The sequence below is a fragment of the Erithacus rubecula genome (genome assembly GCF_903797595.1).
Source record: "Erithacus rubecula genome assembly, chromosome: 1".
Taxonomy (NCBI): domain Eukaryota; kingdom Metazoa; phylum Chordata; class Aves; order Passeriformes; family Muscicapidae; genus Erithacus; species Erithacus rubecula.
In genome coordinates this window covers 30,239,156-30,311,244 of record NC_136658.1, presented here as the reverse complement: position 1 = coordinate 30,311,244, position 72,089 = coordinate 30,239,156, and positions in this window count along the sequence as shown.

Sequence of the window (72,089 nt, the reverse complement as noted above, 5' to 3'; positions counted from 1 at the left end):
AGAGAGAACTCTGTCCAGTCTCCCTAGCAGAGGGCCATAAAACACCACAGGGGAATAGGAGTGAAAAAGGGAAAACGTCATTTTGCAGTGTGGATAAAAGTACAGCCTGCAAAATGCAAACTAAACCACCTGCTATGCTCTGTTTGGTATTGGTACAACCTCAGGAATATCTATGATGGGACACTTAAAAAGCTATGGACCAGCTGGACATAGACCTCAGGAGATGTTGAACAGCAGACCAAGGAGAAACAAGGATGGGTAAAAAAGGTTCATGAGTAAGAATGAAAAGAAAGGTGGACTGGCTTGAGCTGATATACAGTGATGAGCTCAAAATAAATCATAGACTTTTCAAAAAAGAAATAAATGCTTTGTTGTCTCCATTAAATTCATACTGGAGAGAGAAAAATATTGGGAAATTAAACTGAAGTCAACTCAGGGCAGGTAGCAGCAGAGAGCTGACAGATTGGGGAAATACAGTGCTGGAATAACTGCTTGGATATATTGTGGAGGGCCTTCAGAATAGACTGAAGAATCTTCAGTCAGATATAACTGATCCTCATTGGGGTATAGGATTAAGTCCATCTCCACAGTCTTTGCCAGCCCTGCTTGTCTCTAGTGCACTTCCCCTAAATCCAGAGCAAAAATGACCAGATGTTCTTACTCAAGGAAACATTTGGAGGGGTGAAGAGAGGCTGTGGATAAGTTCACCTCCCTCCTGTACATTATAGTGGCCAAAAAATGCAATCTTCACCTGGTGAAATCTGTATTGTCTATCTCAGGAGTAAACAGCATCAGCTTGGTTTTGGTGGAAGCTGAATCACTGACAGGAGACTCTCATTTACAATCATCTCAAACTGCAATCTCAATGTGTTGAAAAGCATAAAGACAATATCTGTTTGCCCTGTTTGCTTTAAAAGGGTGGGGCTTAGATACACTATCTGCAACCAACAGCCCTTATATTCCGTACATGATCACATCACATTGACATATCTACTGATTAAAGTCACAGATCGATGCTTTTAGCAGCAACCAATGTCATATTGGGAATCTGAAAGCTTCTAAACACACCACAAAATAGCTGTGATGGACATACACAGCAACTGTACCACATGCATGGGCAGAATATTGTTTGGGAAACACAAGAAATTAGTACTGTGTCTAATGAAATTATGATGAACTCAATAGATAATTACAAGAAGTAACAGCTCTGTTTCCAAACACTAGGAATCATAATCCTTTTAGCAAATAATCATGCTGTTTATATGCCTTACAATTAGGTGCATGAATTGGCAGATGAGGCACACTTCTGTATATCTCAACTGTGTACAAATATAAGTATTTGTAACACTTCTTTTCTGTGTGACTAGTGGAATCTGAACTCTTTTGAAAAGGGCTCTTTAGAACTGAGCTTCAGCTTTTCATATTTTCTGCTCTTTATCTGCATTTCACCAGCTTGAATATTATCAATTAAAGCTGCTGCTATACAGTCACCTTTTAATTTTCTGCTTCTAATGCCTTAACATACTCATAAATTTGGATGTTGACTGTTCTGCTGGATTGTTTGAATTAAAAAAAAATCAATTTGAGATAGAAATAAGTGTTCTTATTGCCTGCAAAAAATTCTGGCCTTAATACCCTCAATACTCATCCAGAACAGGTGCTCTACTACGTAATTATTGGAATCAGCTTGAAATAAAACACAGAAATAGGACTGGCAACCTCAAAAATATTGTCATTGCATTAGGTAAAGGCAGTTGTAAGACTGCACATGTATCATCTTCTACTCTTTCACCCTCTGATGACCAAAACTGTAACAGTAGTACAGCAAAAGACAATAAAATTGCTAACCTCCATTCAAAAACCTTTTCTTGAGATGCAAATTATTGTAGAATCAAGTTAGAAGTGAGATTCACTCTGCAGAAATCATAGGCAGCCACACCCAAAAAAATTCCAGGACTGAATCCATTGATCAAAAATGCTTTCATCATTTCCATTTCCTTATGAGTTAAATAACAATAAATATTGAAGAGAGAGACTACAGCTGCAGCAGGAGAATTTACAGTAAATAGTTAAAAACAACCCACAGCATAGAGCTCTCTGAGAGCTCTCTCCAATACTTGAATACTGCAAGCTGGTTCCTATTTTATAGGAGACTCCAGGTCAAGGAGAAGTAATTAATCCTGCTTTTGATGGAGAAAAACTTGTCATTTATCCCTGGAAATGTTTAAAAATGCAGTTTTACTTTAGAAAAGTTACATTCATCATCATTGCTAGTTTTCTGACACATATGAACATTTTCTGTCTGGTAATGAACAGTCTCTTTCTTCAGACCCAAATCACCTATAGAAGTCAATTTTTAAGTGAAAATTTATTTGGAATTTGACTCTTCACAGCTCTCTCAGCATCACTGCATTTGTTTAGGTCTTGTGAAGCCCCATCACAAATACTGCATCCAGTTCTGGGGTTCCCAGCAGAGGAAAGATGTTGACCTGTTGGAGTGAGTCCAGAGCCAGGATGATTAAAAGAAAGGCTAAGACAATTGGTATTGCTCAGCCTGGAAAAGAAAAGGCACAGGGGTGACCTGATTCTGGCCTTTTGGTACCCAAAGGGAGCCTATGAGAAAGATGGAGAGGGACTTTTTGCAAGAGCTTGTAGGGAGAGGACAAGGGAGAATGGATTCAAAATGAAAGAAGGCAAGTTTAGATTACATATTGGGAAGAAATTCTGTCCTGTGAGGGTGATGAGGCACTGGCACAGGTTGCTCAGAGAAGTTGTGGGTGCCCCATTCCTGAAGTGTTCAAGGCCAGGCTTGATGGGGCTTTGAGCAACTTGGTCCAGTATAAGGTGCCCCTTCCCATGGCAGGGGGCTGGAAGGAGATAATCTTTAAAAGTTCCTTCCACCACAAGCCATTTAATGGTTCTATGATTCTAAGTTCTGTTCAGGTAGATAAAGTGTGCTGGCAGTATCAATGCTGGGGTACGAAACTGAGCAGTAAGATGGTACAGTAATAGTTTCAACTTTTTTTATAAGAAATCTTTCTTGTACCTTCTGCCTTTTACCAGCTTCATAATTCAGGTTAATTTCAAACATCAAGATCATGAAAGTGTTTTCATTCAATTTGGAGGAAATTTGGCTTTTGCACATTTTGGTGGAATCTAAGAGCTCTTGGATGTGTGTTATTTATTAAAAAGTCTGAACTTTTGTTGGTCTTGTTAGTCATGTTAGACTCGTTAGTGTAAGATGATAGGTGTATAGTACAATTACTGAATGCCTGCTTTTTAAAATGTGTGCTTTAATTTGTGTTTGTGTCTTCTTTAAAAGAAGTATTTCATTCTGCTGAAAGCAATACAGTCATTAACCAAATACCTTCCAGAAAAGTCTGAGAACTTATATGTAAGGTGAGAGTCTGTAAATTTCTTGGCTGTCTTGAAAAAAATGGTCAGTTCTTGCCAGATTTGCAAGAAATTGGAGCATTCCTTAAAGGAGAATGAAATAACAGAGGTTTGGGGTGTTTGCTAGGTGTTTTGCCTATTTCAACGCTGTAGGAAGAAAAGGTAACCAAAGGAAAATTGATTATATTACATAGTGGTTCACATCCGTGCAAATGTTCAGAAGGAACTCTGATTCCTCAGCATTCTTGCAGGATCATGTTGGTTTAAATACCACCATTTTGCTGAGCATAGTCTGCAGTTTGGTAATCTGAGAAGCAGAAGATTTCAGTCAATGCACATGCCCTCTCCATCTCCTCCTGGAGCTTTATCCAGAATGAGGGCAAGGAAACAAAACATAACAGAAACCTACTCTGGATTTGATTCTTCTGGGAAAAGACATATATTCTAAAGTGGTGGACTTAATACAGAAAGTCAGAGGAATGTGCAGAAACTTACAAAAGAGAATAAAGTGGGTTAGTGGTATGTTGTTTTCGTGTGTGTCTCCAGAAGTCTGTAGGTATTAGCAAAGACTTTAGGTTAGTTCATAAGTAAGGATGGCACAATAACACAAGACATCTGTTTCTGAAATTAAAAAGCCAACAACTGCATGATTGTACAGATAGCAATCTTCATTTAATAGAGATCCATTATTCAAAAATGTGTGTGACTTAAAATCTTCTAGGGAGCACGAAGCAATTAATAGTTGGAACTTTTTATAGCATCTTTTATCCAAGGATCTCAAAACATTTTACTAGCTTTAATTAGGCCTCACACTATGCTGTATCTGCCTGGAATAGAGAAATGTTATTTTTTAATTCTGCATACAGAGGAACATGCAACACAGAGGTTAAATGACTTGACAGTGATCATGTAGGAGCAAATAATAATGGTAGGAATAAATCCCAAGCCTCCTACATTTGAATCCCATGTTCTGTCCATTCACTAAGTTTCTTTCCTCTACATTAAACTCAAGACATTTTTCCTTATCTGTTCTGTAACATGTGTGATTTTGACTACAGGATCAAAGCACAGGCAATTAGAAAAACTTTCACCCTTTCCAAAAAAAAAAAAAAAAAAGAAAAAAGAAAAGAAAATCAGTATAAGACCACTTTCTACTCTCAGGTAGAGGAGAAATATTTACTATTTACTGCATTGAGAGTTGTGGAAGATATGGAAGGGCAGACTCTAGAGGTAAACACATTGTCTTTGGAGATAATGAATAAGGGTTTGTGTTTCTGCCTAAGAGAAAGAATAGGTTGGGCTGGGCTTTTTTAGCAGATAATATAAAATGTGAAGAATGCTGCCTACAGTATGCTCAGGAATTCAGTGTCAGGGAAAAAAAAAATGTCTTAAGGCTGTGAAGGAGATAATCTTCTGGGGAAAGATAATAAGGAATCATCTCACCCAGGTATAGCCCCTGTAGCTGGGAAGTGTTTCATAAGAGACACAGGCATCTATACTCATGCAAACTCTTAAATGCTAGTCCTTGGCAGGAACCAGGGGGAAAGAAGGTCAATATGCTTAAATTAGCAGATAATAGAGATAATTCTGTAGTTGTGTTTCTAATAGCAACTTGAATGAGGATATTGGATAGATAATATGATTTGTTTCTTGTAGTTTAAGGTTCATCTTGAAAATTATAGGAAAAAGGAAATAAGCAAAATAACTGGGCTAACACTAGGAGCCTGAATAAAATCTGCATTGCTTTCACAGCAACTTAATTTAAAGAGCCTGAATTTTTTACTTGTAGAATTGGTTACTTGCCAGATGCCAGTAATGATTACTGGTAAGAGAGAAAGAACTCAGTTCAGCCCTTAAATAGGGAAAATCAGGTGGTTCATGAAAACCTGATTGATTTGCCTTACTAGAAACATCTCTGGACTTATCTTTGGATAAAAGCTTGGAAGCATGAATCCACTGTTTGTTTTTTTTTTCCCTGTAACTGACTCTCCCTGATTTCAACATCATAAGCCACATTAAAACTAGGGCTGTCAAACAGGTGCAAATATTTTTTACCATTTTTCAGCACCAAGAGATTGTAAGAAGTTGATGTATCATGGGAAGAAATGTTCAATTAAGTAATGAATTTAGAATAAATAATGAAACTCTTCCACTGATTGAAGTGTCCACTATCCAAGTGATCCCAAGAACAACTATACAGTCAGGTTATAACAATGTTTCCCAGGAAAAACAAACCAAAACATCCTCATTTTAGAGGTGATGCTGTGGATTAATTCAAAAGGGTTTGTTTCCACAGGTTATTTGCCAAATGTTCCTTGGTAATAAGCTGAAATACCAAAGGTACGGGTTAGGAAATTAGAAACTGCTTGCATTGCACTTAGACACAGGAAAAGATGGCACTGAAGTGCTTTCAGTGTTCACACTTCACAAAATCTGCCACACATAGTCTTGACTTTTAAATAAATAACCAGTCTTTGCAGTTCTCATCACAGATTCTAAAGAGGCAGATGCAGCCATTGCAAATGATTTTGCTCTGTGTTACATTTGTCAAAAGCTGTCAGAACGTAGTAAAAAGGTGTTTGTACAGAGTAATATGCTGCTTGAACTCCTGTATGTCTCCTAGACTGGAGATTTTAGATTGCTGATTTGTAAGAAAGAAGAAGTTTCAAATGAGACTGTTATTTTCTGGCTTTGATAATTTATATATGGTTCACTTCTACATATTTACATGTCTGCAAATTACAGTCAACACTCAAGCCTGAGAGAGGAACTGAATCAGATAGGAAAAGACCAATCTGCTTCACATTGAGCTACAGTTGTGTAAGTAGATAGTAGGAATTGTGTACAAAATAATCATTATTCTGCCCATAATTTTGCATGCCTTTATTCATGTCTAAAATAGCTTTGTTTAAAACTGAAGTTTATGTCAAGGTTGGAGAGAAACGGGAGGATTTGGGCATATGCTAAACCAACAAAGTTTACAAAACATTTTCATACACACATACAAAGGTTTACATTGCCTTTCTGTTCCATTATGGTCCGTTCCAACCATAAGAAAAAGAAACCAGAACAAAATCAAGGTAGCTGTGCTCTATATAGTGCACCAATTTAAGGTGAACATTCAAAAAACAGTATATTAGAGTATTTTTATGCATATCAGGAAATACTATATTTATCTGGAGAACAGACAAGAAAATTGCATCCTACTGATGAACAGTAGGTACATGTTGGTCCTGTTGCTGACTAAATGAGTCTTATAGCAAACATAATACTACAATTTTAATTAATTCTAGTTATGTGTGAATATTGTTAGCTGGAAATTATTTCAGAGTACCATGAGGTAGTGGCAGCAAACATGGAAAGAAGAAAGCAATTGTCAGGAAGAGAGAGAGCTCTTACTATTATTTTTGCCAAGCTGGCTTAGTTACATTTGTAAACATAGTAAATAAGGAATGAACTGGTGACAGAAAACGGTATCTTCAAGACCATATATGAACCAGTCCTCATTAGTGTGAAAAGTGTTAAATATTCAGTTTCAATGCCTGAAACCAGTCTTTCTTATGTTTTATGAGGTATAAAAATGAAGAGGACCTGAACCTGCTAATACAAATTTTTCTCTTTCAAAATTTGGAGCACAGGGAGAAAATTGCATTTGCCTTTTGATAACCTCCAAAGACATTACTCAGTTGTCCTATTTTTTCTGGAAAAATATTGACCATGTTGCAGGGGCAGAAAGTCCTCAAGAGAACCTGAACTGAAAATTACAAGAGATTAGTTGTTAACTGGGGGATGAGTTCAAAATATTGGCTGGATCTGCTCTATTTTTATAACTCTGTTCATATGGTATGATGAACACTCATTCTCCACTGGAGAAATTAAGACTGCCTTCCATTTGGAACACTCATCATTCTCCTCATTTCCTTTGCCATTAGAAGAAATTGGCCAAGATCACATTCTCTGAAACTTTCATTTTATAAATAAATTTCAGAGATAATTATTTTATGTCATAAGCATAGGCTAGAATTCTCTAAGTAGATTTGTTATGAATTTTAGGCTTTGAAATGCAAACTGTATGCTAGACATGAAAAATAGGGCCTGTCTTCCCAAAATGACAAAAGGTATTTTATTCTGCTGGTTTTTACTTGAGTAGAGTTAATTTTCTTCAAAGTATCTGGTATGGAGCTAAGTTCTGAACTTGTGCAGGTAACAATTTTGATAATACAAGGGATGGTTTTGCTATTGCTGAGCAGGGCTCACACAGAGCCAAGCCCTTTTCTGCTCCTCACTGATCCCACCAGTGAGGGGCTGGAGGTGCACAAGGAGTTGGGAGGGGACACAGCTGGACAGCTGATCCTGACTGACCTAAGGGATATTCCAGACCATATGCTGTCATGCTCAGCAATAAATGAGGTGGAGACTGGCTGAGGAGCTGTTGCTTGGGGACTACTTGGAAATTGATCAGCTGGTGGCAAGCAATGTGTTTGATTTGCATCACTTGTCTTTCTCTGTTGTCTTCATTTTCATTGGAATAATGGTAGTGGTAGTATCAGTAACAATAATAGAAACAGTACTAGTAGCAGAAGGAGTAGTAGTAATACAAGTAATACTTTATTTAAATTCAGTCATTATCTCTGTTTAATTCTGTTCTTATCTCAATGCGTGAGTTTTCTTGTCTTTACCATTTGAATTCTCTTTCCCCCATTCTTCTGGAGTGAGGAGTGAGTGAGTGGCTGTGTGGTACTTGCTGGCAGTCATTTTTGAAATCCAATGTGAGTCTCAAAGGATTTGATTTAATAACAGATTGTCCACAATGTATTAGAAGGGATTTATACTTGTTAACAATTTTGGGTCATGATATTGATCCTTCTGTTCTTGATATTATTTTATCTGATCTATAACCTGCCCTTTTTCTTGCTGTACATGTTAAAAGTTGGTGCTAGCTTTTGCAGTTGCTGTGCTCTGTAGTGACTAGTGATGTTTTGCTGGGGATATTTGTTATTAAGACACTGACCTTGAGCTTAAACTAATATCTGGGCTCTGTACTATAGGTATCATTTGGGACAATTAACAATTAGGCCTTTTCCTCAGTTGTTTGGTTTGTTGGGTTTTTTAATTTTTTTTTTGGTTGGTTTTTTTGTTTGTTTTTTTTTTGGGGGGGGGAGAGGGGGTTGGGGTTATTGGTGGTTTTTTGTTTTGTTTTGTCTTGTTGTTTTGGTCCTTAAGGTTTTTTTCTGGGGAGGCAAGACAGATTGACACCTTTTATTCTTCTATGAGTGCCACATTAACATCTCAGTATCTTGAATGGCTGAGAATAGTTAGAAAACTTCTTTTGGTATTTCTTAGGAATATTGCTTTGGTTTTGTCTAAAGTTAAGAAGCCATTTAGGAATATCACCCAGTCTTTGTAAGAGTATGGTGATGGGTGGTCCAACGTAGGAGAATATGGGTAGGTGTCTCAAAGGTGACCTCAAACTTCACTGAAACTTCACTCCCAAAAGTTAAAGGATCCAGACAAAGAGCATTAGGAAAAAAAAATTGCTGTGGCTGTTCCAAAGAGGTACAACCCTGCAGGATATGATGCATCACTCTCAGTGACAAAGATAGAAAACAAACCAAAAAAATAGTAGGGCTGATCCTACTTCTATAACTAAAAGGATCAGTCACCTCTATGACTAAAAGGACGAAAAGGAATCACAGAATGCATCAGGTTAGAAAGGACCACAGTGGGATCATTTGGTCCAACCTCCCTGCTCAAGGAAAACCCCTAGAGCACATTACACAATACTGCTTCCAGATGGTTCTGGAAGTCAACTCATTTAGGAAGATATGAAGAAGGGTTTCATGGAGGAAGAAAGAGAAAGAAACAAAAGACACAGCCAGTTCTGGAGAAAAGCAGTCACAAGAACAAGAGGAAAAGACTGAAATCATAAATGTAACAGAAACTTCCTCATGCCTTTCTCTAAGTGAGCCTTGAGATATGTGAAATGTTAGTTACTGATAATGGAACATTGGGGCCACTAAGAGCATAAGTAAATCTGGCAGCTGGGATCACTTGATGAGGAAAAAGCCATTGACAAAGGCAAAATAGCAGCTCTGTCTTGACCAATTAACAGAAGATAAACACAAGATTTCCTCAGTGTTGCGGGCTTTTGTAGAATGCACATTCCAAATTACAGTGTGATCATCTTCTCTACAGAGTGACCAGAAGAAGCATGATGTTCAATGGGCTCCTGAGCAGAAGAAAGCCTTTAAAAATATCAAATGGGAGATAGCTGTGCAATAGTGTTTGGGACAGTCCAGATAAGACAAAGCGTGAAAAATATGCATTGCAGCCAGGGATACCAGACCCACCTGGAGCCTCTGGCAGAAAATGCCTGGAGAGACTGAAAGTCAGCTGATAGGGTTTTGGTCCAGGGGTATAAGGAATCTGAAGGCTTTTATTTTTCTTTTCATCACCATTGTTATTATTGTCGTTAGCATGTATTAGTATTAGTATTAGTATTAGTATTAGTATTAGTATTAGTATTAGTATTAGTATCATATTAAACTGTTCTTATATCACCCATGAGTTTTCTAACTTTGAATCCTCTTCCCCCATCCTGCTGCAGTGAGGAGTGAGCAAACAGGTGTGTGGTACTCAGTGGCAGACCAGAGAGATAACATAAAATTCATGCATGCAATAAACTTCCAGAAAGTCTGCAAATTAATCTTTACAAAACACATCCATGTTTTATATTTTGTCTTCTGTCATTGAAATAGTGTGAGCCTTTCCAATTTCCAATGTAGCTAAAGTACACTACTTTGTGCACTGATTGCATTTGAATAAATTGTTTTAAGGTTGATAGTATTATTCTGCCATTACTCTAGGTCCTCTGACAGAGGATGATGAATAGCATTGTTAAAGAGAATTACATGATGAACAACCTCTTCAGAGTTTCTGTTATTTTTTCTTATCTTTAATGGGTGTGCTGTTGTTCATAATTTAACTCCCTATACGGATGGGACCTGGATAAATAAATTTTGTTCCACATTCCTATGTTCTTTTGAGGAGGAAGCGAGTGTGCATCTAGGGAATTAATTTAAGTGTGATCTGCAGGCTGGAGGGCATAGCACCACGACCAAAAATGATGTTGTAGATGAAGCCAATGTAACTGAGCACAAGAGCCCACCTTCAAGATGGCCACTGCTCACTACTAAAATTATTTTTCTAAAAGTGAGAAACTCAAAAAATTCAATGTAATCTTCCAACTTGGACTGTTCTCATTTCACTGGGATCATCAAAGCAAATTTTGGCAAGTTCTAATCTCTTGCAAACTCTTGCTGAATGTTCAGTTAAATCTGTCACTAGGGAATCATTAACACATAATGATTATTGTATTGTTGTGAAGAGGCATCACTTCTAGTATCAATTTAAATTTTCACACACTCACACTCTAAAGCAAAAAGAAAGTAGTTTATTCAGAGGATTTATATGTACATTTCTATGCTTCAAAAATAATGGGATTTAGTTTTGCTTTACTTTTTGATGCCAAAATCCAGAATTTTATTAAGCCAAATCCTCAAACATAATTAAGCTCCCAGTTCCAACTGAAGGACTTGAAATCTTAGTTCCAGAGAGGGCTCTGTAGTCCCTTCAATGCAAGGAAAAAAAAAAATCTTGGGTAATAGATCATGTACAAGTGACAGAACTGGTGGGCTGAAAGCAATTCCATTGTAGGAAATTAAAGTTAATAAAGCTTAAATCTCCTCTATCCTTTGTAGAAGTTGGACTGGACAGTTAAGAAGCTACTAATGCACATCTGCCTGATGTACCTCTGCCTTATATTTCTGCAATGAATATAAATTAAATAGAAATATGATGAGATGATAATTTCCTAAGGAGTGGAACAGCATGACCCCAAAGCTTGAAGAACTGCAGAGTTTGCTACCAAACCTATAACATCCACATAGAGTAATAGTCTCAGGTTCCCATCAGTCTTAGTCATAATTTCTTCATTTCTTATTTTATTGAACATGATAGAAAGACATCCTGATTTCTGAAACTGCTATTTCCCAAAGAAAACATACCACATCAGTTGAGAAAAGACCAGGAATGGCAGGAATAGCTTGCCACAGCCTAAAAGGGACAGATTAGGAAGGCTGCAGAGGGACTTTTGGCAATGGCAAGCCAGTGATAGGAAAACAGGGAGTGGCTTTAAGGTGAAAGAAAGTATATTTAGATTACATATCAGGAAGAAATTCTTTACTATGTTGGAGCTGAAGCACTGGCACAGGTTTCCCAGAGAAGTTGTGGGTCCCTGGAAATATTCAAGACTGGTCTGGATGGGGCTCTGAGCATTGTGGTCCAGTGGCAGAAATCCTTGCCCACAGCAAGGGGATTAGAACTGATTTGTAAGATCCCTTCCAAGCAAAACCATCCCATGATTCTATAATTCTATTAAAATTGTCAGATACAACTGGGTATATAATTAAAACAGATATTCAATAGACACCCATTAGCAATAAATTCAACCTAAAATGTCACTTATAATGCAGTCTTTTTGTGTGAACACCTTATCCAGAAGGTAAAACAGTTCTTTCTATTGGTGTGACTGTATGGTGCAGCACTGTCCTCTTTGTCAATGCTCACTGAACATATCAGCTCATTTAGCTCATACAAGCTCTCTGTTTATTAATTCCTTTGAAGCTTCAGTAGCACATGCAGCTGTAACATGTGTTTGAAAAGTGATGAAAGTATAAGACGTTCTTGAAAGAAGTAAAAGCATGGTTAAAGAGGTTGTGCAGTAACTGTCTGTCACATTTTGTAGTGATTATCCTGCTGCAGACCTCTGTTTAAGAGGCCTATCTCATTACCAAAATCTACATAGCCATAATTATCTGAGAAAACAAAAAAGGAGTAGTCTTTTGATTCTTATTTGTATGTGTGGGTGTGTGTGTACACACAATTGAACACCTCTTTGACCCCCTGTGTCCACTTTTCTTTCTCAAAATGCCATTGGAAATGCAGGTCTCTAAACAAACCAAACCATTCCCAGACATTAAATTATTTTTACCAAAAACTTGTCCTTAAATCACAGTTATATAACCATTTGTTGTATATTTTGGTTATTCCAGATCATGGACACAATAAGGAGAAAAAATTTAAAATCTCAACAACTGAAGAAAATGTTTCTTATATTCTTGTATAACAATGAAGAAAAAATGTGGAAGGGCTATTCAGTATGGGTATTTTCTTAAGCAGTACCCTTTGATGTGAAGTTACACATCTTTGGATGCTGCCTCAGGAAGAAGTAAGGGTCAAACCTTAGCTAGAGTTTCTGCAAAAGCTGTACACCCAAATCTTATCTACTTAAACAAAGGCTGTTAACAAGAAATCTCTATTTTACTCCTTTTGTTGTTGTTCAAACCGACTTAGATTCTATCAAAAGTAGGGCAGAAAGGCTGCTTTGCTCTTTCTGTAGAAGAAAACATGTCAGGCATACTGAATTTATCTATCTGCATTTCTCTTACAAGGGACAGCAGAGGGAAAAGGACTCATATTTTACATACAAATCTCATACAAATTTCAGACCTCCACAACGAATAGCTCAAAATGACAACACTCTGTAAAACTCTAAGAAATTAGAGCCATTTGCAGGGCAAAAAGAAAGGAAGAAATTCTCAGTTACCCTAGTCAATAACACTTTGACAGGAAACTCCCCTTCTCAACAATTTAAATGTGAATTATTCAAACCACAAAATAATGAATCACAGAAGTGATATTGTTGTTTTGGATGTTAGTGTGAGGAACTTCTGGAGATAGCATAATCCAACCCCTCTTCTTAGAGCAGGTTGTTCAGGGGCTGTCCAGTCCAGGCTGGAATATACCCAAGTTTGGACACCCCACGACTTCTCTATGCAACTTGTGTTCAACCACTGTCACAATAAAAGGAGTAGAACACATCAACCAGTGTTCTCATCCACTGAGCAAATCATCATGTTATGAAAAAATATCGCTCTGGTTAAGTAGGATTGGTGGAGACAACCCAATCCCCCTATCCTCAAAATGGAAGCCAGTCCCCTCAAGTACTCTTCCCTACCAAACTACAGAAATGATCCCCTATGTAATGGCAGTGCCTCAATTCTGGCAGCTAGGAGTATGAATTTTATGACCTAGGATATAAATACGTGATTTGGTGTGGAAAATCCTGAAAGCCACTGCACAAGTTGAAATGTTAGTGTCTTGCTTTGGAGGCAGTGTATTCAATAACCAAGAGAATGCAGGATCTATTAAAAGAATTCAAAAACTGGCAATTACTATGACCAGAGATAAGTGAGATAATGAAACTAATTGTGTTTCAGTTTGGATTTGAGATTACTTTGATTGAGGTACATCATATAAACTGTTTAGAAGGTAAATCAAAAGACTTTTCCTTGTTAAAAATAAATTTTAAATGTACTAATATTTAATCAATTTGGACTGAATTTTAAAGCCTTTGTGATTCATGGGAAAATTTGATTTTTGTGAAAGACTGGATGGAAACCATAACTTAAAGCAATGAAGATGAGTTTAGTGTCAGTACTAAGGTGGGTAAGGAACAGGTAGATGGGAAAGTTAAAAAAGGTGTGTTGGAAAAAGAGATATAACTGAGAAGAAGAAAGATATTCACGGAGGAGGTAGTGTTGTATTTTCCTTTAATGAATAAATTAATTGCAAGATTGGTCAGCAGGCAGAATACTGTACAGGGAAAATGGGATCATTCCAAGGATGGGAGGACATTTGATAGTGAAAATTGAAATTCAGGCCTCTAGGAACTTGGAACATAAAGTCCACTTTAAACTGGATGCTTTTATCTGGAAGTGATAAGGAGACTTCTGTTTCTTCCAGTCAATCACAGGACAGCCTTCAGTACAATGTGTAATATGACCACAAAAAGTACCAAACGTGGTTCTATAGCCACATGAAAATATTGCCAAATTTGCAACAGGTATTCCTCTCTCCTAGAATATTGTGCACATTTCCCAGTTGGGACAATTATTTTTTAGTAATTATCATGCAATTGGAACTGAAGAAGAAATAGCTATGTAAAAAATATATAGATCTGAGACTACATTAGACTCATGGGAACAGATCTTCCTAAAAGTTCTGCTAAGGCATGTGAATAACAGGAAGGTGATTTGAGACAGCCAATGCACCTTCACTAAGTCTAGCCTGACCAGCCTAGTGGCATTCCATGTTGGAGCGACTACATTGGTGGACAAGGGAAGACCTCTGGCTATCATCTACATGGGTTTCTGTAAGACCTTTGACAAGACACAACATCCTTGTGATGAGAGGGATTTGATGGGTGAATGGTTCAGTGGATGATGAATTGGTTGGATGGTCACATCCAGAGGGTTTTGATCAATGGCTCAAGATCTAGATGGAGATTTGTGACAAGTGATGTCCCCTAGGCATCTGTACTGGGCCCAGTAATGTTTAATATCTCCATCAACGGTATAAACAGTGAGATCCAGTGGCATTCTCAGCAATTTTATGAATGTCATACAGCTGAGCTGTGTGGTTGGCACACCTGAAGGGTAGGATGTCATCCACAAGGACAAGATTGAGGATTAACAAAGCCAAGTGCAAGGTTCTGCATCTGGGTCAGTGCAACCCCCAGTATCAACACAGGGTGGGAGATGAAGAGCTGGACATGATCCAACAAAGTGCTCTTACAGCTCAAACAGCCAACTGGAAGCTGGGCTGCATCTAAGGAAGCATGGCCAGGTAAAGGACTCTGCTTTCATGAGGCCCCACCTGGAGTGCTGTGTCCAGCTCTGAGGTCCTCAGCACAGGAAAAACATGGACTTGTTGGAGCAGATCCAGAGGAGAGCCACAACAGTCATGTGAGGACAGGCTGAGAGAGCTGGAGTTGTTCAGCCTGGAGAAAAGACTGTTCTGGCAGGGCATTTCAGTACTTAAGGAGTGTTTATTAAAAAAATGGGGACAGGCTTTTTAACAAAGCTTGGTGTGATAGTACAAGGGGTAAATGTTAAATCACAAAAGAATTGGTTTACCACAAATGCAAGAAAGAAGTTTTTACAATGAAGGCAGTGAGGCACTGGAACAGGTTGCCCAGAGAAGTAGTAGATGCCCCATTCTTGGAAAAATTCCAGGTCAGCATGGACTTGGCTCTGAGTCATCTCAGAACTTGGAAGGTTCCTTATTGAACCTCCACATTATTGCAGGAGGGGTTTGTCTAGATGACCTTATACATCACTTCCAACAATACCATTCTATGATTTTATGATATCATGAACTGTTTTATCTGAGAAGTTTGAGCAAATTACAAAAGAAATTATAGAGCAGTCTGACAGAGCAGAAAAGAAAAATTAGAAAAAAAAATATCACGTCCCATTCCTTATGCTTTTGAGGAGAATTGATCAAATCCTTTACTGAAGATAATGTTACTTTCCCTGAAGGTTACAGTAATGTTACAGTTCCCTGAAGGTTTTGGTATCCTTCTTTGTAAGATGTCCTGTCAGTTGATCTAAGGAATATAGCATGAATGGACCATACACTAAACTCACACAACAACTCTTGTGAGATAAAGATATTAACAAAAAAATTAGCAGTACAGCTACTCATCAGTGTTGCTTTACTGTCTCCACAGTTTTGAGCTATGGCTATGATTTTGGGATCCACCAGAAGGATGGTTGACTCCCTGGGGCTGCAGGCTCCTTTTCCTACCGCTGATACATTGTGATAAGAGCTCATGTCACAGAGATACAGAAAAGAGAGGAGCTGGAGAAAAGAAATGGGGGAGAATGTATTATTTCATTAAAAAGACAGGTCTATACCTCTGATCAAAGTTAAGAAAAGTCCTGCCATGCTTGCAGTGAACAAAATCTTTCCATGGGAGTTTATTAGTTTGTATAAGTGGACAGTCATTGAGGCAGCAAAACTCAGTTAGATCACTCATTAGTCTCTTTGATAATATGGTATTGTTCCCTAATGTACAGTTATTCACCTTTTGTTCAGTCTACTTTTAAATGTCAAGAAATGGGGGTTATGTTATTCCCCTTTGGAGATTACTCTACAGATTAATAGGTCTCAGTCTCTTTCTTTGTCTTCTTTTCCCACTTCTCCTCTCAATAATCAGCCATTATTCTACATTTTTCAGTTTTATCCAATAACTCATAGCTATATGCAGTATTACATTAAATTAATTCTTGCTTTTTTTTTTTTTTTTTTTTTACTAAAACCTTTATAATAGCTTCAGGCAGCTATCATTTTTCTCTCCACATCACTAGGCATGTTGCTATTCTTAAAAACCAGTGAATAGGACACAAATGGAAAAAGATTTAGTGACTATAGATCTCTCATATTGGAATATATTTTTGGGTTACTGTGTGTAAACTAGTGTTGTTAGTAAGATATGGATTATGTAAAAAGTGAGAATAGAGATAATGAATTGCTCACAAAGGTGATTTCCACATTAACAATATGAAAAATTGCATAAAATTTGCACACATCCCATAGAAACCAGTTAAAGCATCTCAGCAATTCTGCCCTGACTTAATCAGCACACACGGCCTCAAATGAAGACTTCCTGAACTTTTACCCCTTCTCTTACTACCTAGTAATTATAAAATTTAAATTACTTTCCTTCAAAATCTACTGTTGTCACAAATTTCTAACTCCCCTGGAAAGAAATTGAAATCATTCAGTCTTAGTACATAAAACTCAAAATTAAGTAAGTAGAAAAAAAAAAGCTGCTCCAATTTTCCCTAAAATGCAAGCAGTTTTTAAACACTCTGCACACATATTGCAATAAATCCTAACCTGCTTTTCTTTCAAATACAGAATGGGATGTATCATGGCAATCAATGTGAGGGCACTCATTTTGCTTGTTTGGTGAGGGTGAATATATAATATCTGATAAGAATACAATACCTGCCACTGTCTTTTGCAACTACCCTCTTCTTTATTTTCTACAGAAATCCCTGCTAATACTCAGGCCCTCAGGTGGTATAAACTTTTAATAGGAATGCCATATTATAGTCTTTTTCAAGGAAGTGTTGGATTCCTTCATTAGTTTTCTTAACAGTTTTTTATGGAAAAATGACCAGAGGTGACAAAAGAGCAAAAACACTGTCTATCTATACACCTGTTTATACAAAAATATAGATGTGTATGTGCTTGTGCATGCATATATATACATATAGATAATGTAATACAGTATGCAATTTTAAAGCCTGATTCTGTTGATTGTATAGGCTAAATCAGCCTCCTCATTAAATCAATTTCAAAGGGAAATGAATATATTTAAAGAGTGAGACATGTCTAGCATTTCTCTTGATGAGCTAAATCCATTTTAAGTATACTAAAGTCATCAGAGTTACTGTGGGGATGCAGTCATCTCAGTGTTTGCATAGGATTATGAATGTACCAGGGCATTTGTTAAGTATTGTTCCAAATAATTACACTCACTACTTTTCACTTGTAAATGCTGGAACACTAAGCTGTGCTGCAGCTCTCAGAGATAATGCTGCCATTAGCTTGGACTCTGTTTCTGTGGATATTCTGTGTTATAAAGTGAAGGATGTGAGCAAAATATATTTTTAAATGCTGAAACAAGCTTTGAGCACTAAGTTTTGAGGAATGCTTGTACTAGGAGCACGATTATCTTATCCCACCAACTTCTTATTCAAGTTCTTAGGGATCCAAGAGTCTTTTGACATCTACATGCCTGCCTTTTCTATTGCTTTACAGAGCCATAAAAGTTTTTGTTCAGGAAGTGACCTTAAAGATCCTCTAGTTCCAATCCTCCCTGCCATGGGCAGGGACACTCTCTAGACCAGATTTATCTGAGCCCCATTCAACCTGGCCTTAAACACTGCCAGGGATGGGGCATCCACAACTTCACTGGGCAGTCTCAGTGTCTCACCACCCTCACAGTGAAGAATTTCTTCCTAATATGCAACCTAAACGTAAACTTTTTTAGTTTTAACTCATTGCCCCTTTTCCTTTCACTATGTTCTACTCAAAAATCCCTCTCTGGCTATCTTCCAGACTCTTTAGGTAGTGGAAGGTCCTATATGATGCTCCTAGAGCCTTCTCTTTTCAGGCTGAGCAGCTCTGACTCAGCCTTTCCTCACAGGAGAGGTGTTTAATCTCTATAATAATCTCCTTACTTCTCCTTAACTTCATATTAGCCTGCTCGTAGTTTGGTGGGGGATGAGTGATGGTCATAGTTAGTCAGCTGTGACATGCTAGGCAGCTTATTAAAGTGGGTGTGAGGTCTACCAACATCAGCACATAGATAAAAGTTCCCAGAAAAATCTAGTTTGGCCTCAGATATTTAGTCTTGACATCTCTTTCTTGTAAAATCACATTTAGCCAGAGAACACTGCACAATACCCTGAACAAGGATAACACAGTGTCCAATAAGTGAGACAGCCTTTGCAGAAATACTAGCACCAGTTAGGAGCAATGTGGCCTAACACTTGAAGGGAGGATTCAGTATTCAGCATAAGTAGTACTTTGTCCACTACTGCAGAAAATCAGAATTGGTGTCCTCCTGCCTCACATATTGAGTTTACAGTTTCAAGGTCAGAGATGTGACCGAGAGAGCAAGCAAAGTATGATGTAAATATTTGTTGTCTAGATTAGTGGATGTGGCTCCTATGTTTGAGTAGAAGTTTAAATGGTTTGCATTAGGAGAAAAAAACCCCGAACAAACAAACCCAATGTAGACACAATTTAGTCAATTGCTGGTTTGGTTTTTATGCTGCTTAAAAGTGTTTTAGTCTGGTTACTTAGAAGAATAAGTTTTATTGTATGCCCATGCTTATAACGCCCACCACCCTCAACCACTCCAGGCTAGTTCCAAACCCAGTGATCAATCTAGACTGGATCTACAGATAGAGAGAGAAAAATGGGAATAGAAAAGAGATTTTAAGAAGGTCCTTACTGAAGAAAAGCTCTGGGATGTCCTCAGTGAATATCTGTTACCGTTTCAATGTGGGCACCCATCTACAAACATCACTTGCTCCATGCCCCAGCAGTGGAAGGGCAGGGGAGTTTTAATCAGGGTGAGAAAATACCAAGGACTCTATGGGGAACTGGAGCTCTATATCCTGCAGTACTTGAGAGTTGCTGGGCAGAGATTCATAGGAATATGTGCTACATTAGTCTTGTTTTTCACTGAGACACTTGCGTAAATCTTCCCACGGGACATACTACGTGAGAAGAGACCAAAATCTGTGGTGGTAGGATCTGATTCCCAAAAGGAAAAAAAAAAAGGAAAAGGAGATTTATCTTGACAATATTCAAGGTACTAAACTGGGGACTGTAGTTAACTGTTTTTTGAGATAGCATAACAAAAAGAAATACAAGCTATTGAGACTTATAGGAAATTATGCAAGGGAACTATCTTGTTCTAATCTCATTTTTATTTCACGCATGCAAATTGAAAGCTTTCTCTGATATAGTTTCCTACTGCATTTCATTTGGAAGCTAAGGAAATATAGATCCATGAATAGACTGAAAGGAAAAATTGACTGGATCACCAGAGTCAAAGAATGGAGATGACTGTGCAGCTGGTTGGCAGCAATGAGCAGAGCATCCCACAGTTCAGCACTATGTCCCATACTGTTCAATACCTTCATCAAAGACCTTGACAACTACCTAGTGTACCTTTAGCATGTTTTCAGGTGACTATAAACTTGGAAAGAGGCTGAAAGCAAACATCAGAGCTTCTTGCCAGAGTGACCTAGACAAACTTTAGGAATAATATAACAAAGACATTACTAGATTCAGCAAGAAAAAGTGGAAAGCTCTATACATATGGCATAGTAACCCTAAGCATCTGATCAGGATGGTAAAAGTCTGATAGGGTAATGGCCCCACTGAAAAGGCTTGGTGAATGGAGTGGTCTCCAAGGTGGAATAGGAGCCACTGAATGTGTTTTCACCAAAAAATGGAAATACTGCACAGTGACAAGTACAGCCACAGATCAAAGTAAATGATCATGCTCTTTCCAACACTGGTGAGGTTTCACCAACTCAAAAAGTAATGTGGAGAGGGGTTGTGAGGTTCAGCAGCAGCCAAGGACTTATTGCTGGTCCACAGGCAACAATACCTGGTCTTGTTTAGTCTAGAAAATAGACTCAAACAGGTGAATCTAACACTGGTCAAGAACTGCATGGAGAGATATTTCAGACAAGATAGAACTCGACTCTTACTGTAAGTGAAAGACGGGAAAATAAAGTATAATGGAATAACAGTCACACACTGTGGCTTAACAGGTTCAGATCAGATATTAGTTTAAAAAAGAAAAGTAGTACAGAATTGGAACAAGTAACCCACAGAGGCTGTGAAATGTCCATCCTTGGAGGACTTTAAGATTACCAGGTAAAATCACAGAGCGCCACTCCTAGTCATAGGGAAACTGTCATTGTCTCAATCAGGAATGTGAGCCCAGAAGTCTCCTCTGGACAACCTTTCTGTGAATCTGTAGGTTTGTGTATCAGAGGTCATGTCTCTCCAGTGAATATAATGATTCTCAGTGGAAAAATTGGTCAAGCCAATAATTCCTGTTAAGATGGAATTTTCCTGCTGTGAAATTGGTTCCTTTACATTTTTAATGCATATAAATTATGTCATGTCTTTGGGTCAGGAAATGAAAGCAAATCACAAAGGTTGGTTTAAATATTTGGAAATCCTACCTGTGAATATATTGGAACATAAACTACCTCAGCTAAGGTGCAAATTGGAAATGAGGAAATGGTAGAGTCTTAATTAAGGAAAGAGTAGAACAGTATTTGGAGAATAGGATCATAAGTTGTTTAAAAAAATAGCACACCTCTGACCTGTTCAGATTCCTTGAAAAAGTTAATGAAACAGTACATAAAGGTGACTCAGTGGACATAACTTACTTTAATACTTTTTCATGAGGAACTCTCAGAGAGAATAAATCTCCACAAGGTAAGGAGCATAGTCCTGAAGTGGATTAGAAATCACTTAGGTGAAATAAAACAAAATGAATGGTTGTGAAGTGAAGGATCCTTCTGTCTCAGTCATGCTGGATCAGTTTCATAGATGCAGGGGATTAAAGGAATGGAGCAAGAATGAGAACAAAGTATTAACATGGGGCACTGGGCTGTCTTGAGATGGCAAGAATTATATAGTACCCTCAAAAATATAAATGCATTAGCATCTATGCTGCAGTAGCTTCTTCTGTTGTTACCTTGCTGAGTTAGCATTTACACAATGAAGCAAACACAATGTTTTCTCCAAGTAATTGTGTCTTACAAAAGAAGTGGCTTCATGGCAGTAGGTGAAATTCAGCACTAGCAAACATGGTCGACATTCATTGAGATGAAAATGAAATACCAAGGCAATTCTAATAAAATTAACTTTGAACTTGTCTTCAGTTCCACATTCTCCTCTGTTTTAATCTTCTCTGTTCTTGTCCCTTCTGCTTTCTTCTTCTTTAGGAGGTCAAATTTCCCCCATTGTTTCTCTCTTCCTTAGCTTAATTTTTCAAGGTGCAGGTAGTTCCATTGACTTCAATATGTTAAGTCCTTCTTTCTGTTTTGTTGTCATTCATCATTCCTGAAGATCAAACACTTCTTTCTTCTGTGAGCTTTTGCTTCTTTAATTCTGTCATCTCATACACAAAGACCTAAGTCACACTCAGCTTTGTTTTGATTTATTATTTTCAGCCTTAAATACAGCTAATAACCTGCCTGGTTCTGCAGCTATTGGCTTCCTGAACAAGTAGAGAAGCCACTTGCTGAGGAATTTTAAAATTTATTTACTTCTCTTTCCTGTTTACCGTAGTTCCAAGACATGCTTTCTACATTTCTGCTTCTTGCATCTACCCTTTCTTCTTTTATGATGTGAAGTTTCAAAGGTTCAGGTGACCTTTAGATAACTCTTAATGCAAATGAAGCAGCAATGCAACCTTTCTGCAGAGGTTAACTACTTCAAGAAGTCAGTGGAAGCTAACACATACCTCTGAAAACTTCCATTTTCACTAGGCACCTTCCTAATTTCATTTTCTGGAGAGTTTTCCATTTGTGTACTGAAGGTACACTGCTGTGAAAATCTTGCTGTAAATTTGTACCTGCACAAGCCCAATAAAGACAGGGGAAGACCTGTGTTTACTTGGGGATTTTGATGTTGCCAGGGATAACACACACAGCTCTTTTTACAGGGAAACAAACTGTCCTTCCAGAAAAACTAAAGGTGTAAACTCCACTCCCAAGACCTCGGTTTGCATCCACAGGGAAAAGCCCATGTTACACTATATTGTGCTTTCCTCAATACCTAATTAACATCCAGAGTTTTAAACATCAGTAAGAAACACAATTTAAATTATAAGGACAGTTTAAACTAAGTGAACCTAGTTGAAACCGGAAAGCAAATTTTACTTCTCACAGTGAGTTTGATTACCCATATAGACGTTTATCCCCTTGTGCTGATAAAAAAATGAATCCCTTTAGCTGACAGATGTTTATAATGTTAGTCAAGATAGGGAAGTCCTATGTAAAACTGTAAATTTGTCATGGAATTTATTTTTTATATAAGCTCCTTTTCTCTTTGTTTTTTCCTCAGAGAATTAAAATACAAAGGAAGCACAGATTACATAGATCTTAGCTGAGGAACATTCAGGTAGAAGGTAGAAAACTTCACTTTGTCACATTAATAATGTTACAAATATTTCATTATTCACTGGCTGAAGAGGAAAATTTTTATTTTACTCAGAGTACTGGTGCAACAAATCAGGAAGTTAAGAAGGTCTTCTATTTGTTCACAATCAAGGAAACTTGTGAAAAAAATGAACAGCTCTTTGTAGCAGGTACTGCTACCTGACACTTCTTTTCAGTGTAGGATGATAGAGCTGTTCCACAAGAGGCTCCCTGACTGACGTTTGAGTGGGTGCAATATAAAAAAAAACCCTTGCTTTTATCTTATGGGTTGTGGTGTTGTGACAGACTTTGGAAGTCTTCACCTCAGAAAGTATCTGAGGAGGGAGGTGGTGTGTTATGCCTCTGGCCTCAAACTCAAGTCAAGATCCAATTCTGCTCTTCAGTACATCATTCCCACCACTTTCAGGTTAGATTTTCCATGGGATTTAGCTGTATAATTTTAATTTGGATTCATAAGTCTCAGTAGAAACAGATTTTTTAATATATTCCTTCTTTTAATACTTACAAACTTGACTACTGCCTCTGGCAAGACACTTTGAAATGCCAATGTGTCATCTGAAGTGAAATTCTGTAATACAATGAAATTTAGGAGCTATCTTGAGTTACTCTGTAAGCAGTTCTTCATTCACCTAGTTGTCTAAATATCTGAAGTTCAAGCAGCACAACAGTGTTCTTCCACCACTGCAAACTGAAAGTACCAAGTTTTCTGGTGATTCAGACATAAAACCAAGAAACTTTTAGTAGTAGCAGTCATTACTGTCACTGTCATTAGTGCCACTGGTAGTAGGGTGAGATCAAGACTAAGTGGTGCTTCTCATGCTTTTCATTATGGCTCAGGTAGTTCCTTTGCAAAATAAATCTCAGGATCTCCCAGTCCAAAAGCAAGCATTAACTTTAGATAGGTTAGAGGAAAAAATGAGTTTAGACTGATGTGAAAAGAGGGACACCTTCTATTATGCTGTTTAATCTGTACCATAGTGGAATCAGGAATTGAATAGGTCAAATAAAAGAAGACAAGATGAAGCACACAGAAATGTCCACCCTGAGGTTCTCTATCTACTATCAGAATAGCTTGTATGTTTTACCTTCAGGAGTTACTGGATGAAATGCAGATTTTGTATATTTAGCATGTTGCTAAAAACGTCCTTACCACAATCCAGAAACTAAAAATGCCCTTGCCTCAAGCTGTATCTCTCTCATATCTGTATGGCTCAAAATCAGCTACAAAATCTTTTTTTAGACATAATGGAATATAGTAACTGGAGCCTGAAATCTCTAAGCCCCTCATCTGCCTGAAGGCCTGAAGTCAACTTTTCAAGATGGAGTGTGACCTTCACTCTCAATAGACCATCTTTACACAGCATCTTTCATAGCAGTGGCAATGGTTCACCCTGGAATTTACTGCAGAGGAAGTACAGAAGAGAATGTACCCCATACACAGAAAAGGGTCTTCACTCACATTGCCATCCTTCCCATTTTATGGAACAGAGCACAGAGTGAACAACAGTGCTCATATCAATAAGGACGTAACACCCACTGTTGTCACAATTCAAACAGCCACAGGACAATCTGTTTTAGATTAGCACTAGACAGATTTATAGTAAATCTAAAATGCAGTGACTGACTTATGGAAACAGGCTCAAGCCAGCTTTAAGACAATCCAGGCTTCAGGGTAACAGTGGCACCATGAAGCCTACTGTGAGTAACCATCAGAGTTATCTTCAGCAGATTTCCCAGTCTATGTTGTCATGGGGCTCCAAATGCTATGTCTGGAAGGTAATTCAGCAAGTTACTTCTAGCCTTTCTCAGCTAGTTAAAACCTAGCCTTTCAGCATGGCACTGCACAGTAAAAAACACATTAAAGGTTTCTCCCAGAAACCTTTAATCAACTCAATCAAGAGAAAAATGCAACTAAGAAATTTTTCCACCAGGTGGCAGGTAGTGTCAGACACTGGGATGATCTCAGCATCAGGCATTGATATTTTTAACACACATTTTCAACTAAAAGAAGATTTTTGTTGTGGTTTTAAACTGTGATATATACATTCAAATTGAAAATGGCTTCTAGAAGGAGGTATTGACCCAAGCTGGTGACTTTGACAACTGATTTGTGGATATGGCAAGAAATTTATAATTATGAAGGCATAAAGTCCACTAATTTAGTATCTGATAAAAATGTTCTTTTCATTACCCCTGTTTAACCATTGTGTCTGCTTCTTGCATTCTAGCCAGCATAGAATCTAGTTATTAAATGACAGCAAGAGGGTGGCTGTAAGATCATGGGGCATCAGTGATGGTGCTTACGGATTGGAAATGGATGGTCTTTGACAGTAGCTTGGCATTACTCTGTAGAATGCACACAGAAGAAATTAGGAGAGATTATAAATGACTGAATTGCAATTGGCATATGAGTAAGGGTTTTGGCAACAGCAGGGGGGTGATGGGATAAAGATAACTTCTGGCAGCACTCCAGAGAAAGCTCTATGCATGGAAACAGGCTGAAAAGCTGTGAGAGGAAAAAAAATAACCTCAGAGTCAAGGGCAAATCTTGGAATTTCCATCCCTGAAAGCAAAGTGAAGAATGACAATCACAGAGCTAAAACACGCGTAAGCAGTAACTCTTATTCCATATTTTGCCTTCTGGCTTTGAAGGATTCAGTAGGAAAGTTATGGTGTAGCCAAGAGATGACAGAGATGAGACAAGCAGATAAATGAGAAATTAAAGGATAAAAAAGTCAAGGAAGACACAGAAAAGGCTGTCATCTAAAAAATGATGGCCTGTATAAGCCAACTGTGGCCAGAAGCCTATAACGTATTTTCATGAAGTTTTCGGGATATATTATCTGGACTCCTTTCAAGAGTTATTTAAATACAAAACTTGCATCATAATAGTTCACATTTTTATGAAGGCTTAATTATGACAAGAATCTCAAAATCATTACATGTAATATTCACCAAAATTCAGTTTGACACTTTTTTTTTTATATTTTACCTAAGTTAGGCAAAAGGTTGACAATGGGCCAAGATATTCCTTGCTCTAAACAGGTCCATTTATATTCAGAGTCATCCTGCTCAAAATAAGAAAGGATAGTTGTACACGACTATTACAAAGGAGTTTTATCTTCGAGAAGCTTTGTTGCAATGATTTAATCTTTACAAACACCCTTGAAGAGAGAAACTGAGTCAGAGACTGCTCAGAGATTAGAAAAGTATTGGTGATGTGCAGAAGACTGAAGTCTGTAATTCAGCTGTTCTCCTCTCAGTTGTGGGCTGTTATGCTCCACTTGGGGTCTGAACCAAGGATCACTCTTGGAGAGACACTGATGACATTTGATGTCCAGCTCTGGCAACATTATGACCATTTAGTAAATACTATAATATAAATTTTATATGTGTATATATATATATATATATATATATATATATATATATATATATAATAACAGAACAGCTTTTTTCTCCTCTTGAAAGTACCTAGTTTCATCAGGAGCTACCATTGTGTATTTATGTACATCTATCCCTTTCCTAAACAAGTCTTGCTGCTTCCCTTAAAGGGAACACCTGAGAACAGCCACCCATTTTTGCCATCTTGTTCTCCAAGGATTCTTCACCTGCATCTATCACTAGAACCACAGTAAGAGCTCCCTGAACACCACCATTCAGTATCCTTTGGCTAAACAAATTGATGAACACATTACTTTCCATTTGTCCAGATGTGGTACACTAATCCTTGTTTTCTTCCCCTGTAATAGGAAACATGTTCACAGTATTAGAGTGTACTCAAAATATATTTCTCTTTTTTTGCTATGAAATGACCCACCTTCCCAACAAACTACAAAGAAAAAAAAAAAAGGAAAAAGAAAAAAGAAAAAAGAAATTGTGGTCTTGACTATTCCTTTAAGATGTGATTAAAAATTCGACCACAACCTGCAAAAAATTCCCCCACCACAAACACCCCCTCCAAATGGAGTTGCCAGAAGCTCCTGCACAGGAGTTCACACTTTTTTTCTGTCTCACACTTCCAGCTCCTCCGTTCCCTGTTTCACCCAGCCCTGTCATCCTTGGTAGACCTGGTTTCTCCTCTGTCACCTGGAGCAACCACCCTGCATTCTGCTGTCTCGTGGATTCAGCAGCAGGCTTCAAATCTCTGTTTATGCCTCAGTTCTCTCTCTCCTGCTTCTCCTTGTTTATTTATGATTGAAGCGTGTGATTGTATTATTTACAGTAAGTCTGTAAAACGCTTGTGGAAACATTTTCCTGGACAGAATATTTGAACTAAATAATTGCACTCTAAGTACATCTCAGATTCCTTGTGGGAGTTGGAAACAAGCATAAATATGCAATTTACCTTATCTTCTTATATCCTTACCTTTGTAATCTTAGACAGGAAAAAAAGAAGCCAAGTGTTATTTGACTGAAAAACCAAAGGTCATACACCTCTGAATATTAAACATGTTTTTGCAAGGAGCATTTCTGCTGTGTTCAACAAGACACTCAAACCCAGTACCCAAAGTTCATCATTAAATGGTACCATGGCGATTTTTTTGCCTCAGAGAACTGAGTCCAAAACAATGAGATGAGCAGCAATATTTCTAAGTTAATCCTTATTGCAGAAATATTGTATTGTGGTTGTCAGTAATAAGACAGGTTTCAAATTGAATCTTGAATATAGCTGCGAACACCTTCATACATTTAATTTTAGAATCATAATATAATGACAGCAGTATTAACAAAAGGTCATTAGCTCCAGAGGAGCTACAGGGAAACAAAATGGAAGGGGAAATGTCAGAAGGAAAATGGCAAGGAAGTGATGAGCATGGGTGAATCAAGTGAGGAGGAAGGACCGAAATGTTACTTCAATGAACAGCACAGGCTATGAAAGTATCTCTATGGCATAAAGATTCCCTGTGAGATGCAGGACAACAGACCATAATACCCTGAATCTTGCTGGCAATACCCACCAGGGAGAGAATCCAGCATAAGTTGTCCATCTAATTTACTGCGAGTGAGATTAAATTCTGTAAGGACATGAGGGGGGATGCTGGGGAGGTGGTTGCAAATGTACCACAGAGCATGTAAAAGGCAGGCTCAGTCTCTGCAAACACTACTTTGTTAATCTGTTAAAGTGACGTTGGCACGTCAGCACGTTAAAGCAGGGGCAAAGAAGCACGGTTTTTATCTTCATCTTTTTAAAAATTCAGTGCTCCTGGCACTGTCATTTCTTCCTGCAAATAAAAGCCCTCCCCAACTAATTTACTCTCCTCGTGTAGCATATGAGGCAGAGGGAGTTGTTGGCCCTTTCAAATGATAAAACCAGCCTTGCCAAAAATCCCTGTTGAGCTGCTGGTCAAAGTCTAATTCTTTTGTTTTCAAAAAAACTGACAAGTGCAGCTGAGCCATTTCCTCTATAAAAATGAGTTATCTTGCAAAATACCTCCCTTTTGTCATTATTCTCATATATAAAGTTAGATTTTTTTTAATAAATGAGTTTGTGTGACGTATATTCTACCACAACTGTCTGTATTATTTCTAGGTGCAGTTATTAATGCAGAGCATAAAAAAAAGCAAGGGTTTATTTTTATATCACAGACAGCTTCTTCAGGAAAAACACATAAACCTATTCTTGCAAATTTAGCCATTTCTTATAAAGAAGCCATATTTCTAATATATCTGTTATCACTACTGAAATAAAAAAGATTTAAGTATTACTTATAATTTCCGGAGGTTGGTTTTACATTGAAAATATGAATATTCAGTGTCATCTACTTGGTTAGTAATAAAAATGGCATAATTACAAATATGCTTTCTATTGTGGCCAGGAAGCACAATAAATAAAAAAATACCTAAACTAATATTCTTTAAAGTGATTGTTGATTTGATCTACTGATTTGAATGTAACTTGGTATTGAAGTTCAAGAAAAATCTTTCAAAATCCTGAATGACCTTTTTTTAATGTAAAAAATAATCAGATAATGCCAGACTTTATAAAGTGTGTGTCCTTACTGTGGTTGCTGAAATGGATTGCTATTAGAAATAAATAAAAAAGGCACATCAGCTTTCCAGCTATATCTCTGTGTGAAACCAGTGTCTTTGCAGCCAGCCATCGTACATAGAAAAATAAATGCAACCCTCTCCCAACCTCAAAAAAAATACTGAAACAGTAAAAAATACAATGGTATCATGTATCATTGGCTACTGAATACAGTAAAAAAAATTAGTCTGTAATTTTTTGCTGTTTGTTCCCCCTATACATTCACACTAGAGTTTGAGATGGCTGAAGGTGACTTTAATTTCATTCTTGTTTGAAGGCACAGCCCTGTTGGTATCCTAAAACCCTTTTGAGACGGAGGAAAACAACAAAATATAGTGCTGAGGGTTGGTAATTCATATTTTGCTCCATGTTATTAGTCAAAGGCTAGAAAAAAAGGGAATTTGAATACTTTCATGATTCCTCCAAACTGAACACTATTCTAGCAACGTTTCTTATTACAATAATATAAGCTGGGCAGTCAAATTTTGGAGCACGCTTTTCTTGATCTTTTTTTCCAGTCAAAGTGAAGAATTTCTTTTACATAGATTCTTTTATATTATATAAATGCCCACTTACCATCACTCTGAACCAAGTTTCCCTGTCCCAAAAAGGGTCATTCTGCAAGAATTTTGTCTAAGTGATTTGCCTATTTATCATTGCAGAATGGAGACCTAAAATAACATACAAAAATAAGCAAATGGAATACAGGCTGAAAGAGACATTAAAAATAGGTTGTGATGCCTGCAGTACTTACAGCTACGTGAAAATAATCTTACACACCTGCTAGTCATTTTCTATAAGTATCATCATGGAAAGATCCTACTTTTCTAAAAACACCTGAATTAATAAAGCTTCATACATCAAATGGTTGGATATTTTGATCTTATCATCAGTGTTGATGAAGAAACACAGGTTCCAGAAGTGAAGGAAGCCAACACATAATGAGTTGGAGTAACAGTCCTAAGTCACCGGCCCAAAATCCTTCTTCAAAGCACAAGATCAAATAACCTAATAGCACATGGTACACTATGATACCTTTCCACAACTGTCAACATGTCCCATTTTTGCAGTCTGGGCTTTTACCTCCAGACACTGTTGAATGCATTTGCCATGAGGGCATCTGTCACTCTGAAGTCCCACTGATGCCTCAGTCATGACAAGATACTAGATTGGTGTTAATAATGAGGCAAAGGCAGCAGCTGAAGGAAGAGGGGAGACCACATCAATCATATGCATAGATAACCTGCTGAATACCAGTGGATGCAGAACCACTCTTAAATTTCCCTCTAAGCACTTACGCAGTACAAAAAAGTTCCCTGCCCCTCTACCTGTAATGATAAGACCAAAACATCTCTCTTCTATGGTGCATTCAATGCCTTCTGTAAGTCTTTCAACACATTTGGATTAGGATGGACTCATGTTATGCTTCAGTGATATATTATTCTACACAAATATTTCGATAAAATAAAAGCTGACACTAATAGAAATTCCGGTAGTCACTGACAAGCACCTGCAACACATCAAAAGGAGATAAAACATGAAATCAGCATGCACCTCAAATGCTTAGGAAGATATGCAAATGTCAGAGAAGCTACAATCAGAGCCATTGCAAAATCACAAGCAGCGGGATGAAAGAACAGGGTTTGTAATCTAGTCATCATGCAATGATTTTCTTCCTGCTGCAAAGCTTGCTAATTACAAATCTATCAATTATGATGCTTGAAAAGCCCTACCTCCTACTCAATGAACATTTTTAGAGGCCAAATGCCACTCTTATCTCCTGGAAGGATAAAGAAAATCTTTGTTGTAGTTTGCAAGTTTAATACCACTCATCTTTTTTTGGTGTCCTGATAGGATAAGGGGAAAATGATGGGACAAAGGGTAATGTCTTCAAACTATGAGAGGGGTCTAACTATGAGAGGTAAGTTTAGATTAGATATAATGAAGAAAATCTTTCCTGTGAGGCTGATGAGGCAGTGGCAGAAGTTGCCCAGAGAAGCTCTGGATGCCCCATCCCTGGAAATGTTCAAGGCCAGGTTGGATGGGGCTCTGAGCAGCCTGGTCTGGTGGAAGGTGACCCTGCCCATGGCAGGGGGTTGTCCAATCTCAAACTGTTCCATGGCTCTCTGACAGGGAAAGGGCGTTCCCTCAACACAGGACTTTGACCTGAGTGTACTCTTTGCACTCCCATAAGCTCTCTATATAGATTTAATCTAGTTTCATAATCTCTCTGGGAGAGCTCCTGAGCCTGGAGAGATTAATGGCAGCCTCACTGCTTTAGTTCCCAGGCTGAGGTATGGAGATGGCACACAAGGGTATTGTAAAATGAAATTCGGGCTACACATGTACCTTAATTAAAAGATGCAGAACTCCACTGCAGAAATTGCTGCATTTAGTCTTAAGTGAAAATGTTCTTGTGTATGTTGCACAGCTCATAAAGTGTTTTGGGGCTTGGGAAGTAAAAGTTTGCATAAATCAATGTATTTTTATTGTGTAAGATACAGCCAAAATTACATACTCGCACTCAAAGTCTGGAAGAAGGGAAATGTTTTGTAGGGTCATTTCTTAATAATTTCATTAAGGCAGTGCTTGCTTGCTTGTAGTATTATATATATGGGATGCTTTGACAAAGCAGATCACTATTTTATTTCCCTTTGTTGAGAACCCCATCATCACTTGATCATCTTTAGATCCAGCAAGCAGATGTGCACTTCCCACAAGCTGAGCATGGAGGTTTGACAGATTTTAGTAAACATCCATTCAGTATGTGCATGGGAACCTTTCTGATAGATGGATGAAGAAAATGGGTAATGCTTATTCAAAAGGGACAAGAAATAGTAATTCTGCAGAGCACTGTTCCAACTCCTGGATTATTCCTGCAGCAAATATGCAGAATGCAGCAGGATTTTACTAATGATTCCCTGTCTAATTATTGTCTGTTGTAAAATAATTTGGTTTATTTGCAACACTGAGGTCAGGAAGGATTCTCTATGTATACAGTCCTTCTGAATGAACTTTGTATTAAAGAGGAAAAGGAAATACTTTAAAATATCTACTTAAGTCACTTATTGTCAGCCACTTAGCATTCAAGTGTTTACTGCCAAACAATTTTTCTCTTGACTTGACTTTACCTATGCTCTAGAATGGACCTAAAAAAGGGCTTATTCAGTATTTAATGGATTTTTTTTTTGTTTGTTTCCTTTTTAAATTACTTCAACTTGGCCAACCAGCATTAGATTTTGCTGAGGTACAGCAAACTTAAACTCTCTCACTTCCTCTGAGAAGCCCTCCCCAGTGCTTTTGCGTGTTTTTGTGTGCGTAAGTAACTCTGAGGAAAAAAGCCAAAACTGTAGTTTCTCCTTCACATACACAACACCCTTCTCCTCAGCTGTCCTCTGCTTTTGACATATTGCTGGTATAATTCCAAGGAGGCTTGTTTTCTTGTTTTACATTTAAGTAGGATTTTCAGCCAAAGACTTCACGGCTCCTACATGTAAGGTGTGTAAGAGGATGGTGCCTCATTTTTAAATAACAAATAAACCAAGGTGAAATGCACTAAAGTACACTTTCATAAGCAAATGTAGTAAGTCAGAGATGGAAGATGGGGATAGCAGAGCATGTTTCCTCTCCTAACTGTAATTAGTAATGGAAGAAATGTCATTTCTGACAAGGGAAGATCGATTTAAATCCTTTGATTTTTATCATTGCAGGCTTGGGAGAAAGAGGGCTAATTATCTTCCCAAATTAATAAAAACCTAGTATCTGAAGTATACTCTTTCCTTGCCATGTGCTACAAGTATATTCTCACTTAATAACTTCTGAAGTCCTTGGCAGCTCTTTCCTAGACTTCAGTCAGATCAGGCACTTGCTATCAATGAGAGGATTTACAATTAATGTCTAGTGTGGATAAAGTAGGACATCTATAATTACTCCTTCTTGTTACAAGTCATTTGCTGTTTTAACCTTTTGATTCAAGGGTGCTGAAGAATGCAGGCTGGTCCTCAAAAATCAATCCTGACTTAGAATTTCATAATCCATTTCTACTGTGGGAGGGATTTGCCTGAATCCATAAGAAGCTGTTTCAAAGAAAAGCGAATATGACTCTTTCTTGCACACTCTTAATTTTGCTTTTGTCTAAAGCAAGAGAAATACTTGTTTTGGGTGGCTGGGTTGTGGCTCTGAGGTTTTTTTCCTGTAAACTATTTTTCACAAAAAGGAAAAGAGGCTGAACACTGAAAACACCATGCCCTGCTATGTACCTGACAAAAGCATAATAGAAACCATTCCGTTTGCATCACATAGGCTGTGATGAAGAAAGGTGTCTTTTGTGGCAGCATGAACTACAGAATAGGATGTCCAACAAGGCTTCCTATCAAAATTACTAACCAGCAGAACCTCAATGCCTAAACCAGAAATTAAATCAACCCCAAACAAGTTTCCTAATAAGAAACACCATTGTTTTCTCACTCTAAATCCTGTTAATAAATCCTCAATATTTTGACTGAATACAGAATTTTCAACCTACTCATCATGTGAAAACCATAAGGAAAAAGAGATCCTTTTGCATGACCAAAGTAAAATCTCATTTGGTTTCTCCTAATTATAATACTTTGGACAACAGCCATACTCCAGAATTTCTCTTTCCTCTGGGATGAATTGGTCTCTAGTTAGCAAATGTATTAAACTGCTCTGTTCTTTTTATATGTAAATCTATACTTGGAAAATCATCAACTAATTTTAGTCTGTTTGGGTTGACATGATCTCTGTGCCAAAAGTTATATTTTCATTCTAGTTTGTCTTCCTCTTGCCTATCAGAAAACATATATATATATATGTATATGTTTGTATGTATGTATATATATTTATTTATTTATTTATTTATTTATTTATAAAGAGAGAGAGACATATATGTAGATATAGATATAGATATAGATATAGATATAGATATAGATATAGATGTAGATGTAGATGTAGATGTAGATATAGATATAGATATAGATATAGATATAGATATAGATATAGATATAGATATAGATATAGATATAGATATAGATACAATATATATGTGAATATTTCTATTTCAAACATATATGTGTGTGTTTAACTCAATGCTGACTAGTTTTCTCTAGGGTATGGAGATTTCCACCACACACAATTAATGGACAAAATAGTTTAAAATGGGCATTTCACTTATAGCTCTCTAATCTCAGGATGTCAGAATTAAAACACTTCATTGTTTATAGCTGTGTCCATGTAATCAACAACCCTATTTATCTTCACTTCATATTGAAGGTAACTGATAAACTTCTCCAAATATGGAAATTCTGAGTTGTATCACTTAGAGGAGAACCTGGATTTGGCCCAAATACAGTCATATAAACTCTGGAAAAACTGTTGCAAGTGAAGTCCTTTGTTCTTTGGTAGCATACACAAAACACAAAGCCCCTCTACTTGCCACCTCAAAAATTTTGGTCTATCTTTAGAATTTTAGAAATATTTTAGTCACCATGAGCTCTCTGTATCTCACTGTTTTAATTAATATTTCTATCAAACCAGGCTTTCATCATTCAATTATTTATTTATATCAAAATCATCAAATCTTAATTCATCTTCTCTTTAGAGATTACAAAGACTCAAACATAAATAGAAATAAAACAAAACAGTTACAGGAATTTGGAACTGAACTTTATTCACTATCAGTAGTATTTATGTCCTTTTTAAAAAAGAAATCTCTCTGAGAATTCATATGAAATGTTCATAATGTTTCTTAGTTGCTTATCAACTCTATAGTCATTCTTAATTCCAAAACCCAAAGCCCCAACACTGGAAAAGCACACCTGCTTTGTTGGGTATTTATAAATACCATTCTCACTTGCATTTTCCCTCTATATAGTCAGCTTTTTGAGTGATGTGGTGAAGAACTGACTGCTGAAGGAGTGGCTGGTGTCATTGCAGAAAGCTGCTCAGTATTTTGAGAGTCATAGCAAAAATAGAGGGGAGATTTTTTTTAGCCTGGGTAGTAATGCTGGGTTTTTCATTTAATGGGTTTTGGTTTGCTTTTTAGTCTCAAACATCATTTGCAGCATTCTTTGGCAAAACATGCTGTTTTAAAGACACAATGCTGAGAATAATGGTTTCAATGAAACGTAAACTCAACTGACGACCACATTTCAGATATAATTACAAACTGATATCTCAGCTGCACTTCTTCTGAAAGCTGACAAATCTTTTTAATTTCACGAAATCCAGGTCAGCCTATGAAAATACAGCCAGAATGCAGAATTCTACATGGATTTGACATGAAGCCAGACAAAACAAAGGCTTTGACAAGCTTTCTTATTTTCCATTTCAAAACTAAAACAAAACAGAGGGGAAAGATCATCCACCCATGCAGATTAACACTCTGAAAAATATTCAGTGTACTCCTCAAACCAAAAATTTCTGAGCTGTCTAAAACCAACACCCTGGAGATAATTGATATTGTGTAATGAAACTAAATAGTGAAATAAAATTATCAACCCCCCAAAAAAATCTCCACACCCTGGAGATAATTGATATTGTGTAATGAAACTAAATAGTGAAATAAAATTATCAACCCCCCCAAAAAATCTCCACTGTCACTTAAGGCAGCATTTTCAAACTTCAATGTGTTTTGTCAGGTAGTGTACAATGCCTTCATTACCACAAGCAGAGAAATACACAGTTCCTACTAAATAAATTCATTTAGGGGTAGTCAGCACCTACAGGATAGAGATTTCTCAATTTCAGTCTTCCAATTGCATATGAAAATTTACACTCACAGAGTTTCATTCTGTCACTGGAAACTCAAGATGCTGCCACACAGATCACAAAATGGTTGAGGTCAATAGGGACCACTAGAGATTGTTTTGTCCAGTCCTTGAAATGAAACATACTTGGGGTTTTATAATACTCTTTCAGGAACATAAACAAATATTTTTATTGAATTCAATATAATGACTAGGCAACCTTAAAATAAACCCATTTGATTACTAGGTTTTGTAGTTTCCTCCCTTTACCTTGTAACTCACAGCATCCGTGACAAAGAATTATAATATTCACAATATGCAGCATGGAATTTTATCCTACCAATCTGAAGTAGATTTACCTGGTCCTATTTTAATAAAATAAAGGATAGCACACTGAAATCAGGTGTAGACCCAGGCATTTGGTGCAGATAATTGACTCCTTTTGCAGATAATTGACTCCCTTGTTTTCTCTTTTGAGGGCAGCCAAAAGATATCACAGGAGAGGAGACAAGGAGAGAAAAGCAAATAATACATTTCCCTTCAGCATTTTAGTGCTCTTTGTGCATTTTGTAGAAGATGGTTCATGTATATATACTGTAATATATATACATATTGAGTGGCTGGCCCATGAATAGAAGCAGTGAATTGAATTTTGTGTACTCCAGATACATGAGACAGGGAGAGAGATTCATTGATTGAGTCTCTGTATTTTAAGTGTTACTATATTTACTAGATAACAAATTAGAGATTTGTGAGACAGCAGGCTAAGTAGCTGTCTGTGAACCATGTATTTCTTATGCATGGCTCTTCCAGAGTCATTAGAAGTTGAAAAGAAAGGCTCACTAGGATGTGAAGGGGAATTCAGCTTGGAGCTGCTTGGGGACCACAGTGATGTGTCTAAGTAACAGTCAGAGTTAATAATAGTCCCCAGGTTACCATCCTGGGGCTTAAATATGAACTTTTCAGAGATGTTTGCAAACACTAGCATTGCTATACAGATGAATAGGCCACAGCATAGAGTCTTAACAAACTTCCCATTGATATCTTCTGCATCAGTGCTATTGGAAACATCAGAGAACACAGTAAATCTGATTTCCATTACTTTTTCTTGCCTGCTTGATAGTACATTATCTCCACTGTGTGCTGAATGGAATGCAATGGTGTCTAGATACAAAACTGGAAGACCATTTCACTTTCTTCCCTTTCCATTTTGATGTAAAAGGGACTTTCATTTCCTGTCTTGAGCAATTTTGGGGTTCTGCTCATATTGGTGATGTTCAGCTCCAAAGATGGCAGCTAGTGACAGGCAAAAAAATAATGCTGCTGTAAAAGTTAGGAAGTAGAAAAGATACTGTGAGTCCTAAAGTTCAAGCAATTCAAGCAAAACAACAGGTCACAGTGGGAAGAAGAACGTATTAGTCATGCTTTAGCTGTTTTTTCCTAACTAGAAGTCATCAAGTATCTGATTTAATGGATCACTTGGAGGCTAGATCATCTGATATTATAGCTGACTGAAAATTTTATATGGACAGATCTTAATGCTGACCTTGCCCATCTAGTAAATAAAGTTATTGTACTTAGAAGGAGGCAGATCAAATGCTAGGACTTTAGTGTTGGTATCTTATAAGGAATAATAAATATAAAAAGAATTACAAAACTGTGATGGTTCCTTTCCCTGTTCTCTTATCTACACTAAGTCTAATTTTAGAAATCTTCATTGCATATCAAATTAGGAATGTTTCTATCAGGTTAGAAAAATGGCCACCTGGGCTTACTGCTGGCTCATGTTCAGCAGTTTTCAAAGAGCTCTCCCATGTCCTTTCTTACCAGGCATCTCTCCAGCCAGTGGGCCCCCAGCCTGTAACACTACCTGGGTTTGTTGTGACCCAGCTGCAGGACCCAGCACTCATACATATTGAACCTCATACCCATCCATCCAACCTGTCCAGATCCCTCTGCAGAGCCCTCCTGCCCTCCAGCAGATCAACACTCCTATCCAACTTGGTGTCTTCTGCAAAGTGACTGAGGGTGACTTCATGTCCCTCATCCAGATCACTGACAAAGATATTAAACAGCACTGGACCCAATGCTGAGCCTTGGGGAGCCCCACTAGGGACCAGCTGTTAACTGGATTCAGCTCCATCCACCACTATTCTCAGGGGCTAACCATCCAGCCATTTTTTAACCCAGCAAAGAGTTAACTTTTCCAAGCCCTGAGCAGCCAGTCTTTCTGTAGAAATGCTATGGGTGTCAGGGGTTTACCAAAGTCCAGATAGACAACATCCACATCCTTTCCCTCATCTTCTATATGGATGTCTTGGTTTAACCCCAGCCTGTCACCAAGTCCAGTGTAGCTGCTCACTCACTCCCTAACAGGGAAAGCAAAAGCTGTGCACACAATCAAAGCAAAATGAGGAATTAATTCACTGCTTCCCATAAGCAAACAGGCTCTCACAGCCCTCTCCAGGAGAGCAGGGTGCCATCAGGAGAACAGGACCACATCACAGGTAACAGTAACTTGGGAAGACAAACCCTATCAGTCCAAACATACCCCCTTTCCTCCTCCTTCCCCCCACTTTATATACTGGGAATGATTTCATATGGAGTGGAATATCCCTTTGGTCTGTTTGGGTCACCCATCCCAGCTGTGACTCCTCCCAAAGTCCCATTCACATCAATCCACTCACGGTGGCAGAACAAAAAGTAACAAAGCCTTTGGCTCTGTGCAAGCCCTGCTCCACAACAACAAAAGCAACTCTGGGTTCAGCACAAATCCAAAGTATAGTCCCATGCCAGTCACTATGAAAAAAACTACCCCTAGCTCAGCCAAAACCAGTGCATCCCACCTCCTATTCTGTGCCACATGCATCGTGCCCAAGTCCCACATTGTTCAATATAACTTCCTTAACCATCACCCCCATTCCCATTCTTTGCTTTAATGCACAGATATTGTTCCCTTATTCTATGGATTGCCCCTGGAAAATGTCCATGAAATGTCCACAGAATGTCTGTTGAATTGGTTTATGCTTTTCCGGAACACTGTTATATTAAAAGCCTTTTCAGTGGCATCTGTGGGATTAATAAAATCTGTCATTTGCAAAGATCTTGCTTTCATCACAGGTGATAAAATATATAGAATTTTCTAGTATGCATATATTGCCTTTACCTCAAGGTACAGAGGGCATTTTTTAAATAAAGCTTAAATGAAAGAATTACTTCAGCCGTCAATGAAATGTGCTTTTAGGGGTGAAACACAACAGCTGTTTAACATCACAAAGCAATATCATTGAATAATTTAGTTCACAAATTTGAGAAGAAAGGAATATTTATTCAAGGGAAACTCCAGATGGAAGTTGGGAAGGCAGATTGTCATTCTAAGACGGTGTTACAATTTTAACCAAAAAAAAAAAAAACAAAAAAAACAGTAATTCCTGCAATACTTTTACTCTTTCACAATGTTCTCTAAAATGCTAGATAGCAACAAGATTTTGCCCATTAAAAATGTATCACTATAACTCTGCCATTATAAGACTAAGCATTACTGTCACCTTTTAACAAGATTCAGAAAAGTGCCACAATTTATATCGCAGGACATGGGAGTATAAGATTAAATACAATGGATTAGATCATTAATCTGTTTAAGGCAAAATTTTTTCTGCATAATTAGCTAGTATCAGAGGTTTTCATAGCTAACACTAAACATTAAAAGTATCAGCAATATATAATCTGCAAACATGGAATAAACTATTAACCTAATTTAATCCTAATTCTCACCAGTTAGTTATTGGTTTAAATTTAGTGTATATCAGTTTTCTAGGCTAAACCTCTCTAATGCCACTGTTAATAGCAAAATATTACAGGAATATGAATTTTGCAGCCATTGAGCATATTATACATAATCTTTTCTTTTTTTTATATTACTGATGACCTTGATATGTGCAACATGGTCTGAAGAGAACTTCAGTAGGCAATTTACTTGCATGCAGAATATGATCCAAGTAGGGTATGCTTCAGTTTGATAAGCCTAAAATGAACCTTTATTGTGTCTGAAATTTGATTTGAAACATGTTCTGGAAAGTTTGATTGTATATTGAGTGATCAGTTAATGAAACCAGTTTTAGACCACTAAGATCTGCAGCTGGTCATACCCAATTTTGCTGTTCTGACAGGAAAGTGCATCTTTTAAATTCCCAAACTTGTAGTAACAAAATCAATCACCAGAAAGTTATTTAAATAGAAGTCTTAAAAGCCTTGAGGCATACAAAGTTATTGTACCTTATGGATACTTACGAGAGATGACAGTAGCAAAAGAGCTGTAAATCAGACAAAGAAAATTTTAGAAAAAAAGAACATCTAAATTTTCTGAAGTGTGAACCAAAGAAATCCCCAGAAAATTTTAAAGAACTTTAAGTATATCTGGATAAGGAAAAGGAAGTGAAGAGAGAAAGAAGTTCAAAGTCCAGGAAAGATGAAATAAAAATGGAAATGTAACCTGTATATTTGGAAAAGAGCACTTAAGGATGTATTATAGAAATTCTTGTACTATTTTGAAATCCTGACTTTGAAATCTGACTTTTGAAACTGATACTTACAAAATGCACTTCAGATCTTTTCTGTTATGCAGTGTTACACCTCAATAAAATGAATTGATTTGGGATCCTCTGAGTTATTTGAGCTCCTCCCTTTTTTAACATTGTTTTGAGGTATGTTGTGTTTTGGGGTCCTTCCAATTCAACCTGTTAGAAACACAGTTTGGAACTTCTGAGGGACTTTGTAAGATCAGAGATTCAAGGTGATACTAAAACATGTTTTCAGGAGAAAGGTCCCTCAGCAAATACTAAAATGAAATTTAGATTTTGAGGACAGCTAGCATGCAATGTTAAGTACTAATATGACCACTTATTTTCTGCTACATTAGCAGAGAGTGTAACTTGTGACACAGATTGTTCTGAGATGGTACAACAGTTCCTGAAAGCTACTTCATGCCCCAAAGAGCTTACAGTCCAAGGTAAGCAGCTACCAGTGAGCACAACAACTGGGGAAGCAGAAGGTAGCAGAGAAATCATAATCAGTGAGATAAACTGATGAGTCATAGCTCACCAGCTCACAATCCAAAATATAAGATGCTATCTAACACTGTCACTGTGAGACAATTCATCATATATATGCTCTGCATTGTGCTTGAAGTTTTGCAAATATGGACAATTGTGGGCTGTGGGAATTTTCATCTACACCTATTGTTGAGTGAAATCTTAGCAATCAAAAAAAAAAAAAAAAAGCATCTTAAATGCTCTCTCAAGAAATAGCAGTGATAGGAGAAACCTATGGTGGTTGGAGCCCAGACCAGCTTATCTTTGAAGGAGTGCAACTATCACTTGGCTTTATCATCAGAACAGAGCATGGCACACTCTTACCAAGTGATTCCAAGAGGTGATCTGATGAATTCTGCACTCTTTTGGAACTTCTAAGGGCTCCCCCAAGACAGACCACACCAGTTGCTTGTGGACTACTGCTAACAAGTTATAAAATGGGAAAAACGTCCATATCCCAGTAGAGATGTTATTGCTTCATGGATATCTAGGAAAGATCAAAGCAAAACCTTTCTGTAGGAAACTTAGTACAACTGCCAAAGAGGTGTGTCCTTTATCACAAATTCCTAAACTGCCAAATACATGTATCATAGAATTATAGAATGGTTTGGGTTGGAAGAAACATTAAAGATCTTCTAGTTCTAGCCCCCTGTCATGTGCAGGGACACCCAGACACCAGGTAGTTGGCAAAGCTGTGAAAGAGGGCCCAGAGGTACTGCTCAGGAGGTGCTGAACTGTCAGAAGTGATGAGATGTCACTGGAAATGGTCTCATTCCCCAGCATTTTTGTGATAACTGCAGGAGCCTGAACTGAAACTGTCTAGAAATATGCTAACTGGCAGAAATACACTAAATTTTTAGGCTGTAAACATTGGCTGCTAGGAATCTCTTGCTACAGTAAATGCAATTCAAAAGGTTTTGTTTTTCCAAATTGAGTTTGCTGGCATCTAAGTCAGCTATTGACTATGAAAATGTGCTTCAAAAGTGAAAAGGATGCGTCACACGCTATGTAAATATGAAATATTTTCAAAGGATTTAAAAAAGACTGTGAGCTTACTTAAATAAACCTCATAAAGAAGAAGCTGAACAGTCAGTATTGCAGTTTTTTCACTGGGCTCTGATAAGAGATTGGATTATAGATGGAACACAACCACTTAGAAACTGCTACAAGTGAATGAGTTAATTTTCCAAGAAAAAGAGGTGACTCAGTTCAGAATGAAGTATATGGAGGTTATTGGTGATAATAGAATCTATGTGCAAGAGAATCCATAATGCTGAGAGCTGGAAATCATGGAAAATATAGAGAAACACAGGAGTAGTACTTGGAGTAAAGGCTTAAGACCAGCACAAATTAAGAAAATGTCAGATATATTGGAAAATGGAACAGGTTGCAATAGATTTTGCCACTTTTCAAAAGATTCAAGCTGTCATTTCACCATCATTGTATTTGGCTGTGCATAGCACAGTGTTAAGGTAGTGCTCTGTATGGGGACAGAGACAGCTGAGACACAATTTGGACCAACTATCAGAAATAAAGTGACACATTTTAAACTTTCAAGACAGATGCTAATACAGAAGCCATTCTGTTGATAGAGGCATTCTGGAATCTTCAGTAGAACTACAGATATTAGAGGGGTAAACACACTAAATGTGAGGGAATGCTTATACTCCTTAAAGGAATTTATGTCTCATCTGTACATGTAAATAAAAATAGAAAAGATGCAATGTGTAATAGGACTAGTATAGAGCAAAATCATTTTGGGTTGAAAGTGCAGCTTACTGATGTTCTTGATAAAACCACATTTGTTGAAGATGGGAATTGAGAAGAGTTTCAGAAGGTGTATTGCTGGAATAGATAGGCTGTTAGCACGATATTCATAGCTATAACAGCACATAACATCTCCATGCTGTGTGAAGAGCTTCTATAAAAGGGAGAGATTGATAGGCTTGTTTGCAGTAAGGACTGCAGGACAAGGCTGAAAAGCTGCACCTGTTATTTTAGAGGGTGGGAGAAAAACCTGTGCCTGACTAAAAGAATTAAATTAGTACTAAAAATATTACACCTGCATCTGAGTTGATATGTTTAGGAGGACTCTTGGTGGCTGCTCTTAGTAAAATAGATTCCATTCTGCCCTACAGACACAGAGGAAACACGCAGTCCTTGAAGTACATTATAACAGACATTCATAGATAACATGAAATCTTTTGGTCAGCAGTCCAGTGTGTTTATCTATTCATCGCACTGAATACCACCTTAGGCTTTGACAAGAGCCCAAAATTAATGATACATCAGCCTTGAAGTACTGACATGATACAAAACTAAGCTACCTATGAATACCTCCAAAGATAATCTTCTCAGGGTGAAGAGCCTATTTCCTTTATTACAGAAAGTCTTAAAACCTCTGTGTCAATACCAAGAAATGAAAAAGGAGTCATTGACCTTATTTTATGGGAGTAAATATGCTCTCAAGTCTTTCTAAACAGGCTGGAAACACAAGCTGTGTTATAATATAGACCTTGACAGAACAGGACAAAGTGAGTGAGGAGAAAAGGTATCCTAAATTTGCTTACAGAAGAAAAAAATTATTCTCAACTAACTGTCCCAAGAAATTGAACCCAGAAGTTCCCACAGTAAAGCACAACACTGAAGTGTAATTCTGCAAGATGTGATGGGCTTCACAAAGTTACACCTCCCAGCAAGACATGTCATCAGGTACCAGCTCCATTCTGTGCAGTGTGACCTGTAGGTCACGTTCTTTTGGAGCAGTCCTGTCACTGCATGGCTTCATCCTCTCAGTTTGCCCATCCTGCAGCAGGTTAGAAGCTGCTGGATATCTGCACTAGTGCCATTCACTGTGCACTGAGATAGAAAGAGTTAGGATCCCGAAACTCTGCTTTGAACTGACTTAGCTATTTGGTGAAGAGTTGGAGGGGAGAGACTAGATGAAACTACGTTTTGTTGCTTTCCAACTGAAGCACCAAAAGGATGGTGCCAGCTGGGGCTCTCAGAGCAGTTCCTGAATAGAGCTCCCAACTCCTCTGCTCCGTGAAGTCAGCCTTCACCCACAGGGAAGCAGCTGGGTGGGCATGTGGTGACCAGGAACAAAGTTCCATCTCCTGACAGCTTGATTGACTGCAAGGAAGTGTGGTGCCTCCTACACGGGCTCTGAACTACTGGGCAGCCAGCCCATGACCTGACACCTCCCTTTCCTCATGTGATTTGTAAAGGCAACCATTACTGCAGGAACTAACCAGCCTTGACTTGGTGTACAGAATATCATCCCATGAGGCAGTGCTGAGACACAGCTATTCAGAAGAGTGAGCCCTGCAAAGAAGATTTTCCAACATCACAGTAAGGTACTGTCAGATACGACCATGCATAGATTGCACTGCACAAAGCTAGATCATCTTGTCTTCCCAAGTCATAGGAATTGTTTTTCCCTAATTTGAATTCATGTTTCAGCCTTATATTCTGGGTTTTAGTCACCTTTATTACACATGGTCCATTGCTATTTTCATTAACTCCATTCACTACCTTAACCAGACGAGACATCTATTTTGAACCCATAGCAAAGCTAAGCTTGTTCACCTACCATGTGTATCTAGAAAAAAAATAGTCATTCAGTTTCTAAAGGCTGTGTGACTAGGAAAAAGTACCACTTCAACCAGTAGAGTATAAAAGTCTCTAGACCACAGAGCTCAATACAGTAAATCAAGCCCACAAACCACATGGAACCTGGTATGTCCTTTTGATCCAAAAGGAGTAACTTGAGGATTGATGCTTCCATTCTGTCCCTGGAGCGACTATTGTCCTGGAATTTTGCTGAAAATATTAAAAAATATTTTTTAAAAAAATCTCGTTATTGTAAATTCTTCAAGTGCTCATTTTAGGAATTTGTTCATCCATTTTCTCCCACCCATGTAGGAGAAGGAAGAATCATACACAAAATGTAGAAGTAAAACAGAAATAAATAAACAAAACCCAACCAAGAACCAAAACCATTTCTATTACAGATCTCTGTCTCCCACCATGACTAAATCAGTTCCTATCCTCATTTTCACAGGCAAAACAAGAGGTCTGTGGTTAGGGAGGGTAATTGGATCTGTTTCCCCAAAACAGAATTCAGAGAAAACAAGCAGATGGCTAACTCTTACACAACCAGAAAGAAAATTGTTACTGCTTGATCCTGCCTTTATGATCCATCTTCTTGCTTCTCCCACCATTGCTCAGCTCAACTTCTTCTATTTGAACCCTCCCTTTTGTGCAATGCCTGAAATTAGGCTTAGCTTTAGTAAGGCCATATCTTACTGAATGAAGCAGCTGGTATGTTGAATTCAGTTGAAATGCTCTTGAATGTATGAGATGTTCAGATATTATCCAAATGCTCTAGAGTTCACATAGCATTATAGTTGCAATGAAATGCAAAGTGGATCTGACAATTCACATCTGACATTCAGCCTGGGATATCTTAGTGTCCATCCTTCAAAAGAAAATAGAGCAGCAACCCATCATCTCAATTCTGGATTCTTGTAAATGTATCGAGTTGGACACTCAAAATAGTTTGTTTGTTTTTTGTGGTTTGGGGTTTTTTTTGCCTAATGTCTTGGCCAGTGTTTTACATTCTGCATGCAGTTTAGTGCAGCTGCAGTAAAAGAGGTCTAATATGTTGGCTTGTCTGAATAGGGCTTGGTTATATAAAACCATGCATATTGTGCTAGCAGAGGGTTTCTTGATTGCATGAAGAATAGAGTGGCTAAAGAACAGAACATCTAAATAATAGGTACCAAAATATGACTCAAATCCAATGATTAATATACCATAGCTTTTATGTGTGAGGAGGGAGTAATGTTGAGCCTGTTCTCTTTTAGGAGCTGTGATATCATGGCAAAAGTATTTAGACCAGAATGAGAAATGTTTTGAAAAAAGTTACTTAATAGATTTGTGTTGTTAGACTAAAGAGAAATGAGAGGAGATATCTTTATATAGTGTTAATTCCTCTTTTAAAAGCTGCCGAAATTTTGTCATTGATCTTAGTGGAATAGAATATGATGGTGTGAAAAAGAAAGCTGTGGACTGCTTTTAAGGAGGTATTCTTTTACAGGAGCAGTGAATAAACAAGACATGTGTTGTAAGGATTTTAAGTCAGTTTTTATTGTCTAGGAACAGCCAAGAATCTTAGTGCCTATAAAGGAGCTCTCATTGCTTGAGCTTTCCTCCTTCCTGCTTCACTGCTTAACTCCATACAAGAGCCAGGAGAAGACCCAGGCAATGCAAAGCTGCATTTGAAATCCCTGATTCAATGTTTTTAGTGGGCTGAGATAGTAGTGCACAGGCCTTTTTCTGGCTTTTATGCATAGGAGATAACTTTCACTCTGTTTGGAGAGAGAGGAGATGTTCATCTGCTTCCTGCATTAAAAAAGAACTACAAAAAACTGCCAGCCATATATATATACCTATATGTGTGTGTGTGTGTGTATGTGTGTGTGTGTACGTATATATATATTTACACATACACATATGTATATACATATACATACACACATGTATATATATATATATATATGTGCATCTTTCTAGTTTTCAGCCTGGAGCTTTACCTTGGTGAATTCTACTGGCATTATGTCCCTGTGTTTCAAAGTTAGGGCCTAGAAGAATCTCAGTGTATTCTCATATTTCACATAGATACTTCTCTTGCAGACATCTGGTGTGTGACTCAGCTCCAGCTTAAAACAAATATACTTGTGTTGCTGCTTGGAAATATCTATGTGTACATCAGAGGCTTCACTCAGCTCCCCGTGTAGAGATCTCAGTCTCCGTGATACACCTTAAAGTCTCATCAGGCTTCCTCCTGCTCCAGGAGACACAGCTCTTCTACAATGTTTGTGTCAGTCCTCTAATAGTTGATATCCACTTTGGCTGCCCTAGGACACAAGAAAGGTTGAGCAACCTAATTCAGTTCCACATCCTCACTGAATACAGTAAGCTCAAGTTCCGAGTGCAACAGTACAAGCATCCAATTCTGTACTGAATTTTAGTCCTGAATTCCCTTTTTCTGTCTCCAAAGTTGTGTTTGTAGGACAGATCTGAATTCAAAGACAGCACATACAAGTCCAGGCATCATAGCTCTGGCTAACAGACATTATCAGGATACCACCATGGGATAATTGAAAGTTGACAGATGCTACTTTACCCTTTGCTCTTCAGTCAAGGAGGGGATCACAGGCTGATGCCCTGAATGCAGAGAGCCTGTCACTATGGAGTCTGAAACTGGAGGGACAGGACAGTTATCAAGGAAAATTTATCCAGCCTTTTTTGTAATAAATACAGGATTTTTCATTATGTTTTAAGAGACAGATACGACTTACACCCCAGTGAAACATAAATCCTTGGGTTGCTTCCATGGACTGGAAATCTGGCAAGTTGTAATGCAGCTGGAGAATATGGTTTTGGTTACAGAACCGAATGGGGCTGTTTGGGGGTTGTTGTACATGTCAGAAGCCATTGTTTTACCTTGCAGAGGGTTTTGTGTCAGTAGGAACTTAAAATATTCCCTGTCTACCCCTTTGAAGCATGCTATCCTCTCAGCTGAGCCAAAGATCCTGGGGAGTGCTCTAAGTGGGAACACAACCATGCTTCTCATTCAGAGGCAAACAAAAAATTTTAAAAGCCAAATGCTTTTCAGTGGTTTGTTTTCTGAAAGCAGGATCATTTATCCATCCCAACTGCCATCACAGCTCCTGATGTATGGGAGAGAAGTACAGAAACTCAGAGGTGTTGCACAGCTGGGATGAAGCAAGTCTGTGATTTTTGTGCCATGAGGTGTTTTATAGCATGAAGCCATGACTTAATGTTGAAGTTGCATGAGATATTGCCATCAGAATCATTGCCATAAATAGGATAGACACTTCTGCACCCTTACAGCTTCCTCTCATCCCTTCATTGCTGCTTATCCCTCTCCTTCTGCTGCTTCTGCTGACAGAGCTGCACCAGGGGAGCACCATAAACCACATCCCTGGCATGACCCAGCCTCAAAGTAAACTCTACCCAGGATGTGTCACTGAATAAGTTTCCAGACAAGTTATGTCATTTATAAGAATGATCATATGTGACTATGGGATCAAACCACCTGTCCCTTTAGCCCTGTATCCTGTCTCTGCAAGAGATAGTAGAATGTAGCTCAGAAACCTCCTGCTCAAGGAAAAATAGTGCTCATTTGCCCTAGCAGTACTCTAAGGACAGCTGTGGGAATGACAAAACACAGTTCATAGGTGGAAACAGGATAGTGCACTGATAGCCCTGACTGTATCACACCTTTAACTATTTGTCCAAATAAGACATCGCTAACTCACAGAAAAGAGTTTTGTAAGCCTTGTAAGTTTGCTACTGCTAGAATTTATTCTAGGTTAATTTTTTATTTTTAAAACATATTTTTTTCTAATTATCGTGACTACGAAAATTAAAGGCATCCACATATCTTTCTCTTCAGCTGGACTAGAGCCTGACACTAGATCATATTTTCTGAAAAAATTCTATTCAAAATTCCTGCAGGTTGTTTTAGCCAAATGTTCTTCCCTATTCTATCATTCTTTGAGTCATTACACCCAATTTTCTTTAAAATCCTTGATATTTTTCAACAACCTTGACTTTGAACACCTCTTGTTTCTGCATGTTAGAGCATAAGTTGCAGAACAGAAATGGGAAGAGTTAGGAATACAGTTCTGAAGGTAACTTCTCCTCAAGGTCATGGGTCAAAGAAGAAGCCAGAGCAATGTGAATGTTATTAAATCTTCTGTACTGCAAGCAGTCTTCTAAATATGTATATATACACACACAGTCTGGCTGCAACCTGAGTATATTATCATTCATTACCCGCCCATTGGGGACCTTTGGGATAGTCTCAGGGAAAAGAAGAACAAGAATTGTAATAAGACTTCATGACTATGATGCCAGGAGAACAGCACAAGCCTTGCTGAAAGTGCAAATAACAATTAGCTCTTCAATCTCCAGGGAGCCAGGGGGTAAAACTGATGGAACATCTGAGAAATGCTTCCTGAAGAGATAAAATAATTCAAAAACCTTAAGGAAATTTGCAAGACTGAGATATTTATTTTGCTGGTTCTGATTTTAGAAACTAAGAGGAAAGGTTACATTCAGATCCCTACTTGAACATTTTATTAATTTAAGCCCCTAGCATTGTTTTTTAAAGGCAACACTCTCCAAGGTCAAAATTTTGAATCCTTGGTTTTGTCTGTCAATCCTTCCGCAAACTTCCTGTGTAAGGCAACAAGAGAAGGGAAGAACAATATAAGAAAAAGCAAATAGTTTTTGCAGCTTTGAAAAGTGAGGTTTTGCCACTGAAAATAAGTGACTTCACAAAAAAGAAGTATTTCCAATGCGATTTGTCAAAGAAATGTAATACTTTGATTCAACGCCAGCAATTATCATCTAGGTGGATGCCACTCAGAAAGGTACCTTGTAAATGCTACTCAGAAACACCTCAGGTGTGTTTCCATTTCTGCCATTTCATGCTCTGTGTAAAAACTAGCACCATTTTCTTTGCCACAATGGGAATGGGTTCCACACACTTCAAGGAGCAATCAAGATGAAAAGGGGTCTTATTGTCTCTCCAGAGCAAGAGTTCAAAGCATGATATCTAGAATTCATTTCCTATTGAAGTGAACAAATTTATGGCACTGAAAATTACTGCCATGGAAAATTGAAAAGAAATGCATTTTAAAAAATCAAAGAAGTAAATAATAGAAATCACTGAAAAATACATTGTTAAGAACAGGCATGAATAAAGATAAGAAGACAACACTAACTGACACCTCAAAATCATGTAAAAATGTTATCATTTTTCTTCTGGTGATACATACTGAACACCAGAGTAACAAGGCTCTCCTGCTCTGTTTACCCTGAATATTGCAACTAATATATTTCCAAGGCAGAGGGAAATATGCATTTGTTCAATAAATATAAGTACCAGTGAGACACATTAAGAGTTAAGCTTCTGAAATGTAAAGCAGCACAGGAACAGCACCTGTTACTGAACTAGCTAACATTTTCTTTCATAGCTTTTCATCATCACGTGTTTGAAACATTGCTGTTTTCACTTGCTTTTTCCTATGCTTGGCATTTGCCTTAAGTGCTCATAGATGTAGATTTGAACAGATTGGTAGCAGCAAGAGGATGATATGGTCTGCACTTGGTGTTTCCAGGCTAAGGATTTTTTTCTAAGCAGCGTGGTTTTTGAAATTTAACTTTTTGAGGTGAACTTCAGTATCATTTTGCCAGCACATTAAGAAGTGATTATTATGAGATTTTAAAAATTAAAGCCATGGCAGGGAGGAGATAGGAAGAAAGGAAGGGGTATAAGAACAAAGAGTGATCTCAATATATTAATTCACCTACATAAAAAAAAAAAAAAAAAAAAAATTAAACAAAAATAAAGGACAAAAAATATTTGCTTACCATATAATTGAAAAATTACCTATAAAATCTATGTTATTTACCTGATGTTTTCCTCCACTAAAAGTCACAGCAGCATAGCTCAAGAAATACAATAAGTAAAGTAAGTGAGAAGAAATGGTCCATTTTTCCAGTCTTGCCATGCTGGCCAGTGCTGGCTATTGAAATGCTGAGTGTAGTTTGTCTGTTGTTTGGTAGAAACCAATACCTCAAGTTCTTAGTCGTGTGTGTCAAGATCCAGCCTAGGATTGATTTCCTTACAACTGTGTTATAAAATCCAGCAAATAAGATTTTCTGGAAGACATGTTGACAGGTCCTTAACTAGATAGTGCTATTGAATGCCAATATAATGAGGTGGGCAGATCACACAAATTATGCAGACTGCAATTCATTTCTGACACTGCTCGTTTTATCAGACCTTACTAATTTTGCACTTGTCCCTTCTGTCTTCTCAGCTGAAGGCCAATATTGTAGACATTTGCACTTACACAGCTGATAACTCCAATTGCCACGAGGTGACATGAAGTCCATTCAGAAAAATGCCACACACAGTGCCTTAGTAATTGCTACTTTTGATAAGGCCTTGAAATGATAGGAGAATGGGGGGTGATAAGCTGAAGGAGGGAAAACTTAGATTAAGTATTAGGAAGAAATTCTTTACTGTGAAGGTGATGAGGCACTGGCACAGGTTGCCCAGTGAAGTTGTGGCTGCCCCATTCCTGGAAGTTGGATGTGGCCAGATTGGTTCTGGCTCTGAGCAATCTGGTTCAGTGGAAGGTGTCCCTGCCCATGGCAGGGAGGTTGCAACTAGACCATCTTTAAGGACCATTACAGCCCAAATTATTCTAGGACTCTATGAAATTATTCTAATATTTCTTTTTTCTATTAGTGTTTTCAAACTCCTATTATTTTTGGAGGAACTAGAACTATAAACCCTGCAGATTATTGGTATCCACAGTCTTGATATGCTGATTTTTCTCCTCACTATAACAATAAGTATTACTTTTGCAGCCAGTAGAATTCCTTTCCAGATTCAAAGAAACTCAAGCAGAAGACATTTAATAATTGAGGTGCTAATTTTGAGTGATTCAACTACTAGAAAATAGATGAACCTGAAAGTAACAAAGACATCTACTGAAACAGAGAAGGTACTCATCAAGGGAAATGCTGATGTTAATGTAAGAAACTTGATATCTCCTGAGGTTTTTTAATGTCCTATTTCAGTAATTCTACACTAAATAAGTGCTTCTACATCCTAAATGACTACTTCTGAGGCATAAAGAGAAAAAGTATTTTGTAGCTTCAGAAACTTCAGAACTGAGAAAATATTCACTCAGAGGGTGTTTGGGGACTGGAAGAGGTTCCCCAGGGAAGTGGTCATCAAGCCTAATGCTCCTACATTCAAGAAGTATTTGGACAATACTGTCAGTCATGTGGTGTGATTCTTGAGGCTGTCCTGTGTGAGACCAGGAGTTGGACTCAGTGATCCTTGTGGGTCTCTTCCAACTCGGGATATTCTGTTATTCTAAATATGACTGGAATAACAAAAAGATTAAAAATATTTTCCCTGAGAATTTTTTTATGTTATACTAAAAGTGATGGGGTTTTTTTCCACATCATTCCTGTAACTGGGCAAAATTTTTAGGAAGCCAACACCTGTGATGCCAAAAAGAGAAAATAAGTGCTACAGAAGAGAAGCAGGGAAGTTGATTTATCCGGCTTACTGAAATAAGAGACTTCTGCAATATTCCTCTTATTTAATCTTGAAACATTCCCTGTCTAATTTCTTCACCAGCCAAACCCTTTGATTTTGTCCCTTTATCTGTGCTCATCTAAATCTGCCTGGAAGGGAATTAAAGGCACAGAATGCAATTTTAGTTTCCCTGTGTGTTCTGTAAATCCTGACCATGCAAGGCTATGCTTACACAATGTGGCGATATTGTATATGTGAGCTACCACTCAAACCACTTTGCAAAGCAAAACAATTCTGTTTTCAGTCATTTTAGCCATGATGTTCCGTTAGCCCCTCTGGAAATGCAGTATGGACTATAAAAAAAGAACATTAACTTTCTTATAGAAATTTAAGCTTCCCTACAGAAATCTTTCTTGAAATATGCAATCTTTATTAAATTCCTTTGACCAACTTAAAATTGCAGAGAAAGAATCTCAGTCATTAAGTATTTCATGTAAAGGGGATTATTCCATCTCTTTGTCTTAAAGTCTTCTGTCTTAATTTTGTCTTCAACCCTTCTAAAGATTTCTATTCATTCCAGTCCTATTAAATTTTAAGGGAGTCTTTTCTTTTGTGAGAGAATGAGCTGTACAGACAGTCAGCTGCTCGTCGTGCAAATTTCCTCCTGTGGAAATGTTGCTCAGTAGGACACCACTTTCCAGAGCCTGTTTTGTTCATTTCACACTGCTCCCCAAAAAGCCTCACATTAGTAAGGTTCAACAAGCACTTCCCCTTCTCCTCTCTTCATGGCTGATCACATCACAAATTTGCATCATTACACATTGTCTTTGTCTTATTTACACAGGAGTGAGGCACAGAACTGCAGCGCTAATGAATCCTGATTAACTTTGTCTTCACTGATTTGGAAGGAAATGTCTAATAATGGGATTTCTTTGGGTTTTGCTGGGGTTTTTTTTACCTCTACATGCAACTATTATAATAGGGTAAAGGATAGTTTAGACCTGATCTTCTGATATGTATTTGTAGATCCTAAATTCTGAATAAAACCCGAAAAATGGTCATGCTATGTTCATTATGTTTTCCTGAAATATCTTTGCAGTGTCGTCAGTAAATTCTTCCACGCATCTGATTTTTTTTTTTTTTTTTTAATTTTAAAGAAAACACTGCAAACTTCAAAACTTTTAGCTGCATCTGGTCTAAATGGAGTAGGTATGACTCTTTTTGGCCAGTAAACATCACTTTAATCAGCAACAGTGGTTATGAAACAACCCAGTTATTTAATAAAATGGGATGTTTGTAAGGAGGATGAAAGCTGTGTGAGAAGATTGACTCCAAGAATATCATCTGTGCCCATCGAAGGTATTCCCATCCTGAAGCAGAATCTCTTGACAGTCCACTTAGACAATTGCTATACTTCCATGGAAACTGTAACTGTTTACAATCCTCTGATTGTATAGAGGCTTTGAGTGTTTAAAAAAATGGACTAGTGTACATGGCAGGAAGTTGGAACTAGGTGATCCATCTTTAAGGTATCTCTAACACAAATCCTTCTATGGTTCCATGATTCTGAATTTGCATCCTTCATGTCTCAAGGTGATTTTCTTTTTATGAAAAAAATGCAAGAAACCCATAACCAAATACACAGAAGTCCAAACCACCAAATATCTGCTTGCAATAGATATTGTCCTTTAGCTATAGAAAGTGTGGCGCTTACCTGGAGAAAGCTTAGGTAGCAGTAAGCCTGCATAGGGTCAAAAATATGTATATTCCACTAGTTAGGAGCTTGTGAAGACCTGAAATACTGCTTAGGTTTAACTAAATCATTTTGAAACTAAGCCAGCTAGTGAGGACCAGATGCCTTCTTTTAACCCTTGCTTGAATTGCTTTGGCAAATGTAAGCAAAAGCCTTAAGTACGCACAGCAGAGAATAATGGTACTTAATTTAATTGGCATGCTTCTACATTAGAAGCTTGTGCTACCTGTACCACAATCATCCATTTAAAAATTAAAATGTAAAGGTAGAGCCATGACACAGACACCATTTACTCGGTTTCCTATTATCCCTTTCCCTTTCCCTTTATGCTTTCTGCCAGGAATGTGATTCATGGGGTTTGCTGCTGGAAGGAATGGTTAGATCACAGGCTGCAGTCTCACAGCCCTGCAGCTGCATTACCATGGCTTAACAAATTACCCCTGACTCTGAGCCACTGGCACAGTTGTGGGGCATGCTCATGGCCCATCCTAAAATTGATGTCATGCATGGAAGCTTAAACTTCACTGGAAGATTTTTAAGCTAAGTTCCTTTACCTTGCAATTGGGACAGATTAGGAGCAGGCACATGGGCAGTTACCTTCCAAAAATATCTCCTCCAAGAGACAGTAATTTATTAAGCTCCCATAACTCCTCAGTGTTCCAAAGCCATAAGTCTTGCCTCCTTTATAGCTTAAGCCATAAAATTTCAACGAGTTGCTCTGGTGTAGGACCTGCAGTAATCTCTCTGGGGCAGGAAGCACCATCTCAGCTGAGCTGAGCTCGGTGTCACCGCATCCCACACATTAATGAGCTCATTCAGAACATCGTGATGGAAACCAGACAGTGTCTACGAGCTAGGGGTGAGTTTTGGTCTGGCATTTCAGGAAAAAGCCTGCTGTAGTCACATTGCATGTCAACTTCTTCCTTCCTTCAGTCTGCTTGCTTGGAGTCTCTGGAAAATGGGCTTAACTGAGATGTTTGGCACAGACGTAAGGGATCGACTTTAATTTTTTCATAAGATTCATGCAAATAAACAGCTATATAATGGAGTACTGCCTCAAAAATCCCCCTGCTGAGAGGAAAACTGTGCTTTTAGGTCAACCCTGTATTAGAAACTAGAAAATCCACTCGGGAGAATAAGTTGAAAATTATCTGATAGGGAAAGACTTTGCATCTTATTACTTCTCGGTGAATATTTGGAATTTTATCTTGTGCTTGAGATAGCACAAAAATATGAGTGCAACTTCTGCAGTAGTCAAACCTTCACAATATGTTTGTCCAATTTAGATTGCTTAATAACTAGCATAATGGCAGGTATTCCACTGTGGCTTGGTGTTGTTAGCTGCTTTCTCTGACCTGACTTAGATGTCACAGTGGTAGTGAGAGTGCAAGCCACACATGATCTGTACTGGGAGTGGCAATAGAGAGTTTGAAGTGCCTGTATCACTTGGACCACAGTCTTGCTTCATGAAGTCAAACAAAATGTCCAGATTTCTTGGCAAAATTTTTGTTACCAGTGATGATATCAAGCCTGAGCCACAGCCCTGCTGCATCATAGCCCTTCCTGTGCCTGGATGCTAAAGCTGAATGAGTTTTTCCCCAGCCAGAGTGCCTCATGCTCTCTGACTTTGCAAGGCTCCATTTATAGAGTGCTGCCTGGTAATGGATTTGCCATTCAACACAAGTGCTGGAAAAATCCCCCAATAACATAACCTCAACAGCTACAGGATACTCCATGAAACATGAGTAGGCAGTACAGAATTTGGCTAGATTGTATCCTAAAAAAATCTGTATACGTAGTGTTTTTAGAGGAGCATTGTTTTTTTCCCACAATGGAATATGTGGGCAACCTGATCTAGTGGAAAGTGTCCCCACCCATGGCAGGGGTGATGGAATGAGATGATCTTTTAGGTCTGTTCCATCTATTCCATGATTCCATGTTTCTTCAATTCCTAATGCATATATTAATTTCAAAAGGTGTATACATTGGAATTCTGCATCCTTTCTGCTATTTAAAAAAATTAAAACATTATTTTCTGTATTGTTTAGTATTTTAACATTATGAACTAAAATGACAAGAGTCACTGCAGGTGACCTCTGAAGTGGGTATGATGACTCTGCTAAAGAAGATTTGAGCAGCTGCTTATTCTTTACCTATTTTCAGATGCAGGGTTAAAATGTGGCTGCTTGGAAGGGAATAATATGGCTTTGAGGAGAACTGATCATACAGATAGGAGCATAGGGTCAGCTGGAAAGTGCTGCTAGAAGCCTTCAAAATTCAAGTTACTTTAAGTAGATGGTTCTTATTGTATTTGTTAACCTCAAGGGGCAATTGTTGTGGAATACAAGTGAAATCAGTAGCCTGCAGTAAGAAGAATGTGTTTAGCAAACAGATGGATCTGAGAAATGGGAGGAGCCCTATATGACCTACAGGCATCCTCCATGTCAGTGGATGGAAAGTAAACATCTAAGTGCACACATAGATGTGTTAGCATCAATTTATTCCAAATCTGTAGAGCAAAGGAAAAAAGCAACTTTTATGTATTACATGTCTCCAAAATGTACCAAATGCCCAATCTACTAAAGGAGTGGAAGGAAACCACCTTGTGTAGCTGCTGATGTTGATATGTTGCTATTTAAAGCCTGTTTAAGCACTTTTCCACATGCTGAGGAAAAATCCATCAGCCATCATTAGAATGAACAAACCCTTGTAGGGCTGATGGTGTCAAGTTTTGCTTGTCACATCTGCTTCCAGGCCTGTGGTAGTGATTTTTAGATTGATCTAGAAAGGTCCCTTTTGTAGCAAATTGTTTCTTTCAGTATTCACGGAGGGGTGGCAGCAGCTGCTGGCTTTCACAGCATGAAGGACAAACCCTTCTATTTAGTGATGTCAGCAGATGTGTGGTTTCTAGCAAATCTTTCTTGAGATTTGCTGCCAATCTGAGTCCTGTCTATGAGAAAGTCTTCTTACAGCTCCTTTTCCTCCTCTTTCTCTAACAGTCACACTGTGGCATACTATGTAAAATGCTATCAAAAGGGCTGAGCAAATGGATTTATACTGAATTATCAGTGAACTGGATGCAGCTTTGTACACAATCTAAGTGTCTAGATCACTCTCAACAGTGGCTGTTTGCGTCCTTTCTTTATAACAAATTTAGCCAATATATCAATGCAGGTATCAAGAAGACTATTAAGAAACACTGCTTCAACAAAGGAGAAATTGAGACAACTGGTGGAGGTGCATTTCTCCAAGGGTTCAGGGATATTTGAACTTCAGAGAGCAAAGACTTTTTGTCCCAAGCTCTGTAACAGCAAGAAAACTAGACGCCCTTGAGGTTACCTTGGCCTGTTCAGAAGACAATTCAAAGAAGGACAAAGTACCTCCAAAAACTATCAGTTTTATTGCAACAAAAATCAAATCTTGCAGATATCTGGTGGCTTAGAGAAATGCACTTTACACGTGCAGTTTCTATCTGTGCTTTAAAAAAATTCCTCTGCAAGGGACTTGTAATATATCCCTGGCAGTGTTCAAGACCAGGGTGGATGGGGCTTTGAACAACCTTCCAGTGGGGAACCATTCAGAGATTCCAGGATTTTATGCCATACTGAAAAGAAAATGAAGGCTCTTCTTTACAGCATTCCAAATAGCAGCTATGCTGGAATAAACATTGGAAGTGTTGGGATCTTGAAATCAGGTCTTTGCATCTTGCAGAACTAAACCTGCAGCGAGAACAGGTCAGACCCTGACTGCTGTACTGCAAGCAACTAGATGGGTAAGGAAGGAATTTTAAGCATTGAAAATGGGCAGCCTGTGGGCAGGTGATGGAGAACTAAGGCAAGTCAGGACATTTAAAAACATATTTCCACTCAGTCTGGAGTTTCCCCCTGTACCACACAGATCACATCCATTATAGTGAAGGCTTAGAATACATTTTCAATGTGTCCTTTGGAAACTGAGTTTGCAGAGCAAACTTTTTCTGAACCTTCCAAGGAAGAGATAGTAGGTATATAGGAATGGAGAGGAACAGAGCTCTGAAATGAGTCACTGCCATGTCCTCAGGAAACTCTCCTGTAAGAGCTGTTCCACAACCTGGCACTCTAATGACGCTCATAGGTAGAAAGTGAAGGGCTTTTAATGTGTTTTATAGCTGCATATGCTCATTTCCAACAAAAATAAACTTTGTAATACTTTTTCCCAGAGATCACAGCATACTGAGATGACTCGTGGCTCAACTGTGTATTTACCTATTCCCCTGCCCTTTTAATTGCAGAACAAGCCAGTGCAGACACTGAGGGGAAAGAATGATCTTCATATTCTTCATTACTCACATGTAGCTTCACCTCCTTTGAGTTATGACTCATTTTCTTACTCCTGGGACATCCCTCATATAAACTGATCATGTAATAATTCACTATAGGGGTGAAAAATTAACTTGTCTTCTTAATACACAAGTTAAGAAAATAGGCTAATATTTCATTTCCCTGGAAGAAACCAATGTAATAGGAGCAGCCAGGTCATACTCTGGAGTGTAACCCAAGTGAAAATACTCCTCAGCCAGAACTGGTGATAGAAAACTAGGCTGTTTGCTACATGCTCCTGACTTACCTCAATATTTATTTTTCACTTTGTTTGATTTCTTCCCCTTTTTTTCACCATACTTTTAAAAGTTACTTGGCTGTGGCTGCACTGTAAACTGAAGTCTTTTTCCAAGTATGTGTGCATGGAAAATGTAGTCATCTGGCACTGAAAAAGCCCCACAAGAGACATCATTTCTGCAGAGGAGACAGGTGCTCCATATTCCTTTTATTTTTCCTTTCAGTCATGTATTGCATCATTCACCATGGGAGGGAAGATATTCAATTGACCTGCTGTTGGTTTAGGATGACAAATTAATTTCATGTCAGCCTCAAAACAGCCCATTCACAGGAATCAGCTGGGACCACCTCAGCCGGCATGGAGGAGACATTTAACTCTTGACAGACGGGAGAAAGTTTCTGAATCCCCTGGCTGAGCCACCCCCTCAGCACCTACAGCTCTGTGCTCCACGCTGTCAGGGAGTACACCTGCTGACAGAACTCAGCCCTACCAAAACTTTAGATTAGCCTCTGAGTTGATATTTTCTGCAGAGGGGAAGTTTAAGAATAAGGCTTTGTTGTGAATGCATACAGCCTTGTCTCTTCCTATTTATTACATGCTCTCCCTGGCACGATTACATACAGCAAGAAGAGTCTTGCTGCTTCACACTGAAGATTGCTGTGACAGAGGAGCACCACTCACCAGCACAAACCCATTAAGTTTTCATTAGACCCCCTTGCCCTCTTTTTCATCTTTCTTGTCTCCTGCCTTCTCCGTTGCCTTTTATATTCTCACTTACTCCTACCTGGTAACGCTTCATTGCTCCCAAGTCACTGCAAGTACCTCCCTTCACCTTTGTCTTGGCAATCAGTTTGTTGTCCATTTCAAACCACTTCCATAGGCAATGACCACTGGAGCTTTTGGTATTTCATGTCAAACTGTAACTGCTGGTTTGGCTTGAAAAGCAGATGAATGTAACAATGAGCTGATGCTGGAAGAGGCTTGTGTCTCTGTTTATATGTGTAGAAAACATAGCTGGAAGTAGCAATTTTATCTGAAAAAATGTTGCCCTGAACTTTTTTTTTCTTTTAATATAAGCGTAGAATTCTTATACAAAATAAATTATCATAGAATCATAGAATGGTTTGGGACCTTCAAAATCATCTAATTCCAACCCTTCTGCCATGGGCAGGGACACCTTCCACAAAACCAGGTTGCTCAGAGCTCCATCCAACCTGCCCTTGAACAGTTTCAGGTGTGGGGCATCCACAGCTTCTCTGGGCAGCCTGTTCCAGTACCACCAAACAATCATACAACAATTATTATGATAAACAATACAGGCTCTTCCTATTGTCATTTAAATACACCAGTAATAGGATTGACCCATGAAGCAGTGTCCCGTGAGGTCCCAAAGACTCTTACACAGATTTTGGCCACATCAGGCTGTACAGACATGACAAAAGGCATGGTGGCTGAGAAAGGTGCAGAGCCACCATATGTCCAATCCCCCTTGTTCTGGGTTTATTGTATCGCAGCTCTTGGATGCTGTGTGCAGTGCACACACATCTCCTGGGTAGAGCGCAACAGCTGTTTGTCAACACACAGCAATAATAAATTGTCACCGAGGCACAAACAGGAGGAAAGCCTCAGCCAGCTCACACTGCAAGGGAAATGTAGGTCAGTGGAATAGCATTACTGAAATTGCAACAAATCTGGGACACTGGGGCTAATAAAAGTCCTCCTGTACAAGTGCTACGTCATCATTAGTGACCACAAGTTTTCATGCCAGTGTGTCCTGCCTCTGTACTGAGAAGTTGCCTTTTAACAGTGGAAGGGCATGGTGCAACACTGGGTTGCATCACTTGGTGCATTTCCAATTTATTTGCCAAATTACAGTTTTCTTGAACCCTCTGGCTGTCTTCCATGTGTGTGCTGCCCAGACCTGAGCCTTCTTAGCTGTCTGTTATCTAACAGGATCACAGCCCTGCTAGAAATGACCTATATTTGGCTTGTTCTCCAGCATTTAATTTTGAGCAGTAAAAGCTAATTTTCTTTTGTGCTGAAAGAACATATGGGTTCATTGTGAGGGAGAAGAATTGTTTGAGTGCTCTATTGAAGCTGGATATTTTTAGGTGCATGTAAGATCAAAGCTCTGAAATCTCTTGGTGCAGTATTACATGTACCAATATGTAACAGCAAAGGAATCTTTTTCCAAGTCTCCATTCAGAGCATTTTCATTGCATTATAAAGCTGCCTTTGACATTTTTGTGTCATATACAGCTCTTTAATGCAGCATTAGCTGATGTGAAGTGTGCCAAGCCCGTTTAAGCACGGAATGTGTAGATATGGAAAGAAACAAGTTTTATCGAGACGGCAAACTTCAAGGTTTCCAGAGGCTGAGCTTAGATAAACCTTATTAAAACATGATAACTGTCGAAATAGGGTTCAGAATTTTCCAAGCAGTTTTTGGTAAAACTTGTTTCTCAGAATTCTGAAATACTGGTTAAGGGTATTTCACACATTAATTTGTTCTGTCTGCTTCAAGTCCTGGCTTCAAGTCAACAGAAATGCATCCAAGCTGTCAAGTTTACATCTAGGCTTTGCCAGAGTGTGAAGTTGTTTATATCTAGAGTTCTGGAGCCAGCTGACATCTAGACACTTAGGAAAATTAATTCAAACTAATTGGAGGTGTGAACTTGGAGCATCACAGTTCAAGCATCTTAAAACCCCATGTGGAAACTCTTATTCAGATGTAAAGTGTCCTCAGTTCTGAATATAATCTTCCTCTTAGATGAGCTATATCTAAATTCACAACTAAGATCTAGTATCATCCTTTAAAGCAGAAACTGTTGACAAGGAAATTTCACAGGTGCACCAAATAAGTGATAAACAAACTACTTCAGATTTAGGACTGGTTTGGTTGCCGTAAAGTTGTAAAAAACAACTCAGCCTTCATCCAGTCAAGGAGCTTTCAGCTACTACAAGAGAGATAAAGTAAAGGTCATGTTTGATGACTCATTAATGGTCATACTTTTAATATTAAATTACATTAAATAGCTTTGTTTTCTGTCTAACAGATCTGAAGTAGCAAGTTCAGTATTCTTTCATCTAATTTGCAAAAATATATAAAACTATAATAAGAAATAATACTGTCATTCAGTACAACTGCTATTTCTCCCATATCCCAGTCTAGTAGGCTGGCTAGTTTATGATCAATTTTGTTGTTTCCTCATGTCTTAAAACACCTGAGGTGGATCTTTTTCCATTTTGAACACTGAGATTGTACAGTGAGCAGACAGATAAGCATTACCTTCATAGGAAAGAGTTAGCTTAGCCTTTGTAAAGAGAAATTCTGTCTTGCTATATGCTGCTATTTTAACATGAAGTTGCAGGCATCTTAATAAAAAAGGATAGACTGGTCATAATGTATACAGATTTTGAAAAAAAATAAAAATGAAAAGCCTATCTTTGGTAAGCCTTTATGTCAAATATTATTAAGGAAAGTAAGCTGCTATGGGAATAGAGGAAAGAATTCTGAAAGGTAAGACAAGGATAAGTAGCAAAGGCTTATTTGTTGCTTTTTAGGATGGAGCAAAGTATGCACTGGGATGCCCCAGGACTGGTGTCAGTTTTATTTGATATTGTCATCAATGCCCTTGAGGAAGCAGAAAACAGTGAAATATTTATGATTACGAATTACATATTAAGCTCTACAGGTAGTCAAATGCTTTATAACCTAACAAAACTGAGCAAAGGGACCTCAAGCTAGCAGATGAGTTCCTATATAAAAAATATATATAAGGCAATGAATGAATCTAGAGAAACTACTGTGAAGCACAAAATATGATGTGGCACTCAGAAAAGGCAATTGCAAGGAGATATTCAAGTAATTATGGATATTCTCCTGAAACAATAATTTCAACAGGTAATGAGAGCCAAAAAGGTCAATAACATTGTCATCAGGAGAGGACAGAAAATAAGACACAGTGCATTATGTCCCTGCTTTGTAAAGCTGGTGTGCACCCACATTGTGGATACCACATCCAGGTCTCTTTTCCTGGGTCAAGAAGGTCACAGTGTATGTAGACCAGAAACTGAAAAGGGCAGCTAAAATCATCAGGGGATCAAGTGACTTGAAGTCATGAAGACAGTGGGTAAAGTGCATTTAGAAGTTCTGCCTTTTAGCAATACAGAAGCTGGGTGGACACTTAACCAGAGCATGCAGAAGATGGTTTAGCATGGGAAAAAGCCCTTCTTGAGCTTCTGAGCAGGAAATTACAGCCACTTTCTTAATGAGTGGTCATAATGGCAGATAACATCAGGAGAATCAAAAAGGGACTGAACAAATTGGAATGAAGTTCCTTAACTTCAGATATTAAGGGTAAATATGCCTAAATAAACCTAAATATACTTCCCTAACACAACCACTGCAGATGCCTGGGAAACCGCAAAAATGAACTGCCATGGGTGGGCAAGTTTGTGTGCTCTCATTATTCATCATCACCTGTCACTTCTGAAGCTTCCTCATAAAAGGCATTTTTAAAAATTGTCATCAAAGTTTTAAAAGCAGTAAATATTATTACCAGCCCATAGAGTACATACTTTTACAAGAGAAGACTGCTTGCTCCTCACCTATACCAGCACATACCCTGTCTAGACACATTAAGAAGTTCACTGCCTTTGCACCTCTCAGACAAGTTTGCCAAGGTTTTATTGGAGATCTGGAAGTGTGGACAATAATGAAATCTCACTCTGACACTGCCTTCTTCTTCCTACCCTGGAAAGCCTCCAATGTTGTCTTTCCTTGTATACTCTCCTCAGGAAGAGATTACTCTTCTCTCACTGTCCTCTACCATTAGGAAGATACTCAGCAGGAGGCAAAATATAATGAAAATTGTGTTTTAAAAAACTTCAGAAAATAACAAGAGCTCTGACATATTTGGGAATCATAATCCTGCCCTCCCCCAAAAAATTATCCCTTTCCATTATTTCCCATTTTTCATGTGTATCCTGTTTCCATTTTATATTACAGCTTTTATCAAATTGACCAGTACAATTTTATCATCTGTTTTTTCCAATATCTCCTCTGAAGAAAAACAATCTTTTTTTCCCCTTTTCCCTTTTTTTTTCTTTTTTTCCACATTGGCATCCTGTTTCTGTACTGGCGACTCTGTTTTAGGCAAAAAAAAATTACTCAATTAATAATGACAATTTCATACTTCAGTTCTTCTGGAACTCTTGGATGAATACCATCTGGTCCTGATGATGCAACACTGTTAATTTTATTGATTCCCTCTAAAATTTTCTACTGACAGTATAATTTGAAACAACTATTCAAATTCACCTCTTTTTAAGGAAAGTTTCTGGTGTGGCAATCTCCCCAAACTTATCAATAATGATCATGGTGAAGATTTTTTTTTTTCTATAGCCCAATCTTCTCTGTATGATCTTTTTGTTTCTTGATCATCTCAGACCTAGAAACTCTAGCATGCTGGGAAAAAAAGCTTTCATTTTTATGGTTTTACCAATGCATTCGTGATTTTTTTTTCCTCCCTTTGTCCTGTTGTACTATACTTTTATATTTAACTAGTTCTTTTTCTCTATTTTGGAAGGTTTCATTCTGCTTTCTGAGGATTATCTTTTCAGTTCAAATAGGGGTTTTCACCTTGGTTGTTTTACCACATTATCTTTGGTGTTTTGGCCTTTTTTTCTTTTATTCTCTTTTTTCTTTTTCTTAATCTTTCTATTCTTTTTGATAGGTTGGCCCTTTAACAACAGCCTCACTATTCACCCCCAACCATGATGTTAAAGGACAAAAAATCCCACATCCAAAACAGTGTCTGTGGTTTGACACAGATACATATAAAAAGCTCCCAATTTCAAACAGAACTCATGGGCTGTACAGAAATTCCCTGCTGTGATTTTAAAATGATTCTTACACTTGCCTTACTATGGAAATCATCTTTTTCCAAGGACCAAAATTAAACACTAATAGGTCCCTTTTTAGTTGTTTAGACATTTGATGGAGGTGCTGTTTCTATAAATACACACTGCAATTGCTTAAAATTGATTCCATTGCTTATTTAACAACTCTAATTTTCACTGAGTGCAGGGCTTAAAATGCTAGCACATGTCGTGTTCACCTGGGTCAATTTTAAGAATAACTTGATCTGCTAGATTTGCTTCCTTTTTAGTTTAGCTTTCCTGGTGTAGGTTGAAACCTGCCCTTGAACGTGTGTATGGCTCCCATTAATATCAATGGGAGCCATGTGTGTGCACTGAAGGACTAAATACTAAATTTACCCCCTAAGCACTTCCCCCATAATGACTGAGTGTCCTATTACAAAGTCGTTATTTAATAACCATTTTTAGCACAAACTTTTCCTTTTAATATTAGTTTAACTGATGCTCCAGCTAATTCTTTGAAGTGTCATTGCATAGTAATAGAAAATACCATTAGTATTTTCTGGTGGTTTCCACAGTGAAACTGCGTTACAAATATTTACTTACTTTTTACACATAGCATTTTTTGGACTGCAGTGGTGTATCTAGGTGAACATTTCCCAATTTCATATTCTCATACTTGCCTACAGCTAGTGCTGTACAGAAGTACAGCAGAATACATAATTTTACATTGCCTGTAACTTTTTTTCTGATTGAACTTCGTTTCGCCTCTTTGTGTTTCACAGAGCTCCGCCACAGCCACATCTGTGTTTTCATTCTGAATTGGATTCCTTCACAATCATAGACACTGCTTGCAATTAAATGTACAGAACCTGCTGCTTTAATTGAGTTCAGTCCAATTTGTCACTTCAAACTTCAGAAAATTATGTGGAAGGAAAGATTTACTTACCAGTTTGATTCAGCTAAAGTTGATGGAAAACCTTTTGATCACTCAGCCATTAAACACATTTCAGGGCTGTGCCAAGCTAATTGCTTGAGCTTGCTGGAGTTTATTTGTATTTAAAACAATCTACATTTGTATTTTCCAGGGCTGTGCAAACCATTATCTTTTCAGACACTTGTGTTTCCTTACTTAAGAGTTTTGAGGGTCTGATTCTACTCTTAAACACCCAAGATCAAACAAAACTCTCTCCCTTCTGGGAAAACAAGGGGGAAAACTGTGCAGTAGCAGGTGCCAGCCCAAATTTGTATGTCCATCTGTTAACTGATGCAATCAGAAAGTGACAGAGCCCCAGCAATGTTTATTCATTACAGAGAACACACTCCTGGTTATGACAATAAATCTAAGGGTGCCTCAGCAGCTGAAGTGTAGACATGCCCTTTGGGATCCTGCTGGACCAGGGTGGAAGCATCCACTAGGAGCACAGCTGGAAATTACTTATAACAAGGCCTCCAGCTTTAGGGGGCCATGATCAGTAATGTTGTTGCCTTGCTTCTAAGAAATATAGTGGGGGTTTTTTAATCCCTTCATTCCTAGGCAAAACCAGTAATGGGAACTGTAAATTTGTTTTGCTTTGGTCTCATTACTTGAAGTAAAGGAAAATCCTATGTTAAATTCAAAGTGCAAGGCACAGACTCTTCATCTTTAAGACATCCTTACAGGTCATAAAATGCCATCTTATGGATATTTTGTTAAACAGTATTAAAAAATATTCACAATGTCAAGCCAGTTCCTTCAAGGATACTCACAAAATACAACTTCAATACCTAAACTGTGTAGATCCTACAAGCAGATTGGAGCTCTGAGCATTACAGAAATGCATATGATAATCTTTCAAGCTGAGATATGGAGGTGTGAAATATGTATGCAAGAGATGGAGGTGGAGGACACAGTCATTACTATTCCTCATATTTTCATTAGATATATTTCTGAAAATGAGGACTAGAAACTACTGTCACCTCAATTGCAAGATGGAAGTCTGGTCTGCCTCTTATCTACTAGTGGGCTACAAATCTTAAGCTATTTTAACAAACTCTCACTGGATTCCTTTAGAATCAGTTATTCCATTAGAAAAAATGATTTGCACATTCAGAGTTTGAGGGACTCATCAGTCGAGTGACACAGGAAAAGCAAATTCTCTTCTCTTCCTAATCAGGTTTGTGTGGTTTTTAGCTGATCACTGAATTTCTTCCATAAACGCTTCTTATTTGGAGAAGGGAAATGCACCAACTTGTTACCTTGAGGCTAGTTCATAGGGTATCAACAGGTCATGGAAGGTTTTTCAGGTATCAGTGTATCTTGATATTTCATGAAGTGATTCACACAGGTTAAGTAAGCACTTTCCACCACAAAATTCATTTCCCTGGCAAAGCTGACAGCAACAACACAGACTAGAGCTCTAAAGTTCAAAAGGACATGTGATCTTGGTCTGCTTCACTTGAAAAGAGGTTTGGTCTCCAGTAAAAATAGCCTACTTCATTGTCTCCTTGGTCCACAGCTGCTGTGAAAGCACCCTGACAGAAACATCAGATCTCAATAACTCAGCAGCTGAACTGGCAATCCTCCCCCCGACCCTTAAAAATTCAGCATAAAGATATCTTTTCAAAAAGAAAGATAGTTCTTGACAGTGACATTTCTGTGACTCCCTTCTCCTTCCTTGATGAAGTATGAAGGCGTTTCATTTGAATTACAAGTAGTCACCCTTTGGCTTGAATATTCTCCAGAGTAATGCTTTCTCTTCAAGGATCATTGCAGTGGAACAGGCTGAGAGGAGCAGCACAGAAACTCCCATCTTAGTCAGGGTTCCTTAAATTTGCTAGAAAATTTACAGTAGTTTCTAGATTGGACCTGTATACCCAAAGCTCTGTGCAGACATCTCCTTTAATTTGCTTTTATGGACACAAAAGCACAAATAAAACAAGAATGAATTTTGTATATTGTTTCAGGCTGTCATATACACTGTGTTCTCAGTAAGGTTCTCCTTATATTATTTTAAATTGTGGTATCTATATTTATAGCTCTGATTTCCTGGGCACAATCTCTGAGGATACACTTGACCTAGAGCATACATCTTAGCAGTGAGGTTTTGAGCATTTAACTGCTATCATATAGGCTTACTAAATTACCATAAGCAGAATAAAAAGACCAAATGTGAGTTCCAAAGGCAATTGTGTTTTGAACCCAGGGAAGCATCTGGTAAAGTGTTTTTAACAATCTCTGCATTTTAACTAAATAAGTAAGTGTTTACAAGGCACAAGAGAAGGAAAATAAAAATCTGGCTGCTTCCCAGATTAGCAGCCAGCTCAAATTGGTGAAGGCAAAATAAAAATATCTTGCAGCCTCTTTTAGTGCTTTTGCATTCCTCTGAATATTTCACAATCTCAAAACTGTCCTTGTCACGATTTCTCAACATCCTGCTTGTGTTTGTCTTTATTTTCTGTTATCCTTTATATAAAATTCATAATATATTAGCAAAAACATTATTTTGCTATGCTACTGGTGCATTTATGTGTCTGAACTAGCATAATTTTCCTTTATAATTTCCTTGGTGCAACTCAGTTCTTAGCTAATCCAGTAAGCCTATTTTGGTGGGAGAGTTGGTATTCATCTACTCAGAGCAGATCCAGATATTTCTGTGGTTAAAATGTTGATGTTTCTGCACAGTAATCCTACTCTTACAATTGCAATTATACCTTGCACTTAGGAAGGCTGCCACAAGATGCTTGAGTAAAATGGTAGTTCAATAGGCCAAGGGGGAATTACTTTTAACTGAAAGAGAGCAGGTTTAAACTGGATATTAGGACGAAATTCTTCCCTGTGAAAGTGGTCAGGAAGGCACTGGCACAGGTTGCCCAGAGGCTGCCTCTTGTGAGTGAGTGTTTTAAGGTCAGTCATTGAAAGAATCATAGTGTGGCCTGGGGAGGAGGGGAAAGGAAGAGTCATCACACTGCCCCATCCCTGGAAGTGTCCAGGGTTGGATAGGGCTTGGAGCAGCCAGGTCTAGTGGAAGGTGTCCCTGCCCATGGCATGGGGATTTGAACCAGATGATCTTTAAGATCCCTTCCAACCCAAACTATTCCAGGATTTCATGACTCTGTGATATCAGCTGAGCAATATGAAGTGCTTAGCCAGATGAGTCTCCTGGCACATCAGCCAAGGAACATCCCTGTAGGGTCCCCTGTCTGTGAACAGAAAGATCTCATGGAAGATCATGCTAGAGGAGCAGTCAGGGACTTTGGGATGTGGCTTGCTAATGTTTTCCAACTGTAAATGTAACTGAAATCTAAGTAAAATGAGTCTGTAGCTGCACAGCCCCTGCTACATGAGTACAAAGGAGCTCATTTTCACTATATTTTATTTTTATTCATTACTATAGGTTTATTTGCATGTTTGTGTGTGTATACTGGGAGATATTTCACTGTGCATTGAAGTGGAAGGAAGAAATCTTTGTTTGGTGTTGTTGTGTTTTTATTAATGTGATGAGCCTCTATTGAAAACTGCTATGGCTTGTGATATGATAGACACTTTCCTATACAAGGAAAAAGAATATACAGGCTAGGGATCTGCTATAGATAATTAGGTCATTTTTCCAGAGAATTATGTGTATATATATATATGTGCATGTGTATGTGCATAAATGAATGCAGGAGTTGTCATGGCTACTTTAGTGTAAGTGTCCTAGAACATGTTCTTTCTTGCTTTCATGTTTAAGAAGAAGCAAAAAATAAAAATGGTCAGCTGTACCAATAACTGACCCTCCACCAGTACAGTTTCCTACTTCCTTGTCTCCTCAGAGAATGAAAGTAGCTTCCACAGGAACATCCTACCAGTGAGAGAAGCTCCATGACCACATCAGTCAGTCTTCATACCCATAAAAGTTTTTGTGAAGTGTGAACCTCAAACAGACTTCTGTGCATCCCATATACCTCTGGGTGGAGAGCAAGGACTCGAATACAAGCTCCAAATATTTTCCTTCTTGCGGCTCCTTCTTTCTGCTGGAAAAGCAGTTTTAGTGACTTCTAGGCAAGTTTTTCTTGGAGATTCTCTGACACAGACAGCTGTAACACTAGAAGAAAATTTTAAGATAACAGTCTTTCAAAATAAAACCTGACACTAATCCTAAAGATAGGTTTACAGAAAAAAAAAAAATCCTGACTTTCTCCCACTACTGCCTTAAAACTGCTAGTCTACCATGGAACATGTAGTTCATGCTCTCCATAGTCTTTAAAATCTTGTCTGCTGAAAATTTACCAAATACTTAAATTACACTAGGAATTAAAGAATGCAAGTTCCAACAGAAGAGGAGATACGGAGAAAAAAATTGAAGTCAGAGGTAACATCATGTATTTTGTCTACTTGGGATTATGTTGGTTAGTGACATTCACATTTTGGTTCCATTAATTTTTATGTATACATATATTAATTTATATGCTTATGCAAAGGACTTTGATGTGTGTATATATATATATATATATATATATATATATATGCATCTAAGATGAAGGCATGAAAGGCCCAATTCCACAGCACAATGAAATCTGCAAAGTTATTTCATGATCCATCCAAGAATGACAGAATAGGGTTAAAGATACTGTGCTACACCTGTGATTTTATTGTAGCCATCCTTAAAGGCCTGTTAACCTTGTCTGTTAAATCGCATTTTAAAATTTTTGTATGGAAGTGTTTCTGAAACAGCTTAATTTAGATTTTCCATTTAGCTTCCTCAGAGGGGAGGTTGACTGCACATATCTGCTTCCCAAATTATTCTTTTTCAAAAGAAGGCCGTGGGCAGTCAGAGCACATAATGGGAGTTGTGCAATGGGAGTTATGAGGGCTAAAAAGCACCTCTAAACAAATTATACCTTTAAAAAAACCCACATAAAAAAATAACCCAAACAACAAAGAAACAAAAGCCATTAGTCTCATTAATTTCATAGCATTCCTGAAATAACTGACAGTAGCAAAGGGACCAGTGCTGATGAAGTATTGCCCTGATAAGGAGCCTAAAAGGCACATTGCAGAGAGACATGGAAAATTAATTTATCACTTTCTTCTTTGCAAAGACTGTGAAGCTGCACTCTGCACCTGTGGCTAATTACTACAGCCCTAAATTGAGGTTATGAAGAGGAATAAGGAAAAATATGCCCAAGAGAAGAGTCTGGAGTGCAGAAAAGAGAGGATGGATGGACACATGGATGGATGGATAGATGGATGGATAGATAGATAGATAGATAGATAGATAGATAGATAGATAGATAGATAGATAGATAGATAGATAGATAGATAGATAGATAGATAGATAGATGGCAAATCTAGGAAAATATATGAATGGAAATCCTGCCCCCTGTGAAGTGTATTTTGTTTAAGTTTTGATAGCAAGGGGGTTGCAGGGGTGGATTCTGTGGGAGGACAGAAGTTCCCTTCTCAGCTGGCTCCAAGATGAACTTGCCACTCTTCACAGCTGAGCAAATGAGCAATATTGATGGTGCCTCTGTGATAACATATGGAAAAAAAAAGGGCTAAAAATGCTATTCAGTGTGAGAGGGGGATGAATAAATGTTGGAGAAGCAGCCCTCCTGCCTTCTGCAGACACCAAGGTCAGTGAGGGAGAGGGAGGAGGTGCTCCAAGAACCAGAGCTGAGATTCCTCTGCAGCCCATGATGAAACCCATGGTGGAACAGGCTTCTGGCAGGAACTGTGGCTTATCAAGAGAAGCCCACAGGATCAGGTCTTCTTGGAGGGTTTCAGAGATACCAACACACACTTGAGCTGTCTGCTCCTTAAGGACTGCAGCCCATGGAATAAAAGCACTCTGAACAAGTCCTTGAAGCCAACCCACCTTGGAGAGGTTCACACAGATCTTTGTCCTGTGGGAGGAAGACCATGCTGGAGCAGGGGAGCAGCATGTGGAGGGAGGAGCAGCAGAGATGAAATGTTATGGGCTCAGTACAACTCCCATCCATCGCCCTGCACTGCTCAGGAAGGAAGCAATGGAGAGGTCATGAGGGAAGATGAGCCTGGGAGAAAGGAAGGATAGGTACATGGTGATCTCAGATTTGTTGTACTTATCACCATCCTATTTTTGTATTAATTATCTAGAAATTAAATTAGTTTCCCCAAGAAAAGTCTGGTTTTGCCTGTGAAGGTACATGGTGAGTAATGTCCCTGTCTATATCTTGACCAATGAGTTTATCCTGTATTTTCTCCAGTCATGATGAGGAAGAGTGAGATAGAATCTTGGTGGGCTCATGGTGGTAAACCACAGTCAATCCACAGCATGATGTCAATTAGGCCTTGTCTTAGTGGACAGAGAAGAAACTGGATGGATAAATTGTCTTTTTCAGCTGACTCACTGGAAAAGCCAGGCAGGTAGGGGGCCCCACTTTCCCTTCCCCTCTGAAGACAGACTCCATGAACATGGGTCTGTGCACCCTTAGTCCCTGTTTCCCACATGCACAAAGCAATCTCAGAGAATGTCTGCATGCTACACATCAAGTGTACCATCTACAAGCAGACCAGCAACTCTCAAAGGATTATTGGTCCCCACCTTACCTGGAGTTTGGGTGTGTTTGAAGACTTTTTTGTAGTACCTGCCTTGCAGCAGGTGTCATGGATAGAGCCATGGATGACAGTACTCCTGAAGGGGTGCACAATTTCATAAAACTTGAATTTCACTGAAAGACATTTAGTCCATAAGCAGCAGTAGATGCTGGGTGCTGAGGGAAAAGCAAAA